We start from the raw sequence: 72089 nt of genomic DNA on the forward strand, positions 1-72089 counted from the left end.
AGTTAGAGAAAAAGTTAAAGACTTCATTTGTTCACCTTTAGGACAACTGCCGTGGGAATAAGATATTCAAAAAATCGTTGAATGCAAATCCGTTTAGTAAGGAATTAAAATAAATATTATTATTAAGGATTTTTTTTATACTTAAATTTAAATGCATTGTCATAAATATTTATCTATAGGTTCATTGGTTTTAAGTTTTTTCATTATAAAAATACTCAAAATATATAATAATAGAACTTTTAATAATGACGTGTTATTATTATTACGTGTTGTTATAAATATTAATATTAAATGTTAGTCAACTTTAGTAATATTCCGTAGTAATATAAGAGTGTTACTTACGTGGTTGATTCATTTCTTGTCCAATTTCCTTCCATAGTGATTCCTTAAACGAATAGTCACTATACTTTTTGTGACTTAAATCATATAAACAATTCCTAGCTCTAAATAGCTCAATTAAAATTTCGTTGTTCATTTTAAGAAAATATCTGTAGACTTGACTAATAAAATACGTACTAGGTTGTTAACAATGTTAACATACTGAATCAATATTGTGATAAATATATTTTTCTATATTCTATTTTAGAATATGAACGTCGTTATCGCGTTCATACCCCAACCCCATTACCCTGACGACAACCGTGTCGACCGACATGCACCGACAAAACATTATTTGATAGAATGTTTGTCGGTACGGCACGGTGCGGTTAGTGTCTGCGCGCTGACGGTCTGTTAGATGTAAATTAGAGCATTATTTTATATTAATTAATAATTTGTCGGTCCGGTGCGCGTCTGTGCGGTCCGGTGCCGGTCTGCGAGTGTCGGTTCAGTGTGAATCATCCTTTATTCGGAAAGCTTATAATTAATTTGTTATGAGATATACGTTACGTTAATAACGACGAGGACAATATTATTTACAATAATTTTATTTTATTATTTTGCTATTTATAAATACTGTTGCATGCGGGATGCCAATTTCCCAGAACGCTGTGGGCCGTGACCGAATCGCGCTCATTAAAATTGATACGACCGTGATCGATAACGAGTGTACCGAATCCTACACCACTATACTCTATTCCACGAGAGAGCAATCACTTTTCGCGCATCACGAATGACGGCTTCAGAGACGGCGGACCCCAATTTCCCCTTCCATACATCCACGGCGACAGCCGAGGACGGTCACGTGACAAACCGATACTCCTTCTTTTAAAGTTTACGCGCGCAGCGCGCATACGCCACTACGGCAGTACGGCGCTACGCTGTTGGCAGTCGCCAGACGGCGCAATTACTGTACGTCTGTTATGTACAACATAATTTTATATAAATTCTTTCGTAATGCTAATCAAACTACTCAATTGTCACTAGTAAAAACTCAAATATATTTTTAAAAATATTACCTAGGATAAAACTTTTGTTAGACATAATTAGAAATAATATATTGATCATCACTATGTTTAAAATAGAAGTCAAAGTAATTATAGACAATTATACAACAGTCAACAACATAATGTAATAATGTATAGGACATTACAGACATTCATATTATTATATACACACATTTACAAACATTAGAACAACAAAATATATACACAATTACACACTGTACAACAACATAACATAATATATTATATTATACAACATTTAATCAGTATCTGACAAGTATCTGAAGTCACCGTCCGAGTCGTCCGAGTCGTTGCCTATGGTCATAACGCACGGTTGGTTTTCTGCAGTCATGGAATCATCGACCATGGCATCCAACCTCCAGGCTTTTTCTTCTTCTTTGACGACATGGCTGATAAAATTTTTCCACATTTCAGGACCAACTCTGTCCACTGCTTCCACCATTAAATTTTTGACGTCCTGTAGTTTAAATGTTTTATTGTTGGATCTGACATATTTTTTTACTGCAGCCCATGCAAGTTCAATGGGGTTAAGCTCGCAATGGTAAGGAGGTAATCTAAGCACAGTTTTGTTGTTAGCCTTGACCATTTCATCAATCTCATACTTGTTGTACATTGGTTTAATTTTTTGTACTTGCTCTAACAACTCTGCGATAACCATTGTGCTATCGATTACCTCCCCTTTACTTCGAAGCCACTCGATAATATCAGATTTTTTCCAATTTGTAGTTGGGCATTTCTCCAATTTTACCGAGTGGTAAGGAGCGTTGTCCATGACGATGACTGCGTTCTCTTTGAGTCTGGGCAAAACACCTTCCAACCAATCACGAAAAGATTTCCCGTTCATCTCATCGTGATAGTCTTGGGTATTTTTTTTTGACTCAAAGCATAGAAGACCTCCGGGAACAAATCCATCTTCTGAACCAATATGGCTGACAATCAATCGTTTACCCTTGCCAGTAGGATTTACTGCTCCGGTTGATAGTCCCTCTGAAGATGCCATTCGAGCTGATACCACAGTCTTGTCGGACCACACTTTACTATTTACATCTCCGGCGTTCACCCAAGTCTCATCTAAATAGTAAATGGGCCGACCTTCTCCCCGATATTGTTTAATCTGTCTCAGGTAGTTTCTCCTCCAAACAATAATCTCCATTTTTTCAATTAGCGCACTTTGACGTCCTCGCTGGACGTAAACGAAATCCATAGATTTCATCAACCTAAAGAGCGATGTACGAGAAAAATTTGGTAGACCCTCTTCTTCGTTTATGGCAACTAAAACCTTGTCCAGTGTAGGAAGATCACGGTTGTGCCAAAATTGATGAACCTTCCTTCTAATGCCATATTTGTCAAACTCGTCAATTTTTTCTGCAATTTTTCGCCTATTTTTTCTTTTGTTCGGTGAAGAAACGGTTTTATCGCGTTGATACTCCAAAACAGTATTATAGATTGTTGATTGGCCGATTCCAAGCTCCAGTGAAAGTAATTTTTTCATATGAACCATTTTTAAATCTGGATTTTGGATCTTTTTTGCTTTATAAGCATTAATAATCATCAGCTTTTGACTTGAAGAAACAAACTGAAAAAAATTGTAATAATTAATTAAAAAAATTGGAAACTGAAAATGTCCGTAAACAACTCAAAATAAGTCTGGGGACAAAAAGTCCATGGACAAAAGGCCCGGTAAGAAAAAAGTTGGACAAAGTTCCGATTCATTTTTTAATTGCCGTGGTGGTACAAAAAGTCCGAAAATAAAAAATTGTCTATTAAAATAAATATTTTAATATAGCATACTGACCAATACCCAATAATATCATATTTTAATTGTGTTTATTAATAATTATAAATTTTTTATTATAAATTATAAATTATATAGGGGAAACCTGGGTAAAAAATCAAAAAACGAAAATAAATTATAGTAAGTATTATACATTATTAAATTATTTATACCACAAAAAAAATGCAGAAAAAAATTTCACTTCAGTCTATACTTTTTAATCTTTACCTATGCACTTTTAACATTTAAAAAAATTTTAATTTGAAATTTTTAATTTTCTAATTTTTATATAAATTATAATTTTGATTTAAAATTTAAATATTAAGAATAATTAATTTTAATTAAGTGCAACAGATATTTTTAAACGATAATTAGTATTTATAATTACCATTATTAATATTTAATTACAAATAGGTACGTATATTATTATATTATATTATTAAAAAAATTATACATTATAAATAATATTTTGTTTTAAATTAAGATAATATATTATGTGTAATATGCCTCGTGCAGCCTGCATTCAATAAATTATTATTTGATAAATATTATTATTATTACCTATATTTTGTATAATATGTTTTTAGCTTTATTATTAGACATATTGATCATTCAAAATATTTTTACATGCTATATTAATTGTGAAGTTGTAGTTAATTGAGTTGAATTACACATAATATCATCGTAATTTAAAACAAAATATTTTTTATAATGTATAATTTTTTCAATAATATAATATAATATACGTATTTGTAATTAAATATTAATAATGTGGTAAATGGTGATTATAGATACTAATTATCGTAAGCTATAAAAGTTGAATATTTTATAAAATTTTAACTACAAAATAATAATTCAATTTTAAATTTGATAAATTTTGTCAAAATTCGAACTTTAAATGCTTATAAAAAAAAAAAATTTGTCTATGTATTTTTAATATTTTTCAAATGCTATTGCAACAATATGTCAGAAGCCTTGCATTGAATTTTCACGCTTTTTTACTCAATAAATAAAATTGTATTAATATTTATAGAAAAAAAAACTAAAAAAAATTAAAACTGACAATGTCCGTAAACAGCTAAAAAATAGTCATGTTTTTTATCAACGTTTTATCGTGTATAGAAAATCGAGTGAATATCCAATGTTGTAATAATATGAATTTAAATTGTAACCAAAATTGATTTTCTCAAAAACAGATTTTGCGTAAAAATTCCCGTTTTTCCTTAATTTTTATTTTGTTTTTCATGGCGCTTTTGAAAATTACTGGGAAATTTTTACTTCTGACCCCCCTAAGTACCAACTAGATTCACTTTCCTATCAGAAAAGATACTGTTGAAAAAAATCTAAGAATTTTTACTGTCCTAAAAGGTGATGACAGACACAAAAATGAAAAAAAATTGAAAAATAAATTAAAAATTAAATAAAAAACACACATCATTGTAAAATCAATACATTCATCGCTCCGCTCAGAATCTAAAATATAATATTATCAAATACTAGTTCAATAATTTATAATATATACTTTTTTAGTTTCATGTCATAATAATGTTTTCGCTCAGAATCGTTTTTCTTATACAATAATATTATATCATTGAATTCAAATTTAACACCATCCATTACAGTGACCCACTTGTCACATACTGTACAGCAGAGCAACATCCACTTACCCACCTTTTATAGTTATGAAATGTTACCGAAGTTAAAGATCTATTTTTTTTATTCTAACAATTTTTTACACGGAATTAAGATACATTTGAAAAGTACTCTACAGAAAACTGATTATAATGAGTTCAGAGTTCAAGAATTATTATTTATTATATATTTAAAAAATGACTTACCTTTCCGCATGGGTTGGGCTTTCCTGGAGATATAGTATTATCGGATTCTCGTTCCATAATTTGAAAAATTTTGAAAAAATTACAATTTCAAATAACAAAATATTCAAAAAAACGTGGATAAAAAATAACGTGCAAACAGAGTACTCTCTTAGCGTACGGTTTGATTGTTAGTGACCGTAGATTGAATGTTGGTAGTTTGTATACATTCCATATTATGGAATAACATCTGTCAGGCTCCAGCCAGTCGGTCCCTCGATCACCGGACACTCATTACACAATAGACAACGCTAATGCACAACGCAACATTACACACCGAGGTATTTTTTTTTCCAGTAATTTTGAACCCTCGTACTATAACTAATATATTAGGGCCCCCGAACAAGTGGTTCTCAACCTTTGTATATCTGTGTTCTTTCTACACAATTTGAAAATGTTTACGTACTAATTCACAAAATAATAGGTATTCTATTTTTTGTATATCAAAAATGAAACTACATTATACAATTCATTATTTTTCATGTATGGAATTTTATTTTATTAGAAAACAGTTATAACAATACATATAAACATTTAATATGCACAAAAAGAAAATGAAATATGTAAAATTATTATTTGTATTATCATTAATATCAAAATAAACCAAATAGGTAATATTTTATATGTATAATGATCCATTTAGTTTTATTTTATAAAAATTGTTTTTGGTATTTGATTTGCTCGTTTTGTTGCCTCTCATAATTTCGTAAATTAGTTGTAAGTCAATTAACAGTTATTAGTTACAACAACTGTCAACTAAATTGTTATTTGTTTCATTTTTTTTTACATTTTTTTGGCGCCACCAAAACGATACGCCCGGTCAATATTGCCCAATACGTATTTACACATACTTTTTTATAGCAGTGGCATTCCACAAGTAGTTCACCCCACTCTTGAAACCACGTTCAAGCGCCTGTCGTCGGCGCTCACCGACGACCGGCGCGCACCGACGAAACCGCTCGAACGTGGTCTCAAGAGTGGGGACATGCGCGAACACGGACGAAAATCGGTCGGCGGACTGATTGCTCTCTCGTGGAATAGAGTATACACTATATTATTATACATTGTAATGATTACAACTAAAATAATTTTATATTAAGTAATATAACAATTAATATTTTTTCTTTAAGATTTTTATGAATTATGATAAGAATTAAACAAAGTGGCATGCGAATACACCGGTCACCGACTGTTTCTTTTTATAATAAAGTAATTTATAAATTTTTATATTAATAATATTATGAGTATATTATATTTCAATTTATTTTAATTTCGTCGTCAGGTTATATTACTTGTTTCTTACAATTGACAGTTTTATTTGATTGCCTTACAGCCCAAATAACAGGTTAGGTTACGTTTCTAACTTTTTTTCTGATTTATACAATTACAATAACTAATAAAATAATAGCTAGAACAAATTGAAAATAGTTTATAATGTGAACACTATTATATAGATATGGTTGAACATAATAATTGCTGTTATATTAAACAATAAAATAATAATATTAAGACAGGACTTTGAAAATAGTACACAGAAAAGTCAATGTAAAATGTCCAACTATTGGCACAATGAGGCAGTACAACTACTATTTTAAATTGTTCAATAATTATTAATATTAGTTATTACCTTCGTTATCTTGGTCGTGTTTCGTAGCCTAAACATCATAGGGTAGCCTATTATGAATTTTGTTTTTATGTATAAATGTATAATATATAATAATTTAGTCTGTTATCTATTTATTTAACATTGATCATAAATTCATTAATAATAATATAAGATTCGTCGTCGGCTAAACAATATACCTACATGCACAATATATTTGGCGTTGTGCCGTTGTATTTAATATTTATATTAAATATAAAATTAATATTTTAATAATGATACATTTTCTTTCATTTGAAACATTTCTTTCAATCAGATCGAAACATCATATCTTTAAAAGTAAGCCAAAATGTTGTTTTACAAAATTAATATATTCTATTATATTATATACATAATTTTTTTTTTATCGAACTTAAATTAGAATGTAATCAACACGTTCCCTGCGGATGACGCAAAAAGGCGTCATTATACATAATTCGCATATGCTGAATGACGCCAATTGGCGTCATGTATCTTGTTATTTAATGGATTATAATTTGGTCAGCGTTACGATTAAACATTTGGTTTTTTGTCAGCGTCTTCTATAAGCATTGTATCATGAATAAGTGCAAACCGTACACTGATATTTTAATTTTTCAATTTTTAGGAAATTTTTTTTTAGCGTCACCTCAAGTATACAAAAATATGATTACAGTTTACTGTTTTTACAGATAAATAGTGTTTTTTGAAGAAAAAAAATTTTAAAAAGCAGTTTTATAATTTCGTTTTAGTGTAAGAAATGGATGAATAACTTGGTCGATGTTATAATGTATACATGGGACCCATTTCTATTAGTAAGTAAGTTGTAAGTGGGCTGTGGGCACTAATTATAATATTTAAGTTTCCCGGTAGGGAAATGGACCAAGTTAGCGCCCGGGCAGCGGTGTGACCTCGCATACCATATATCACGATTTACACGAATATTATGAATATCACTTTATTTCTAAATATGTAATCATAATAACAATCATAATGGCGCGTCCGGATGGAGTAGCTTTTTCCGCGCGGCAAATACGCGTCCACACAGTGCGGCATTTATTTCCCGACTGTCTTGCAGTAGACAATAATTTGGACTAAATCAGTTAGTGCCAAAATTTCATCGGAGGAGGATGTAGTTTGTACGCTTGCGTTGTTGTATGCGTACAAAAATCATACAAAAGCGCGGAAAAAAATGGCGGGTTCGCCCAAGTTTGCAGAGCAGAAAAGTTGCAAATGGATCAAGATTATTAAATGAATTAAGAGAAGATGGTTAATTAAATTTTGAATTACGAGGCTCATTTCATACATTTTTAAGAATTTGGCAATTTCAGATTTCGAATACATAGGTACTGTGCAAAATAGAGCCAATCATAAAAAACCTGATACTTTAATAGCTATACCAATGCAAGGAATGCTCGCAGTTACGTTAAGATTTTTAGCTACCGTTGACTCATATAATGAGCTTATCATATTTATTTAAAATGTCAAAACAGTCAATATTATTCGTGGGTATATAAAACCTTTTAAGTATATTATTAAAAAAGGTGGGTAAGTGGATGTCGCTCTGCTGTACAGTAGGTTACAAGTGGGTCACTGTAATGGATGGTGTTAAATTTGAATTCAATGATATAATATCATTGTATCAGAAAAACGATTCTGAGTAAAAACGGTCAGTCAGCCTATGGTATTACTAAATATATTTGATGATATTATTGCGAATAAAGTAATTTATATACAACCTATTTACGTGGAGCCTAAGAGCCTTTTTTAAATTTCCAATCCTTAGCTATAAAAGATGAATATTTTATAATTTTTTAGCTATAAAATAATTATTAAATTTTAAATTTGATAAATGTTGTCAACATTTGAACTTTAAATGCTTATAAAAAAAAATTGTGCCTATGTATTTTTAATATTTTTCAAGTGCTATTAGAATGATATATCAGGAGCCTTAAATTATATTTTCACGCTTTATAACCCAAAAAATAAAATTTTATTGATATTTATAGAAAAAAAAACTAAAAAAATTTAAAACTGACAATGTCCGTAAACCGCTCAAAAATAGTTAAAATATTTTCAAAATTTTATGGTGTATAGAAAATGCTAATACAAACATTCAGTGAAATTTTCAAGTATCTACAGTCATACGTTTTTAATTACAACAAAATAAGAAAATCGTTGAATGAGATATCGAGTGAATATAAAAAAAATATGAATTTCAAACGCTCATAAAAATTTAATTTGACTTATTCTTGTAGAAATTTTTTGATAAAGGTAGACAAACTTATGGATAATCTTGCATTACATTTTCAAATCTTACATTTAAAAAGAAAAATTTTTATGAATTCTCAACTCAAAATAATTTGCTAATTTTCATGATTTTTCAGTATTTTGTCAAAATTTTAACTTTAGATGCTTATAAATAAAAACTGTGACTAAGGATTCTTAATTTTTTTCATCTGCCATTGAAACAATAACCTAGGAGCCTTCTATTAAATTGTCAAGCTTTTTTACTCAACAGATAAAATTTTATTGATATTTATAGAAAAAAAAACAGTGCCGGTGCCAACTTGACGGACATCTATAATGCTATATAATATGATTGACTATTAAATGATACTTTAATTTTACAGTAAAATCTAAACAAATTTGTTACTTATATTGTCGTCGAAATTACCTCCTACTAAATATAAATAATTGCGGTTAGATAATGTTATAAGTTATGACTTATGACTTTTATTTTAAAATTAATAGTTGTAGTATATTACTTTAGTTTAAAAATCTTTTAAGATGTTAAGATTCATAAACAGGAATACGATTAATTTTAAAAATATTAACTCATTTATAATATACTTAATACAATTTAATTTCAGTATAAATTTGTCAAATTGAGATTCAACTTATTGTACTTTTAATTTTTATTACCAAAGGGTATACCTATCCGTTTATAAATAAACAAATAAATAAATATTTATATAGCAGTATCATATAATATAATATGTAGGTACCTATTTATCAATATTATAATAATATAATAATTATCATTCACATTTTATATATTTTTATTATTATTAATTATTATTTTTGACTGCTGTACCCAACAGAACGGTTAGGTATAGCTTTGGGAATTTTCCTATATTCATACTGGCATATTACAGGTGCCGACAACTATATTGATTTTCTAAATGTAGTTTAAAAATAGTAATTAAAACTTAATTATTAATTCCAATAAATGTAATAAGACTATATATTATACTTAAATATTTGATAAGTTAATTGTCATTGGTTATGGTTAAATGCTCGATAAAATCAAGTGTTTGTATAACGTTATATACTTATAAAATAGAAAAAATGTTTAAACTTCAAAACCAATTAACTATGTATTTTAATAACGATATTAAATATGGATTAGATCGTCTCTTGAATCCCATCCCACAATCTTGGCATTAGGAAAAACAATAAATTAAAAAAAAAATTTGCTAGGTTTTGTAAATTTAATTTAAAAGAAAAATAAACTGAATTGTATTTATCTTAAATTCAATAAATTACCATATAGGTAACTTCACAAAAAGAATTCGAACAAAATCGTAAACACATTAATGCAAACTAATATAAATTAATGCAAATAATATTAAATGTTAAAGATTATTATTTATTAGTATATTTTTTTTTAAATAGTTATAGATAGTACAAAAACAAATTAAGATAAATTACTTATGATATGGATACAATTAATATACAACTATACAAGTTGTAGGAGCTAAGTATATTATGGGTTTTTAATTTTTTATTAGTATTATAGAATTGTATAATTGGTTATTCATTATTGTAGTTTTTAGTCAAGTTTTTAACCTGGGTAGGATAATAGTCAAAAAAAATCAAATTTCCACTTACCAACTACAATATAAAACTTTGACAAAAAAACAAAAAATGTCTGTGAATAATAGAGGAATAATAAAGGAAAAAAGTGAGTGAAAATAATTATGAAAAAATAAATAAAATAATTATGAAAAAATTATAAAAAAATAATTATGAAAAACAAAGAAATCGAAAAACTAATATTTCCGATATTCCATTCCTGTTTCTGAATGTGTTACTGATAGGTACGTTATGGACTCTATGTATAACAGGGTCTCACGTCCTTTTATAGTCGCTACTGTTCCTCGATTCCCGCGGCGGCGACGTTGGTGCCAGTCGTGGTTGCGACTTGCGACGGCGGCAGTTGTTATAACTTGTAGCCACTGCCACTCGTTTAGCGGCCGTCACGACCACAGCATGCGCTCCTGGTACATGTGTCTCCGGCATGACTGGATTCTACACTGTTTCTACAACTGCAAACGAACCGACCGAGCAGGGGCGTATACAAGGGGGGGATGTGGGGGTCAGATCCCCCCCCCAATAGGCCTTTTTTTAAATTTTATAAAATAGTGTTCTTAATGACTTAATGTAAGGAAATTACAAGGAAAAAAAATGGCAAGGATTTTTTGTAAATTTTTATTTTAACACATTCAACAATTAATTAAAAATAATTTACTTAATATTAATCAGTAATCATATATTTATTTCATATTCATATAATCGTATTATGTGATATTTGATAATATGTATATTAAATACAAGTATAATAAATTATTATAAGATAATAATATGTGGCAGACCAGCCACGGGCCGTCGCCAGTCGCCACCGTCACCGATATCAACGCGGCGGAGACGACGCCCGCATGTCAGTGCGTATAATAATACATTTTCCTACACATTAGAAAAAGAAATATAAAAATAGCTAAAAATAGCTTAAATAATAAATATTATTATTATCTAAAAACAAATATCAACCACAAATATTATGTTAGTTGTACGAACAAGTCATAACTACATATAACTACTTGTAGAATTTAAAATAAAATGTATTGAATATATATATGTTTTATCATTTATTAGGTATTTAAATGTGCACATACCTAGGTTTAGGTATTTTTGTTCCATAATAATTTGTTTGCAACTGATCCCCCCCCATACAAAAGTTATGTATACGCCACTGCGACCGAGTAAACCCCGATTCACACTGTTACCGCACGGCACGGACCGTCACAGGCCACAGCACGCAACGGCACGACAAATCGTCCAACTATTCACACTATTCAGGTATCACACTATTCATCGTCCGTCATCTACCGTCAAAATATTATGTAGTCACTCATTACAAACCACTAGCGTAGCCGAGTAGGTACTTAAATATTGGTTTACGCAGCTAGGTAGTCGTTCTGTGCAGTTCTGCAGTGTTTAAAAAATTGTAAAATGTTCTGAAATTTTTCAACGCCAGATTTAGCTATTGTAGCAATTTTATTAGACAATTTTATTTATTTTAATTTTATTTTATTAAAAACAAATCGTCGTGCGTCGTTTTAAGCAACTTTTACTATCCAAATATCACGCTCATTGCGATCATTTAATCATTAGGTACAGTCAATAATAAATAATTCTATTTGCATAATTATAGTATCGTGGAAGTCGCCGCCGTGGTCTACTATCTACCACGTGCCTATAAATACAAATAAGACTAATAAATGGGTAAAGCTCTACTGTACAGTTGTAAGTGTCTAGAGGAGTCACTGTTTTATGAATGTGTTATATTATAATGATAATGAGTTATCATATGATATGATTATTCATTTTAATACCTAATAAATCAAATTTAAAAGTACATTAAGTTGTTCTGAAAATTCCCTACATTTTTTTTATTAAGTATTTAAGAAATTAATTATTATAAGTCGTTTAATTTGTAAATTTTAAATAAATGAAAAAAATTCTTGCATATTTTCATGATTTTTACTGCATATCATATGGCATATTTCGATACTTATTATTGCATAAAAATCCGCGCTCTAATTATATAATATGAATTACGATAAATTTTGTAAAAAATTCAACTTTATTAGGATTATATTATATTCTTTATATTTTTAAACTGTTATTTTAACAATGTATAAAGAACTTGTATACAATTTACAAACATTTTGACCAAAAAAAAAAAATGTTGCAAATAGTATCACGCATGGAAAATTATGAAATAAACATTTGGTGAAAATTTCGAGTAACTACGGATCTTTTGTTGTTGAATTACAGCAAAGTGTTGGAACTTCAAATAACACTCATAAAGTGATTTGACTTTTTGGTAAACTTGTTTTTTATTAAAAGTAGAAAAACATAAAGTACCTAATTCTTGTATTAATTTTTCAAATGTTAGATATAAATAGAAATTTTTTTATGTATTTTTAATTTGTATACGTTCGTGATTTATGATTTTGATGAATTTTGTTAAAATTCTAACTTCATACACTCATAAAAAATATCATGGATTTACTTTCAGGTTTTTATTTGTTTTCCATCAACAACTTATGAGGAACCTTGTATTAAATTTGTTGACAAATTTATTAGGAAAAAATTTGGTATCGACAATAATTAAAAACAAATATTAAAAATGAAAATGTCTTTAGTCTATACAATGCTATAGAATGTCTTATGCCTATAGAAAGCTCACAACGAGGCTAATCATGCCCTTATGCATTGTCAATTTATGTGTCACATAAATATACTATGCATAGGTAAGGACATAAATATTATTAAAATTTTATGCCGTACAGAAAATATAGTAATATAAACATTCTGTGACAATTATATGTATGTACGGTTTGGTTATTTTGTTTAGAGTCACACCAAAAACCAAAATCGATTTAGTCAAAAACTGGTTTTGCGTAAAAGTCTTAAATTTTTTTTTTGTTTGTCTAATGAGAATAATCTGTTTTACTTTTTACTAGGGATGGGCCGATACGAGAACCGATACTAGATATCGGCCGATATGAGTGGTATCGGTTTTATCGGTATCGCTTTTTTTTCAAAACCGATACTTCAACCGATACCAAAAAAAAAAAAAACCCTATAGATCAGCATATTAATATTAAAGTATTAAAGACTGAAAAATAAAGAACAAACATGTGATAACTATTAAATAATAATTATGAATTTATTACCATTAATAAGTATTAAATAATAATCAATGTTTTCACCTTTCTAGGTAATATTTGTGTTATTGGGTATTGGTTTTATTATAATATATCGGTTGGTGGTATCGGCTCATGCTTTTTTGTCAAAAATGTTGTTTTTATATTTTCATATATTATCGGGTATCGGTTTTTTATCGGCAGCATATATCGGAGTATCGGATATCGGTAAAAAGTGGTATCGGCCCATCCCTACTTTTTACTTTCATGTGATTACTACAAAGGTGTATTTTGGAAATATCGCAAAGCCAAATGTATTTTAGACGTACCTAGCAATAATAGTGGTACCCATTTATATAACACGACAGTTAGAGTAATGTACTATAACAAATAGTGACTATATTGAATTATTGACTAATAATTCTAACTAAAATAACAATAATATTGACTATATTATAATAACGACAACCTATTTAACGGTATACGAGTATATGGACAACATTTTGTTTAAATACTTGAACTCTAGTACAACATACTTTTATAATATTTCAAAACAAATGTATTAATTTGATTATCCATAATCAGTAAATGTCCAAATATCCAATACAATAATATGAGGTGAAAACTAGTTGTGTATTAAATAAAATAAATATTTAAATAATATAAAAAAATAGTAATATACATATAATATTCTTTGTGTTTCGTTGCATTTTTCAGTGCGTTAACTCATTTACATTATAACAATGTATTTTTATGTATATAGATCACAGGTACAGGACACGGAATAGGGAAATGTTTGGCGATGCAGTTCGCTGACTTGTGCGCCAAAGTGGGGTGCGTCGACATCAACGCGGAGACCACAAAGGAAATCAACTCTAAGTGGAAAGGAAAAGCTATCGCTTACACGTGAGTCAGTAGCGTATCAAGGATTTTTTCAAGGAGGGAAAATATAAAACTTTTAATAGACATTCAGTATTCATAATATATTATATTCATATTATTATATAAATGTGGTATTGTGTACAAAATTTGGTCTCCGGGGGGAATAAGACCCCCATACCCCCCGTATATACGCCACTTACGTGAGTGTGTACAATGTACTATATTCTTATAGTGAATGCAATATTTTATAAACTATATCATGGTCACTGCACGGGCCGGGTGCGAGCAATAATAGGCCGTGATGCCCGGTCACCAAAATACTTCGTGCGTGCCGGCTATTACGACCGCCTAGATAATATGTGTGTTATGTTTGAGTGTGTATTCTTATATAAACAATAAATAAATCAAACACAAGTTGAATTGGTAAGACGATAAAATAAAATAAATAAATTGCCCTATGTTGCTGGTAACAATATACAAAAATAATAATAATAGTATTGTAATTCAAAGCAACACGGAAATATATAACAAGTAATTGACCAACATTTTAAACAAGTACTAGAGTGGAGCGCAGCTGGCCACTCTGATCCCTATCCTATAAAAATAATAATTGCACACACAATACATCGAAATCTTACACAGAAGATAATATTAGAAAAATCACAGCGATATGCGCCTACAAAAATTATATAAAAAAGTGGCGATTCTCGTACACAATAAAAATACGACAAGGGACGATTTGCGCCCACAATACTTCAAAAAATTAACATAATAATAGTGCCGAGAGATGGGTGTTTTAGATTAGATTTTTTTTTTTTGGGGGGGGGGGGGGTATTATAGCTAAATTTAACAATATTTTTATCGTACATAATACCGGTGGACATAATCTCAACTAGTGACGAAATCTCGAGGGTGTTATATAATATAGAGTATAGAGTATTTATATAGTATTTAGTACTTATACTATTTGTCTATGGTATAGACTAGCGGTTCATCACCTGTGATCCGCGGCCACCTGGGGGTCCACCGCAGCCTGAACACATAACATACGTCAATAAGTAACAAGAGTGCATTATTACAATATTTTTGGATTATTATGTTATTTTGTTCATATATAATATATCTTATTATATAAAAGATAGACCTATTTTATCATTATCATACCGATGACGAAATATAATGAAATTCTATATAATTAAGTTTTTACAGTGTTAGATAGTAGGTGAAGATTCTACACCACATAATTTTTTTATTAATATTTATTTATCAGTTTTTCTCGTTTATATGAATTAATGTACATGCGTACAGCACTGTAGTTAGCATTCGTGTATTTCCGGACACTAAGTGTTGTTGAGCGATTATACTCAATTATACTTTTATATTACATTTTATAAAAAATTAAGTGTAATAAAAATAATTTTAAATGTGTATGTTTTGTTATGTCTACTTATGTAATTGTAATATAAAATAATAATTATAATAATTTTGGTTAGGAGTAACATGAGATGTTTTGTGAAAAAAAAAATATTTGAAAAGAAATTGGTAAGGGGGACCGCGATTTCTAAAAAATTTTCATCGAGGGTCCGTGATCTACAAAAGGTTAACAACCGCTGGTATGGACCATCTTAGCCTTATATTGAAGCCACTGCCTTGACGCGTTTACCCTGCAGTGTGCCAGTGTCTGGACCGTAATTTAGACAACTCTTTTGGGGGGCTAAATGTAAAAAATCAATTACAGACCCGCAGGGGCCCTACCCTAGCACCTCCTCTCCACTTGTAATTATTTTTACAGTTGTAATATAATACACAAACATTTAGTTATTGGTACTCAACAGTAAAAACAAAATACTTGATAAATCAAATACAATATACAACTCAACATTTATCAATGCACAGTGGTGCAACCCCCCCCCCCCTGGCTATAATGGGTAGATACTGGGTATACTACCCAAATAGTAAGAAAAACGTTTGAACAACACTTAATTATATATTCTGTAAATTTATATTAATTATTACTTATTACTTAGGTATTAGTTATTAGACAACACTCAGCTTATTCATTGACTATCGAGTTGGCTAAAAAATCCTATTATTAAATAATTTTTTTTTTAAATTGATCATTTTTTTATTAGGTAGGTACCTACTGGTTATGGTTTTAAAAATGAATATAATATTAAAAAAATGATGGAGCTTGAATAAAACTTGCGCCTATATGGTCTGAACGCGTCGATTAGCGTCTACTGGGTACCGAGTACCGATCCGGTTGTCTGGACAATATGATCAGAGTCTTTAGAGTCTAGACGTCATGACGCCATGCTGTCATGCTGTTCTACTGTTTGATGCTGCACCGAAAACGTACCTGGAATTGGTTGAGGTACTGCTTCACAGTGCACACGTCTTAGTGTCTTAAGTGTACTATTTAACATATCAGTTAATTTAATATATTTAAACAAAACGGAACACATATACCTATAGATTCAATAATATAATTATTATGACAACGAGATTCAAAAACCTATGGTTAATATACCTATAGCGTAAAGCCGGGTTCACACTACACCATGTCGTGTATAAAATAATCAAAGTTACAACAGTTACCAAACCGCGATACCACATAGGTAGTTGAATATATTCAACTTTTGACCGAGTTGTTACATTTATGTGCGGAAAATTGATAACTAAAAATAAATTATATTATGTGATCATCAGGTGCAATATTCATAGTATTAGTATTGCATTTTAGTATAAACATAAAAACACTAAACAACACGTCACGGTGTACCTATCGGCTATCACAAAGGAGTTGTAAGTTGATTATAGATAAGTTATAACTTATAACTTATAAGTATAACTAAAAAGGAAAACTGATACTCCCCACCTGATAAAATTAATAGACTTACCTATATCAAAACAATTTGTTTTGTATTATTTGAGAGGGTGCCTTTGTTAATTTGAAAACTGTTTCTGAAGAGACATTTGACGGTTTTTGGTGTCTCTCTAACTTCATTCATGATCCATTCAGTGTTTATTAATGTTTCTTCAAACAAATTATTATTATTTATTAAAAACTTTCTGGTATGAATGTATATGGTAAATGTTATTTTGCAACTGGATTTTCAGATGCGACGTGTCGACGTTGGAAAAAGTCAGAAAGCTAGGCGAGAAGGTCAAGAGCGAAGTTGGCACTGTTACCATTCTGGTTAACAACGCAGGGATAATGCCATGTAAACCTCTCGAGGCTCACGACGAAATCACCATAAAAAAAATATTCGATATCAACGTGTTTGCTCATTTCTGGGTAAGTACGCTCGTCGGATTGTCTAAACATAAAACATGCACAAATCTAAAAGTAAATAATAAAAAATATGGACGTTGTACCTATATTCCTTTACTGGATGGACATTATTATCTCTTCGCCGACTAAAATAATTAATAATGCATCTAAATCACGTTTATTTACATAATGATGTATAATAATTATAATATTATAATACATTATCTAGTACATGAAATTATAACAACCTAACCTAACTTGTATTATTATAATTATAATTATAACCATCAAAATATATTTTTAAATTCAACAAAATTAATATACTATTTCAAAAAATAATTAAAAACAATATCGCAGCACACAATACCGAATACACAAGTATCACAAAAACAAAGCATTTATGTGTATATATTTAAGAAACTTTGTATGTGTATTTATTAAAGCTGTTCAGTTGTTGGAATATATTATATGTAGGTATATAGGTAGTTATAAATATTATTAATGTTATATTAATATTATTATCAAATTATTTATATTTTAACTTACCGGCTTTGCATAATATAATAAATAATTAAATAAACACATAATATTATGATCAATTAGGTCAATAACTAAAAATGTGCTGCTAATTTATATTATAATTTATAAAATATAATAACAGGCAACAGTTACCTATTTAACCACTGTCTTAAGATTTGAGCCAAAGCTCCCTACTCAAATAAAAAACTGTCAAAAATCTGTAATTTTTAGGTACCACGGCCTGTTAAAATAGGTTTGTTGATAACAATTTGTTAGTTGGTGTTCTAAGTTATACCTATATTAGTATAATGGTATAAATATGTTTTCCGTTGTCAATAAATAACTCTAAGGCCCGTTCTTACAATGTCCGGTTAAAGTGTCCGTAAAGTGTTGGTTACCTAACCGTAATGTCGTCGGTTAAATACCGGTTACCGGAGCTTAAAACAATCCGTTCTTACAACCTTCGATTAACGATCGTATAACTAACCGTCAGTTATAATACAAGTGATTCCCAAAACAACCGCGCATGACCAAATTTTAATGTTCTACGCATGCGTCGTTCTCGAGTTATCATTTATTATTGTTGTTATCATTTATCAGTCAGATAATTCGATATAATATTGCATAGTCCTATATTGTTATATGTTCTTCATTTGTGTCTGTTTCGTTTTTTAATTTTGAAAAACATGTCGAAAAATAATATGAAGAGACCTCGTTGCACTAATTTCTCTGCAACAGAAGAGAATACGTTGGTCGAGTTGGCCGCAAAATATTCTAACGTGTTGGAATGCAAAAAATCAGACCACGATGTTTGGCAGGGAAAAATTTAGGGAAATTTAGGGAAAAATACCCCTTTCTATTTCTGTATTTTTCCCCATATTCTCTCGATGGAGATTGTAATTTGATGTGGGTACAATCTATTGCACCTATTACTTTTGGGAAACGGGCTAATCCATAAAACTTCACTTTCAGCTCCATTATCTCTGCTGTTGTTTTAAGCATTTTTATATATCTACAAAAACAAATTATAATTAATATACATATCAAATAATTCTTAAAAATCATCAAAGATCAAGAAAACCCCATTGAATTCTTTTCTCCTCTCCAATTTTCCAAAATACAGGTAGGTTCTATTATCTTATATTGAATGTATTGATATTACAATGTGTGTTTTTTTTTAATTTAAATTTTTTTTTGTTTCATCACCTTTTAGGACAGTAAAAAAAAGTGCTTAAATTTTCTTCAATGATATTTTTGTTAATAGGAAAGTGAATTTAGTTTAGGGGGTCAAAAGCGCCGTGAAAAAACAACAAAAGAAAAGTTAAGGAAAAACGTAAATATTTACTCAAAATAGATTTTCGACTAAATCGATTTTGGTTTTTGGTGTAACTTTACAACAAATTACCGTAGACATATGAAATTTTGACTGAATGTTTAAATTAGCATTTTATATAGGCTGCTGATATATTGTTACAATAGCAGTTGAAAAATATTAAAAACAAATGGTCACAATTTTTTTTTATAAGCATTCAAAGTTCGATTTTTGACAAAATTTAAGATTTAATAATTATTTTGCAGTTGAAACTTTATAAAATGTTTAACTTTTATAGCTAAGGATTAAAAATTTAAAACAAGATTCCACGTAAATAGGTTATATTATATAAATTCCTTTATTCACAATATTATCATCAAATATACTACCCTAGTAGTATCATAGGTTGGCAGACCGTCTTCGTTCAACAATAGTTAAACCTAAAAACTATTTCAAAAACATTGAATTTCGTTTTTTTAAAAAATTCAAAATATACAATGGATGTAACTTATTATGATAAACAATGTAATCTCCGAGGTTTGTAACCCTATACTTCACTGTTTTTGAGTAAAACAACTCGTAAAAGTTTTTCAAAATGTTTTGATTTTAAATTACGTTTTCTCGAGAACCCATTAGTCAAACAAATATTTTTTACTGGTCACTTGATCTCCTCAGTATTTTGTTATAGACACAGTTTTTAATTTTTATAAAATATAAAAATTGAAGATTTTTAGTTTTCAAAAATAGTCAAACCAAAAAATTTGTTTCAAAATAATTGAATTTCGTTTTTTTTCTTAATTCAAAATATACGATGGACGTAACTCATTATGATAATAACGTATAAACATTATGATGTAGCTTAATTTTTATCATAGTAAAAAGTAATCATAATAAGTTACATCCATCGTATAGTTTGAATTTTTTTATCTCCGATGTCTGTAGCCCAGTACCTCAGTATATAATATATACTGAAGTACTGGGCTACCTACTGGATATTATCTCACTGTTTTACATATTGAGTAACGATATTGTACACTCATCGTACACTCATCTTGGTCGATTAAACAGTAGTTATGAAGAACTCTATTCATAATTGTTAATTGTAACAAAAAAAATAACAAAAATGTATACACTATACTACGTGAAAACTCCAACGTCGAATTTAAAACAAAAATCAATAATAAAATGATGATAAAGTGTATTATTGATAACACAAACCGACAGATTTTAGATAACCGGAGGATAACCGGCCGAATTCGGCCGGTTAAAAATCTGACCGTAAAACATCCGGTAACCGGAGACTTTTTGCATAACCGACGTATGTAAGAACCAACTGTCCGTTAAATATCAGTATAACCTCCGGTTAGCGCTAATCGACACTTAACCGGACATTGTAAGAACGGGCCTAAACCACCTAAAATAATTTAATAATTTTATCATGTTTAGAAAATATTAATATAAAATATATTTAGTGAAAATATCAAGGATTTATACGTTATTCGTTTTTTGATTACAAAATACTAATGCATATTATACCTACGTATAAAACTGATTTGTTGATAATGATTTAATTTTTTTTTCTATGGGTCATTTTGATATATATGTATATATATTATATTAATGTTTTTATTTCTGAAATGAGTTATTCAATTTTGTTTTACATGTAGATGCTCGATACATTTTTTCCCGAAATGAAAGCGATGAACAAAGGACATTTAGTCTTCTTATCGTCAATGGCTGGTATAATTGGCTTGAAAAACGTAGTGCCTTACTGTGCGTCCAAATTCGCAGTGAGAGGTTAGTGGTTTTCAGCTTGCAATAAACAGTTAATAATAATATGTGGTTATCAGTGCTCAAATTGAAATTAGAAAGTAAGTCAAAAGTAAAAATATCGCAGTAGTTTTCAAAAGCGACGTGAAAAACAAAAGAAAAATTAAGGAAAAACGGGAATTTTTACGCAAAATCTGTTTTCGAGAAATTCGATTTTGATTTTTGGTGCAACTCTAAAAAAAATGACCGTAAGTACATGAAATGTTGACTGAATGTATATATTAGAATTTTCTATACACTATAGTAATTTCCAAATATTTTGACTTATTTTGAGCTGTTTACGGACATTGTCAGTTTTCAATTTTTTTAGTTTTTTTTTCTATAAAATATATCAATACAATTTTATTTGTTGAGTAAAAAAGCGTGAAAAGGCTCCTAGGTTATTGTTTCAATGGCAGATAAAAAAAATTAAAATCCTTAGTCACAGTTTTTATTTATAAGCATTTAAAGTTCAAAATTTGACAAAATACGGAAATGTCATGAAAATTAGCAAATTATTTTGAGTTGAGAATTCATAAAAATTTTTCTTTTTAAATCTAAGATTTGAAAATGTAATATAAGATTACTCATAAGTTTGCCTACCTTTATCAAAAAAAAAATGTCTACAAGAAACTTAAATTAAATTCTTATGAGCGTCTGAAATTTATATTTTTACAACATTTGATATTCACTTGATTTCTCATGTAACAATTTTCTTATTTTATTGTAATTGAAAAACGAATGACTGTAGATACTTGAAAATTTCACTGAATGTTTATATTAGCATTTTCTATACACCATAACATTTTGAAAATATTTTGACTCTTTTTGAGCGGTTTACGGACCTTGTCAGTTTTTAATTTTTTTAGTTTTTTTTTTTCTATAAATATTTATATAATAAAATTTTATTTGTTGGGTAAAAAAGCATGAAAATTTAATATAAGGCTCCTTATATATCGTTCTAATAGCAGTAGAAAAATATTAAAAATACATAGGCACAATTTTTTTTTATAAGCATTTAAAGTTCAAATTTTGACAGCATTTATCAAATTTATAATTTATTAATTATTTTGTAGTTAAAAATGTATAAAATGTTTAACTTTTATGGCTAAGGATTGAAAATTTAAAACAAGGCTCCACGTAAATAGGTTATATATAAATTACTTTATTCACAATAATATCATCAAATATACTTGGTAATATCATAGGCTGACTGACCGTTTTCGCTCAGAATCGTTTTTCTTATACAATGATATTATATCATTGAATTCAAATTTAACACCATCCATTACAGTGATACACTTGTAACCTACTGTACAGCAGAGCGACATCCACTTATCTACCTTTTTTTTGTTTTAATTGGATGGAAGGTCGTACGAATTTCGTTAGTTGAAAACGAATTGATACGAATTCCATATCAAATTATTAGGAAATAATACCTTCAGATACTCAGATCCATTTGAGGGATGCTGGAGTAAACAACAACCCGGATACTATACGTACCCGGCACGGCACATCGTTCACACTGATCAGGACATGTCCAACCCGGGTCAAACCCGTCCGGGAACCCAGATAGAGAATTGTCGGGAACAATATTTTTTCGGCCAGGAGACGACCCGGACGCCCGTTCAGGGCCCGGCCCGGATAAATGTGAATGATCACATTTAAAATGCATTGGATAGAATTTTTTTCGTACCCGGACGGATTCCGGCCCGGACCCGTCCCGGAGTAGTGGGAATGGACCTTTACTTGTTAGTTTTGATATTAAATCGAATTGACCTATTGGCTATTATTACTTTTAGGTAAGTACATTTGTGTTGTCTCGTTGGTTGTTTACGATAATTTAATTTTTGAGTAAATTATGAGCATTTTTAAATTTTTTTATTTTACGAACTCATAACTCACTTAAAAATTAAAATATTGTAAAAAACCAAAGAGAGAACACTGATAATGTTCTTACCTAATAGTTTGATAATTGATTCACTCTAATATCAAAACCGACAGAACACTATTGAAACTGATTAACTAAAATTTGCCATGTCGTATACGTGTGTGAGACGGAGACAACATTTATTATTATGCGGGTGCGACGACGTCCTCTTAAATAAAAATACTGTGCCGTCGTGGTCGTGCCTCAACATTATAACAATTATTTTATATTATGATATGTTATAATTTATAATTAACAATTAATAATTATCAATTATTTTATACAATTTATTATATTTACCATTTATAAGCTATTCTATGCCACTTATCGTATATCCATTGTTAAATTATATTTTTTTTCCCGCAGGAAATAGTTTATCGTCGTCGACGGTCGAAACGAATCAAACGATACGTCGCCGCCGGTACTAATATTATATCTAACTACTATATACCACTCAATACTAATTATAACCTTTTTTTTATAGTTATTACCTGGGCTCGTAAGTTCATGCACTAAAAAATGCATAAATTAGCATGCATTCATGCACTAAAAATTGGTAAAATATGCATTAAAATATGCACTAAAAAGTTCGAAAATATGCATTTATATGCCCTAACATTTTTAAATTATGCACTCAAAATATGCATTATGTAAAAAAAAAAATCTCATTAGCAAATTTTAAAATAATAAGAATAAACCCATTAATTTTAAAAGTATTTTATTACTTATTACTATAGTCCGCGCAACGAAAACTATCCGGTGACCGGCGCGACTCTAGCGGCCATTTCCTGGCGGGCGGGTCACCGGCCAGTTTTCGTTGCGCGGAGTATTCACGATGTAGAGAAGATATTATGATAGTATTTATAGACAATGCAACTTCCTAATGCAAAAACTATACACATTGTTATTTGTTATTGACCGTAAAATATACTTAATATCTTTAGTATACGAAAATGATTAGTACAGTTAACTAAGAAAATGGTTGTTAATTATTATTAATTCATTATTTCGTTAATCTTCGGTGACGATCGATGACGGTATGAGTGTAGTATAATACCTACCATAATAATTAATAATATGCGGAACATGGTATTTATCTTATTTCGTCATTTAACAATCAAATAATATTATTATTATTATTCTTTTGTGTACGAACTACGAATATTGGTCATATTAAGTACTCATGAGCGCACAACTAAGTTATAGGTACACAATAATATCACCGCATGTGCAGAGTTATAGGTACATAAATATAAAACAGTAATTGCTTTGGAGCCCGACGTCGATGAGATTACGGTCTAATTTACTTTATATAATATCGTCATAATAACAATTATTTATTGTACCTACCTGTGCCCTTTTCTATTTAGTCATTTTGATTATATTTCTATAACTATAGTTCGGAGTTCCTACAGATATACGCTCTCTAATTAGCGAAAAAACGCCGAGCAAAACCACTGTTGCAACACATCAAATATTATCCCTTTTCGACAAAAATCGTCTGAACACTATCCACAACTTCTTCAGCTTTTCCATTATAATTTTTCTCTTAAATATTAGTCTTACATTTTTTATTTCATTATTTATCACATTATTATGGCAATTTATAACACGCCTGCTCTATTCCATTCAATGTATCATTTTTTTTTTCGAGAACGCGTAGTGAAAACGTTGTGACAATATTACTGACAATACAGTTCACTGTAGTTCTACAGTTTCACGTCGCGAAACACCAGGGTCTTTACTCTTTACATAGTGAACTGTATTGTTAAAACGTTTTCACCTATATAAGTAGAACTCCATAGGTCAAATCTTAATTCACAGCTTTATTTTGCTATTGAGACTGCATAGTTATTTTTTTTTTTTTTTTATTGATCTTGAGCCCGGCAGCTGAGGCCATGAGCTATTTTTAGTTTTTACTGTAGGTTATTAAGTCGGTAGGGGGAGGAACACGTATGTGTTTAGTTTGGCAGAATTTTTGATTGGGCACCCGTAGGTATCTGCCATGCCCGGGTGGGGGATGGCGACACTTGTTCTCCGGACACCGTGACTTGTCCGAAGAAAAATGCCGCCCATGGCCTAGGAATCGAACTCGGGTCGACTGCGTCGCAGCCGACGCCTTAGTCCGCTCGGCCACTCCGTCCCCCGCATAGTTATTATAATCAATATTAAAATGCAAAACATGATTACGTGAACAATTGGATTTCGTTAGAAAAATTATAAAAAAATTTAGTTCTAGATTCTGTTATATTATACCTAATGTATTATCATTTATCTAAGTATTTTTATGATCGAATATTTCAATCAAAATTACAAAATTAAGAATTTATCATAAAATATTTCTTCCCCGAAATAATTGTTCTAGTTTTGATCGTTTAGAGATTTATTTTCGATCCTCTTCCGAAACAGTAAACCCAAATGACGAAGTTCCGTTCTGTATTTTAAAACATACCTAGCGTGCAATATTACTACTTATTATATTTTCATAATATTCCGTTGTAAATACTTATAATATTCGTTCGTTTATCGTCCATCGTAAATTCGTATTGTCATTAGTTTTTCCCGCGATTAGTTAAAATTATTTATACGGAACGACCTCTGCGGTTTCTTGACCAGAAATGATACTAATACCTATTAAGTTAAACTAATAACACCATAACGTCATATGGGTTATAAGTTATAACTATAAAGTTTTATCTGTAGTGACTATAATATCGACCATGCAATTAACGTTATCGTTCGCGAAGATATAAAATTAATCGGTCGGACCTTTAACACTATCGGTTCCGTTGGTTTTCCCGGGTTTTAATGTAAAATTGATGTTTGTCTTTATACCACGGTGACTGGTTAGTGACTGGCGGTTCCACGCGAGCAGTGCTCACCGAATTCAGTGGATATTCGCTAGCCGAATCCAAAACGCACAAAATAATAAAGTCCCAGAAAAATATTATAGGTATTACAATATTATTGTATAATATTATAAAATATTATACTATTATGTTTAAATAAAAATAAAAAGGTATTTAAACAATGCGTTTAAACCTGACTATCAATAAGCGGACTTAGAGACATACCTTAGTATAGTTAATTATTTTTTCCGTAAATATAAGTACTACGATACCATTTTCAATAAACTACATACGTGGGTTGATGGTTATCAACCATATAGACCAGGGATCGGCAACCTGCGGCTCGCGGGCCACATGCGGCTCTTTTGATCTAAAGTTGCGGCTCTTCAGTTTCATACTCAAAAATTAACCATTTTATTATATAAAAATATTGAATATGTTTTGTGCGAAAAATATTTTAAATATTTAAAATATTTAAAATATTTTTGTAGGAATAAATATTATTTCTTGTTTAAACTTTAAAGTCCCCTCAAGCCATAAGTACTACTGTTGGGTAGTTCCTTAAAATCATGTTAACTCACGTTAAAATCACATAAACACCGCATATATGCCTATTGTAAAAAACCTTACAAATTGTATATTTTCTAAATAAATGTTAAAAAAAAAAAAAAAACTTTAAAGTCGTTTATTTTAAATCAAAAATCATATATATTATAAACAAAATATAATGTTATGTACTATAATATTGAAACGAACATTTTTAGTGGCTCTTTAAAAACTTGGAAACTTTGTAAATTGTAACTTTTGGCTCTTCCGTCTCAAAAGGTTGCCGACACCTGATATAGACAATAGTAATTGTACATGTATAATTGTTACGTAGGTACACGACTGCTCAATAGAGTACATACCGTCAGGCGTCTATACCGACTGTCTAGTAAATGTGTCATGTGAGTATAATATGACTGAATAATAGTGTGTACGTCATGTAAAATTATGCCACTTTACGGCTATAGTATTGGATAAGTCAGTAAGTTACTTTTAAAAAGTAATTCAAATTTCAATTATTTTACTCGTTATATAGAGATAGAAATATTAAATAATTATATCTATTAACATCCTTCATTTAAATTTTTTTTCAATTTTATTGAATAAATTACCAAATTTAAATTATTTTTACTTGATAGTTAATATAATGTCTACATAAAACATCCATTCAGAAAACATTAAAATGCATTCCAAATACTTTTAAGATTTAAAATAAGTAATAAATAAACAGTGAAACATATACTATAGTACACGGCATATAAATTACACGTTAAATTAAAATTAAGTCATTTCAATTATACTGTTTAAAACATAGTTTTTAACTGTTTAAAATTCAAGCAATTTATTTTGTTTAAACAACAAATTTAAAAATGAAAAATACAGCAACTCTGAATATGATATTAAAAGTAAAGTGAAAAATAATTTTCCAAAAAAAATTTTAAAAACACTGTATACAATATTATAATTAGACATATTTATAAACATACCTTTATAATAATTATTAATATTTAACAATCAAAATATATATATGTCGTAGTGTATATAATATACGTAATAGTACAATTTAATAACACCCGACCTGTATATAGGAAACGTTCTATACATTTCGAGAAAAATGAATTAAAAATATAATTTATTTGATAAACTTTTTATGTAATTTACTCGTGGCTTAAACTTAAAACCACTGAAAACTAGGAGGTCAAAGATAGTTTCAAGATTTAAATTAAATATTATATTATTTGTTTACGTCCAATACCCACATTATAATAGACATAGATAAGTATATAATAATAATAATAATAATAATAATAATAATATTTTTTTTAATTCACAATACTCGAAACAAGTTGAAACACATGCGTTATATACTTATATCACACGAATATAATATCATCAAGAGAAATGTACATTTTCGTTACGCGGAAATAATTCTAACGAAATCATAACTAACCTCGTTACAAATAAAGTAACGGGTTACCCTCGCTACGTTACTACCCAACATTGAACTATAGCGTTATGTTCTGACTACTGAGCAATTTATAGCACTGTGCAAACAACTTTGTGCCAATATGCTCAATCATAAATCATATAATATTACGGCCTATAGGTAGTGATAGTACGGGCCGAGAGCATATAATAATAATACATTTATAATAAGCTATCCCGGTTACCTAATATTAATACACGTCGGACTATGTCGGCCGACCTGATAAGTGCGTGCGTGCATTATGGTGTAGTTGGGGAGTTCATAGCCCGAGTGCGTCCGCAGTGTTATCGACAAATGTATTAATAATAATTATATTGAATTACCCGAATGCCCGTGTTCGGTCCGCAGCCACAATTAATCACAATACTAATAGCTAGGGTATATTAAAGCAATAAAGCTACAATATATTTGAGATAAACTAATCCGCAAAACCATTTAAAATACTGGTCTGACGATCGAATTATATGATGGTTCAAATAATCAAATGTACAAGTGTGCAACTATAATACTTATTACTCTATGCCTACCTACGTAATTTTCAAAACTTCAACTGTCGCAACTCACTCGTTTACGGTTTAACGGTTAATAAGTGCTATATAGTGAACTGTTAACGTCAATATTAAAAATATTATGGCGCTTTTATTATTGCGTCGCATACTTTTGCTTCGATCAATTAATAAAAATGACGCTGCGTCTGCATTAAGGGCGACCATAAAAATATGGGACATTTCAGTTACCCAACTAAGGGCCAGTTGTACCGTAATTAGCTGATAACAGATTTTATAATTCGGTTAACTTAAATCGGAGATGTTACAATGACTGGCCCTAAATATGTTAATATAAAAAAACAAATGAAATACCGATTTTAAATGTTGAGTGAAAACGCACTGTACTTTTTGGCATTTTGAGAACAAATTACTATAGAATTGTACAGTTATAAATTATACTTGTAAGTTACACCTTTACGTCACTATACTACTACAGCCACTACACTGAATGTCTGTCATGTGCTCGACACTCGTGTAAAATTAATTTTAATAACAATTAATAATATTTATAATTTTGCATGGTTATAATTAGGGCCTGGATTTCAATGCAAAGTGCATATTTTTTTTGGTTGATCATACACAATGCTTTCTAAGTACCTACATAATTCGTTTCATGTAACGAGGGTTTGAAAGCTACAAATTTTTTTTGTATTTTTTTGTATTTTTTGACATTATTTCATTTTTAGAGCATTTTAAGCATTATTGGGTCATTTTATTGGTTTTTAATGCATATTTGTTCAATATAGATATGAAATTTAGCCTATTCAAAATATTATCTAAAGATAAATTATTTTCTTGATATTTAAGAAGGTTTATCGGGTTTTTTCCATACATATTGTCAATTTTTTTTTCGATTCAATTTTTATCTTATTCTTAATTTATTATGATTACTGTGGAGCGTCACCCGTATTCGGTCAAATAACAAATAATCAGTCAGTTCGTGTTACATCATAGCAGCATCGTAGCAGTTAATATTTCAAATTTTTGGTTTTTTTTAATAAAATAATAAATTAATAAATAATAATTATATCTCTTTTATAAATTTCAATTTGTATAAAAAAAAATATATGGAATTTTTGGCTATTTTTTAGAGCATATTTTTATGGTTTTAAGCGCGTTTAAATCCTTGCCCTAGTTATAATATTGTTGATATTATAAAATATAAATATATATTATAGTCATCTGCAACATGCACACCTACCTAGTTAACGACCACGCCAAACACCCATATAATAATAATAATATTAATTTGCACCTACTTTAGTGTAATATGTTGGTGACGACGTGACGTCAATGTGACATTATTAGTTAATTATTGTTTTATATTTTCTACCCACAAGCCGCAGCAATTACAGTCAAAACAATTTTGATCTATTTTAGATGTATTATTTGACATACGTTTTTAAAAAATCACGAAGAGGATGCCACACCCGCATTTTTAAGTGAGTAATGACTTATGAGCATTTTTAATTTAAATTTATTATACACGCATAACTCACAAAATTACTGAATTATCGTAAAAAAATTTCCAATCAGATACAGATATTGTTCTTACCATCAAGTTTCATATAATAGGTCGATTCAATCTAATTTTTAAGGTAACGGCATAAAAACGTGAATTTCTGAGCGTAAATTTGGTATGTTACGCGTTTGTAAGACGGAGACAACGCATGCGGGTGTGGCGTCCTCTTCACGACTTTTTAAAAACGTACGTTTTAATATACGTATACCTAATATGTCGAAAATAGATCAAAATTGTGTGTCCAAAGTAAATCCGACGAGTCCAATTGCGTCTGATGCGGCAAAGTACAAGCTATTTTGTTTTTCGACACGCATCGAAAGCATTTACTTTGGACGCATAGGACGCAGGGGCGGACTGAGGCCCTGAAGGCCCAGGTGGGTATAAGTTTCAAATCTACCAAACAAGAGACTCGTGTTACAATTTTTATTTTAAATAAAATAACTTTTTAAGGAACTTATAGCAAAATGAAAAAAATTCTGTAGGTTTATACTCAACTAAATTTAACATAGTTAAATAAAACTTGAATTTAATCTGTAACTATTTTTTTGAAAAACAATAATAAATATTATTATTATTATATTATTACAAAACAAATCATTTCAATTTTACAATTTTTAAACTTTATTATACAAATAAAATAAAAAAAGTGGGCAAGTGGGTGTCGCTCTACTGTACAGTGGGTAACAAGTGGGTCATTGTAATGTATGGTGTTAAATTTGAATTTATTGATGAATTTTGTCAACATTTGAACTTTAAATGCTTATAAAAAAATATTTATTTTTATTAAGTATTTTTAATATTTTTTAACTGCTATAGTAACAAGGTATCAGGATTCTTGCATTAAATGTTCACGCTTATTTACCCAACAAATACAATTTTATTGATACAATAAATATATGAATTTAATAAATTAAAAATATTAAATGTAATTTGTCAACTTTTTTTAATTATTTACTTTTTAATTTATTTATCTAATATTTTTTTTTATAAAGTATTTGTTTTATTTTTTGTTATTTACGTATATTTAACGATATTTTTTTTTATAATAATAAGTATTTAAGTAAAAGTATTTAAAAACTTCCTAAATGGATGAATTTGTATCTGTATTTAAATATAAAAATTAATTACGAAATAACTGAAATTTGTTACAAACAATTTGGCGACGTCGCATCACATTTCACGCGCAATCGTACGCTTTTGAATATTCAAAATCATGTTCTTTTTTATTCCGGCACTGCGCGCAATCGCATGCCCAAAAAGGTAAAACGCGCGCAATCGTACTCCACCGAGTAGCTCCAGGCAAAAAAAGTCGATAATGTCGTTTGTAATATGATAAAAATAAAATATATTAATTATTTTAGTTTACGAATTTACGATGTCAATTGTCAGAATATCTAAAATTGTAATGGAATCTAATATTGGAACTATTAAGTACTTATTGGGAGGGAACGCTGTTCATGGACCTTGTTTTCGTAATACCTAGTACCTACGTACTAATCGTACTATTTTTAATATTATCACTATTCACTACATATTATATTGAGATGTTATAGTCTCCGGGGCACACGGCATACGATATTGCCATGTACCATTGTACATTTGTACCTAGTTGGTACTACTGCTGCAGTGCTGCAGTACTGCTTGTTGTTCGATTATAATATTCAATATTGCTTAAACTTTTATCGTTATGGTTATAATAATATCATAGTCTTGACAGACGAGTAGTCAGTAGTAGTAGACGACCACGACAGTGTAGACGGTGTCTAATATAAACTTAAAACGTAAAACGTTAAGCGGTTGCCAATATATATTGTAAAAGAAAATACCTAAGCGTAACAAGAGTAGACGACTAATGAGTATGTAAGCATATATATATAGCATATATTATAGTTTTTTTGTGAGTATATTGTATAATGTTTGTTCGAGCGTAGCAAAAAAATATATTTTTGGTTATTTACTTGTAAAAAAGGCGTATACTGGATTAGGGGTGTCATATTTTATGTTTGCTCCCTCATACATGATACATTGTCCCTTAATACGGCCCTGCTGATAACAGATATCTAAGTAATTTGTAATAAATAAAAAATTCAATATGCGGAACGGTAGATGCTTCAGCTCCCAAGCACAACCTCCCCCCCACTTACCATAAAACCACCACTAAGTTATGTTGATATGAAAACTTATAAACGTTTAAATTTAAATATTTTATTCGTGGAAATACCTCTTTATACACAACATATATATTTGTAGTAGGCATTGATTTTTTGGGCTGAAATACAAAAAAGTAACGGTTAAGTATTGATACAAAATAAATGTACAGTATACAATAAATATAATACCTATGCATTATAGGTAGGTAGGTAGTATTAAAGAACAAGATAATAACTATTTCATACAGTTTGCTATATTATTTAAAAACCGGCCTATTGTAATTTCTTTGTTTAAGTAGCTCTATCGTTCTTTGTTTAATTTACCATGCACCTAATGTATTTTTTTTAAAACATTTATCGTGTTAGTGTATCCACGATATGATTCAAAACGATTCAATCCCCGTTGTGTCGCTTCATTTTGCAGGACACTGGATAGTGAATACAATTGATATTACCTACTAAAATGATGGATTATATTTTGTTCCTACAAGTTTATAGAAATAACTATTACATAACACAGTACCTACGTCAGTCCCTATCCACAAAAATTGTTCGTTCTATTATTGCGAACATTTAAGTGATCTCGACTCACATGTACATTCCGCACTTTATTGTATAGAAAGTATCGTACTCTATCTCAACCACAGATATATAAAAATACTAGATAGTCGACTGGTATTTATCTTTATCTTTATTTTAGTTGAATTCAATCCTCATTGCGACCGTATACCGTAGACTATAGTCTTTCGAAATTTCGTGATTATTATCGGGCGCTGAGCCCAACATAAAGGTATGTAGGTACCTATTATAATGTCTAATGTACTATATAATATTATATCGAATGAGATATCAGCTATTGGTTTTTCATCAAATTATTTAGCTGTGTAGGGCTCGGTTATTACGTCTTATTATTTATCAATGCACAAATCGTACAATTTCGTGTATGCACGGCGTGCGTTTAATTTTATCACACTATAACACACCATAGTATTATCATCAGTTCTTAAATGCCGTAAGTATTTGATATTTATATCGGTAATCGTAAGTCGATTCGTTATTGTAAATTAACCGGTAACTTGCGTCTCGTTTTGAGGACGCAACTCAATTATGACTATTATAATATTTATAGTAGCAGGTAGGAAAAATATTATGGGTATATTAATTACGCAACATAATATGTATATTATATAAATTAGACGCAAGTTTACAGATTAACGGTTAACAAGTTCTCCACTTTAAAATTAAAATTATGGCTGAATATATGGGTATGTAGACAGTGTAGTGGTGTAATTCGAACAGCAGTGAAATGAAATTTCACCCGCGGAATTGCCGGGTTATTGATATTAATGCGAGTTGACGTGTTGTGCAAAATAATGTCTGCGTGTGCGCATAAACTACGAATATAATGGTAATAAAGTGTTTTGATAATTAAGAGTTGCAGTGTAATAATTTGAATTTTACAACAAAGAGCATAAAAAAAAACAGTAATATAGTAATAATATTAATCTGTGTGCCGGGAACGATTGGTAAAAATATTAATATAAATTTACCCAAATGAATGTATAATAAGCCATAATGGCAATAATCAGATCTAGATATTATATTCGGCGATTAACACAAATAAACAATAATATTATATTATATTATAATAAAATTATTGGCCATTCGCACAAACACAATATTTTTTTTTAGATTCTGAGTGAAGCGTTGAATGTATTGATTTTACAATGATGTGTGTTTTTTTTTGTTTTTTTTTTAATTTTTTTAATTTTTTTAAATTTTTAAATTTTTTTTTTATTTTTGTGTCTGTCATCACCTTTTAGGACAGTAAAAGTGCTTGGATTTTCTTCAACAGTAACTTTTCTGATAGGAAAGTGAAACTAATTGGTACTTTGGGGGGTCAAAAGTAAAAATGTCCGATTAGTTTTCAAAAGCGACGTGAAAAATAAAAGAAAAATTAAGAAAAAACGGGAATTTTTACGCAAAATCTGTTTTCGAGAAAATAGATTTTGGTTTTTGGTGTAACTCTAAAACAAATGACCGTAGGGACATGACATTTTGACTGAATGTTTATATTAGCATTTTCTATACACCATAAAATTTACAAAATATTTTGACTCTTTTTGAGCTGTTTACGGCCATTGTCAGTTTTCAATTTTTTTAGTTTTTTTTCTATAAATATCAATAAAATTTTATCTGTTGATTAAAAAAGCTTGAAAATTTAATAGAAGGCTCCTAGGTTATTGTTTCAAAGGCAGATGAAAAAAATTAAAAATCCTTAGTCACAGTCTTTAATTATAAGCATTTAAAGTTCAAATTTTGACAAAATACGGAAAAATCATGAAAAATAGCAAATTATTTTGATGAGAATTCATAAAAATTTTTCTTTTTAAATCTAAGATTTGAAAATGTAATATAAGATTATTCATAAGTTTGTCTACCTTTATCAAAAAAAAAATGTCTAGAAGAAACTTAAATTAAATTTTTATGAGCGTCTGAAATTTATATTTTTACAACATTTGATATTTACTCGATTTCTCATGTAACAATTTTCTTATTTTATTGTAATTAAAAAACGAACGACTGTAGATACTTGAAAATTTCACTGAATGTTTATATTAGCATTTTCTATACACCATAAAATGTTGAAAATATTTTGACTCTTTTTCAGCTGTTTACGGACATTGTCAGTTTTCAATTTTTTTAGTTTTTTTTCTATAAATATCAATAAATTTTTATTTGTTGGGTAAAAAAGCGTGAAAATTTAATATAAGGCTCCTGATATATCGTTCTAATAGCAGTTGAAAAATATTAAAAATACATAGGCACAATTTTTTTTTATAAGCATTTAAAGTTCAAATTTTGACAACATTTTTCAAATTTATAATTTATTAATTATTTTGACAACATTTATCAAATTTATAATTTATTAATTATGTTGTAGTTAAAAATTTATAAATTTTTAACTTTTATGGCTAAGGATTGAAAATTTAAAACAAGGCTCCACGTAAATAGGTTGTATATAAATTACTTTATTCGCAATAATATCATCAAATATACTTGGTACAATCATAGGCTGACTGACCGTTTTCGCTCAGAATCGTTTTTCTTATACAATGATATTATATCATTGAATTCAAATTTAACACCATCCATTACAGTGACCCACTTGTAACCTACCGTACAGCAGAGCGACATCCACTTATCCACCTTTTTTAATAATATACTTTAAAGGTTTGTATGATTTTTGTAAGCATACAACAACGCAAGCGTACAAACTACATCCTCCTCCGATGACATTTTGGCACTAACTGATTTAGTCCAAATTATTGTCTACTGGAAGACAATCGGGAAATAAATGCCGCACTGTGTGGACGCGTATTTGCCGCGCGGAAAAAGCTACTCCATCCGGACGCGCCTTTATGATTGTTATTATGATTACATATTTAGAAATAAAGTGATATTCATAATATTCGTGTAAATCGTGATATATGGTATGCGAGGTCACACCGCTGCCCGGGCGCTAACTTGGTCCATTTTCCCTACCGGGAAACTTAAATATTATAATTAGTGCCCACAGCCCACTTACAACTTACTTACTAATAGAAATGGGTCCCATGTATACATTATAACATCGACCAAGTTATTCATCCATTTCTTACACTAAAACGAAATTATAAAACTGCTTTTTAAATTTTTTTTTCTTCAAAAAACACTATTTATCTGTAAAAACAGTAAACTGTAATCATATTTTTGTATACTTGAGGTGACGCTAAAAAAAAATTTCCTAAAAATTGAAAAATTAAAATATCAGTGTACGGTTTGCACTTATTCATGATACAATGCTTATAGAAGACGCTGACAAAAAACCAAATGTTTAATCGTAACGCTGACCAAATTATAATCCATTAAATAACAAGATACATGACGCCAATTGGCGTCATTCAGCATATGCGAATTATGTATAATGACGCCTTTTTGCGTCATCCGCAGGGAACGTGTTGATTACATTCTAATTTAAGTTCGATAAAAAAAAAATTATGTATATAATATAATAGAATATATTAATTTTGTAAAACAACATTTTGGCTTACTTTTAAAGATATGATGTTTCGATCTGATTGAAAGAAATGTTTCAAATGAAAGAAAATGTATCATTATTAAAATATTAATTTTATACTTAATATAAATATTAAATACAACGGCACAACGCCAAATATATTGTGCATGTAGGTATATTGTTTAGCCGACGACGAATCTTATATTATTATTAATGAATTTATGATCAATGTTAAATAAATAGATAACAGACTAAATTATTATATATTATACATTTATACATAAAAACAAAATTCATAAGAGGCTACCCTATGATGTTTAGGCTACGAAACACGACCAAGATAACGAAGGTAATAACTAATAAGTAATAACTAATATTAATAATTATTGAACAATTTAAAATAGTAGTTAGTAGTATAAATATGTATGTTCAGCAGCACCTCCCCCTTAAATTTTACATGTAAAAGCATAGGCACCTCTGTATAGGCAATTCGAAGTACACGCACCTCCGAAACTTGTATTAATTACTCGATATAGGCAACCCGCAACACACATACACTCGTCACATACCACCCGATCCGACACGTGACCGACATATATTTTACCCCTTCCCCTTCAAATACATTACCTCCCCTTAAAAAAAATATGTATAATATTCAGATGTACATTTGTATCGACTATATCGAACACGTCTTATCCGACGTATATTTTACCCCTTCCCCTTCAAATACATTACCTCCCCTTAAAAAAAATATGTATAATATTCAGATGTACATTTGTATCGACTATATCGAACACTTTTCTAACATATATTTTACCCCTTCCCCTTCAAATACATTACCTCCCCTTAAAAAAAATATGTATAATATTCAGATGTACCTACATTTGTATCATACATACACATACATACACACAACACACATACATACCTATACATACACACACATACATACATACACACACATACACATATATTCATTTACATACGTACATACATACATATTTAAAAATATTATACAATTTTCAGATTATAATCCCATTCGAATAAACACCCCGCTAAAGCACACGTTATACATCGGAATGTATCACACACACATTCAAATATATTATAATATAGTTTACATATATACATATACTTACATATTATATCCAAACAATTATACACACATCATTATCACAAACCCCTGAACACATTATACAATTTACATAACATAAACTTACATATCAATAAAACACATCATTAGCATACGATACATAGGTATATTAATACATATAAATATGATATAGCCATACACATACAAACTATAATATACTATTAAACACCATACAGTACTCATCAGTTTTCATTCTGAACTTATATAATAATATACACAAACACACATACACATACATACATACATACATACATACATACATACATACATACATACATACGAACATACATTATGCTCATAATATAATATAAGGTACCTACAACATCACACATACCTATATACAAATATTAACCATAATATTATATACATATTACTTATACATATCAATAAAACGCATAGGTATATTTATACATATAAATATGATATAACCATACACATACAGTAATACATAAACATCATACAGTACTTATCAGTTTTCATTCTGAACTTATATAATAATATTTACAACACACACACAAGCTCAACATATATATTATATACCTTATCATACATACACGCATGCATGCATAGATACATACTTTCATATCACATCACACACACACACACACGATCCCAGTATACCATATAGTATACAAACAAGCCGCCCAGTCCTTCGTTATACATGGGAATAAATCTCAAACACACACACACACACACACACACACACAAACACACAGACATAAACTTGTAAAAATATTTATTTTCAAAATATACACGTCGGAATATAGGTACATTCGCTTGCATTCACACATTCCTCTCCCCGACAACATACAGAAATATTAATTATAATATATATATATATGTATATATGGTCAATCGTTTAATCGTTTACAGATTATGATGAGTTTCATTCACACATTTCTCTAGCACAACACACATACACTCATATACCCATAGGATAGTTCATACATATTTAGATACTTACATAGTCACATATTATATACATACATACACACATTCATCAGGTATCACAAACACCCAAACATATTATAAAATTAAAGTATATGCAGTATTCATATATATTTAGTTTATGTACATATAGTGATGGTCATGTATTTAGATACATTTAATAACTAAACTGTATATATGCCTTTGATGGTAATAAATTAGACATGGGTATGATATTTTTTATAATATTACATATTATTTAATGAAATTATGATATTTTTGCCCATTTTTTACTAAAATATTGTGATGTTTCCATAATATGCTTTATTCCAATTTTGATATTTTTACTTATTTTAGCAAGATTTCTGTATTTACACACAGACAGCTATGTTTTTTTTTTTTTTTTTTTTATCAAAATCAGTACATTTTAATGTATATTCACATTGTTGAGTATATTTTTAGGTTCCTGCATAAATTCTACATACGTATTTAACGAAAAAATGAGTAAATTATAATATATGATGAGGTACTATATTGCATTTAATTGTTGTATATTGGATATCGTTGTATCAGTGTGCACGGCGACGTTGTGATATATCTCATGTACTTATCTAATGTAAATATATAATAATTAATATATGTTAAAGAATCCAGGTATTGAATAAATTATATACCGAAAATATTTTATGTGAATAATTATTTGAAATAATCGAGTCTATATGTATGTATATATGTATGCGTGCATGAATACTGTTTAAATATATAAGAATATCAAATATGTAAGGATATAGGTATACAAGTGTGTGCTTACTATGTGAGTAATATATGTGTATGCCTATATGTAGATGACTTATTGATGTGTACCTATATATATATGAATGTTTATATGTATATATAGTTATATTAACTATAAAATATGTTTAGGCGTTTGTAATATCGAATATGTATATATGATTTAATGTGGGTTTTCATAATATCATACTAGGTATCGCGTATTCATGTAGGTAACTATAGAACTAAGTGATGGGTCGATAATAGTTTTTAGTATTATTTTTTTTTTACTTATTAATATATATATATATTATAATTCTCACTACACTTGACGAATAATAATAACAATAATAACATTTAAAGAGATTTATTTTTTCTCGTATATACCTATAATCCATGTATGTATATATAAGCTATGATTTTAGTCTAATGTAATTTCATACAATATTTCAATGTATGTATAATTGATTAAAAATATAAGTATCTGCAATATTATTCAGGATAGGTTAGCCTGATAGTATTGTGTATATAAAGATACAATAACAAGAATGTTCCCACATGTATGCACATTGTAGCATGAGCCTGTATGGAAAATTTTTAATTGTTAAATTGATAAAGATGTTGGTATGATAGGTACTACAGATGTGACGTTAATTATTGTATATTTCTAAATTTAGGTCATAAACCGCATAAAGTATCTGCTGAAATGAGAGATATTGTTAATAGTTCTTAATTTTCCGATATTATAACTTATACAATAATATATGTCGGTGGTGTTATATGCCTGTGTGTATGCACACGGTAAAATAAAAATATTATACAAGTGATATGACTGTTGTACGTATGTGCTGATAAAATATACGCATCGGTCACTTGAGTGATATGTAAGTTGTTGATGTGCAAGCACACATGCGTTTTCTCATATGTAAGCGTGAAAAAATATGTTTTGCTCGAGTCGGGAGGGTTTCGTTGGTGGTAACTGTAACTGGTAATGGTGTGTGTTTTTCCCGTGTACATGCATGAATTAATATATATATATGTCGATCAGGTTATTGATAATATGTAAGTTGTTGTATGCGCGTTCGTGTATGTGTTTTCTCATGCACAGGTATGAAAAATATAGAACACGAGATCAGAGGATCAAGGGATCAAGAATAAGTGATAGGTAATGATTAAGGATTAGTGATCAAGAGGGGTATGTGTAATAATAATATGGTAGGTGTGATACATAATGTAAAAAATAAATATTACACAAGTGATATGGCTTTTACATGTATGTTTTTCTCATTCGTTCTTAAAATATATCAATTGTTGATTAACAATAGTTAAGGTTTTATTAGCATACAAACATGTCAATGCATGACTAGTCTTGATGAATGTGGTTTTTCTCAGATGTATTACATAACAATTGATCAAGACGTTGTTTGATACATAATGTATCCGTTGGTTCGAAAGTATAAAGGAGATATGAAAATGAATATACCGTTGGATATATAATATAGATGAGGCATCATATAAGTTTTTATATATTATTACCTAGAAGATGTTGAAATACCGAGAAATATATGTTACTCAGATAATGATACAATTTTATAATCCATTTAATGGATAAGTAAGAACCTTGTAAATATTTATTGTAAACCTTAATATTATTTTAATAATTGAAAATACTTTTTATATATCGTGTCTTTTTGTTTCATATAAATTATTTAATTTCCTATAAATATTAGAATAATCTACGTCTCACATTGCGTAGGTGCTGGTGCGGGGTGTTTGGCGAATGTTGATTGAGACGGCTGTGGTGTAACCTTATATAGCATTATTACCAATAAATAAAAAAACTTTGTATCATGATCGGGGGACGAGCAGTTAAATATAATATAATATTCAGGGAGAATCGTAGGATCCTATAGATATAAATACCATAGGTTAGGGGCAGATATGTAGATATCAGAATCTTAAATAATATATTTAAATTACTAGGATTCCATTTCAGTTATAATTATGGTTTATTGTCTACTAAGCACTGACAAATAATAATAATACTCGCAAATATAATATACCTAAGCTATGTTCTATTATAATATGTGACTGTATCGTAGTCATACATAGTCGTAGTGTGTATTGAGATATGAGGTGTATAGTGAACTGCTTTACTAATCCATGGTGTGTGTTGGTCATAGCCCTTGCAATTATGTGTGTGTGTTTTAATATTAATGTATCGATCAGCAGTTAATCGTACATAAGGTAGAGTTCGTATTATATACATAAGTGTTATGAAACATATAATTATGTTATATTATTATATTTACAATTGTTACAACTTGTTTTTAAATATCACGGTTGTTTTTATTTTACACAAAAATTAAAATATTAAAATGAAAAGTAAGTATAAGCATATTTGTGTTTAATTCAAATATATTAGATTAAATGTTGTATTATTTCAAACATTAAAATAAATGTAGTAGGTATATAAACGGTGAAGTCGAAATAGGATAGTATAATTTTTGCATTTAGTGACCAAACTATATATAGTCAAAGACGACGTCTAAGACCCTCAGAGTCGATATCCTCTATTCTCCTTAGTCAGTATACCTACTAGTTACACAAATTCATAATATTGTGTGTCATAAATATATAATTTTGTGTATGTTGTCGAGTAATCCTTTGAGCTGTATAAAATAGTTAGATCTATGTATTTTAATAGGAATTACAATTTTGTAGTAGTAATTGACGAGGGATGGCGGGGGTGAAAATACTTTCTAGGGTGGATGGATTGGAATGTTTAAATGCATCTACGTAATTGCGACTATGTTTTTTGTAAGTATGACTTTTGTGTCTTAATATATTGATATGTACCTAAGCTGTATAATATGTTTGGTTGTGTGTGTGTTTGTGATGTTGTATGTGTGAATATATGTACATAAATTAAATATATATGAATACTGCATATACTTTAATTTTATAATATGTTTGGGTGTTTGTGATACCTGATGAATGTGTGTATGTATGTATATAATATGTGACTATGTAAGTATCTAAATATGTATGAACTATCCTATGGGTATATGAGTGTATGTGTGTTGTGCTAGAGAAATGTGTGAATGAAACTCATCATAATCTGTAAACGATTAAACGATTGACCATATATACATATATATATATATTATAATTAATATTTCTGTATGTTGTCGGGGAGAGGAATGTGTGAATGCAAGCGAATGTACCTATATTCCGACGTGTATATTTTGAAAATAAATATTTTTACAAGTTTATGTCTGTGTGTTTGTGTGTGTGTGTGTGTGTGTGTGTGTGTTTGAGATTTATTCCCATGTATAACGAAGGACTGGGCGGCTTGTTTGTATACTATATGGTATACTGGGATCGTGTGTGTGTGTGTGTGATGTGATATGAAAGTATGTATCTATGCATGCATGCGTGTATGTATGATAAGGTATATAATATATATGTTGAGCTTGTGTGTGTGTTGTAAATATTATTATATAAGTTCAGAATGAAAACTGATAAGTACTGTATGATGTTTATGTATTACTGTATGTGTATGGTTATATCATATTTATATGTATAAATATACCTATGCGTTTTATTGATATGTATAAGTAATATGTATATAATATTATGGTTAATATTTGTATATAGGTATGTGTGATGTTGTAGGTACCTTATATTATATTATGAGCATAATGTATGTTCGTATGTATGTATGTATGTATGTATGTATGTATGTATGTATGTATGTATGTGTATGTGTGTTTGTGTATATTATTATATAAGTTCAGAATGAAAACTGATGAGTACTGTATGGTGTTTAATAGTATATTATAGTTTGTATGTGTATGGCTATATCATATTTATATGTATTAATATACCTATGTATCGTATGCTAATGATGTGTTTTATTGATATGTAAGTTTATGTTATGTAAATTGTATAATGTGTTCAGGGGTTTGTGATAATGATGTGTGTATAATTGTTTGGATATAATATGTAAGTATATGTATATATGTAAACTATATTATAATATATTTGAATGTGTGTGTGATACATTCCGATGTATAACGTGTGCTTTAGCGGGGTGTTTATTCGAATGGGATTATAATCTGAAAATTGTATAATATTTTTAAATATGTATGTATGTACGTATGTAAATGAATATATGTGTATGTGTGTGTATGTATGTATGTGTGTGTATGTATAGGTATGTATGTGTGTTGTGTGTATGTATGTGTATGTATGATACAAATGTAGGTACATCAGAATATTTTATACATATTTTTTTTAAGGGGAGGTAATGTATTTGAAGGGGAAGGGGTAAAATATATGTCGGATAAGTGTTCGATATAGTCGATACAAATGTACATCTGAATATTATACATATTTTTTTTAAGGGGAGGTAATGTATTTGAAGGGGAAGGGGTAAAATATACGTCGGATAAGACGTGTTCGATATAGTCGATACAAATGTACATCTGAATATTATACATATTTTTTTTAAGGGGAGGTAATGTATTTGAAGGGGAAGGGGTAAGATATATGTCGGTCACGTGTCGGATCGGGTGGTATGTGACGAGTGTATGTGTGTTGCGGGTTGCCTATATCGAGTAATTAATACAAGTTTCGGAGGTGCGTGTACTTCGAATTGCCTATACAGAGGTGCCTATGCTTTTACATGTAAAATTTAAGGGGGAGGTGCTGCTGAACATACATATTTATACTACTAACTACTATTTTAAATTGTTCAATAATTATTAATATTAGTTATTACTTATTAGTTATTACCTTCGTTATCTTGGTCGTGTTTCGTAGCCTAAACATCATAGGGTAGCCTCTTATGAATTTTGTTTTTATGTATAAATGTAGGTATAATATATAATAATTTAGTCTGTTATCTATTTATTTAACATTGATCATAAATTCATTAATAATAATATAAGATTCGTCGTCGGCTAAACAATATACCTACATGCACAATATATTTGGCGTTGTGCCGTTGTATTTAATATTTATATTAAGTATAAAATTAATATTTTAATAATGATACATTTTCTTTCATTTGAAACATTTCTTTCAATCAGATCGAAACATCATATCTTTAAAAGTAAGCCAAAATGTTGTTTTACAAAATTAATATATTCTATTATATTATATACATAATTTTTTTTTTATCGAACTTAAATTAGAATGTAATCAACACGTTCCCTGCGGATGACGCAAAAAGGCGTCATTATACATAATTCGCATATGCTGAATGACGCCAATTGGCGTCATGTATCTTGTATTCTTGTTATTTAATGGATTATAATTTGGTCAGCGTTACGATTAAACATTTGGTTTTTTGTCAGCGTCTTCTATAAGCATTGTTTCATGATTAAGTGCAAACCGTACACTGATATTTGAATTTTTCAATTTTTAGGAAATTTTTTTATAGCGTCACGACAAGTATACAAAAATATGATTACTGTTTACTGTTTTTACAGATAAATAGTGTTTTTTGAAGAAAAAAAATTTTAAAAAGCAGTTTTATAATTTCGTTTTAGTGTAAGGAATGGATGAATAACTTGGTCGATGTTATAATGTATACATGGGACCCATTTCTATCAGTAAGTAAGTTGTAAGTGGGCTGTGGGCACTAATTATAATATTTAAGTTTCCCGGTAGGGAAATGGACCAAGTTAGCGCCCGGGCAGCGGTGTGACCTCGCATACCATATATCACGATTTACACGAATATTATGAATATCACTTTATTTCTAAATATGTAATCATAATAACAATCATAAAGGCGCGTCCGGATGGAGTAGCTTTTTCCGCGCGGCAAATACGCGTCCACACAGTGCGGCATTTATTTCCCGATTGTCTTCCAGTAGACAATAATTTGGACTAAATCAGTTAGTGCCAAAATTTCATCGGAGGAGGATGTAGTTTGTACGCTTGCGTTGTTGTATGCGTACAAAAATCATACAAAAGCGCGGAATAAAATGGCGGGTTCGCCCAAGTTTGCAGAGCAGAAAAGTTGCAAATGGATCAAGATTATTAAATGAATTAAGAGAAGGTGGTTAATTAAATTTTGAATTACGAGGCTCATTTCATACATTTTTAAGAATTTGGCAATTTCAGATTTCGAATACATAGGTACTGTGCAAAATAGAGCCAATCATAAAAAACCTGATACTTTAATGAGGCAAGCTATACCAATGCAAGGAATGCTCGCAGTTACGTTAAGATTTTTAGCTACCGTTGACTCATATAATGAGCTTATCATATTTATTTAAAATGTCAAAACAGTCAATATTATTCGTGGGTATATAAAACCTTTTAAGTATATTATTAAAAAAGGTGGGTAAGTGGATGTCGCTCTGCTGTACAGTAGGTTACAAGTGGGTCACTGTAATGGATGGTGTTAAATTTGAATTCAATGATATAATATCATTGTATCAGAAAAACGATTCTGAGTAAAAACGGTCAGTCAGCCTATGGTATTACTAAATATATTTGATGATATTATTGCGAATAAAGTAATTTATATACAACCTATTTACGTGGAGCCTAAGAGCCTTTTTTAAATTTCCAATCCTTAGCTATAAAAGATGAATATTTTATAATTTTTTAGCTATAAAATAATTATTAAATTTTAAATTTGATAAATGTTGTCAACATTTGAACTTTAAATGCTTATAAAAAAAAATTGTGCCTATGTATTTTTAATATTTTTCAAGTGCTATTAGAATGATATATCAGGAGCCTTAAATTATATTTTCACGCTTTATAACCCAAAAAATAAAATTTTATTGATATTTATAGAAAAAAAAACTAAAAAAATTTAAAACTGACAATGTCCGTAAACCGCTCAAAAATAGTTAAAATATTTTCAAAATTTTATGGTGTATAGAAAATGCTAATACAAACATTCAGTGAAATTTTCAAGTATCTACAGTCATACGTTTTTAATTACAACAAAATAAGAAAATCGTTGAATGAGATATCGAGTGAATATAAAAAAAATATGAATTTCAAACGCTCATAAAAATTTAATTTGACTTATTCTTGTAGAAATTTTTTGATAAAGGTAGACAAACTTATGGATAATCTTGCATTACATTTTCAAATCTTACATTTAAAAAGAAAAATTTTTATGAATTCTCAACTCAAAATAATTTGCTAATTTTCATGATTTTTCAGTATTTTGTCAAAATTTTAACTTTAGATGCTTATAAATAAAAACTGTGACTAAGGATTCTTAATTTTTTTCATCTGCCATTGAAACAATAACCTAGGAGCCTTCTATTAAATTGTCAAGCTTTTTTACTCAACAGATAAAATTTTATTGATATTTATAGAAAAAAAAACAGTGCCGGTGCCAACTTGACGGACATCTATAATGCTATATAATATGATTGACTATTAAATGATACTTTAATTTTACAGTAAAATCTAAACAAATTTGTTACTTATATTGTCGTCGAAATTACCTCCTACTAAATATAAATAATTGCGGTTAGATAATGTTATAAGTTATGACTTATGACTTTTATTTTAAAATTAATAGTTGTAGTATATTACTTTAGTTTAAAAATCTTTTAAGATGTTAAGATTCATAAACAGGAATACGATTAATTTTAAAAATATTAACTCATTTATAATATACTTAATACAATTTAATTTCAGTATAAATTTGTCAAATTGAGATTCAACTTATTGTACTTTTAATTTTTATTACCAAAGGGTATACCTATCCGTTTATAAATAAACAAATAAATAAATATTTATATAGCAGTATCATATAATATAATATGTAGGTACCTATTTATCAATATTATAATAATATAATAATTATCATTCACATTTTATATATTTTTATTATTATTAATTATTATTTTTGACTGCTGTACCCAACAGAACGGTTAGGTATAGCTTTGGGAATTTTCCTATATTCATACTGGCATATTACAGGTGCCGACAACTATATTGATTTTCTAAATGTAGTTTAAAAATAGTAATTAAAACTTAATTATTAATTCCAATAAATGTAATAAGACTATATATTATACTTAAATATTTGATAAGTTAATTGTCATTGGTTATGGTTAAATGCTCGATAAAATCAAGTGTTTGTATAACGTTATATACTTATAAAATAGAAAAAATGTTTAAACTTCAAAACCAATTAACTATGTATTTTAATAACGATATTAAATATGGATTAGATCGTCTCTTGAATCCCATCCCACAATCTTGGCATTAGGAAAAACAATAAATTAAAAAAAAAATTTGCTAGGTTTTGTAAATTTAATTTAAAAGAAAAATAAACTGAATTGTATTTATCTTAAATTCAATAAATTACCATATAGGTAACTTCACAAAAAGAATTCGAACAAAATCGTAAACACATTAATGCAAACTAATATAAATTAATGCAAATAATATTAAATGTTAAAGATTATTATTTATTAGTATATTTTTTTTTAAATAGTTATAGATAGTACAAAAACAAATTAAGATAAATTACTTATGATATGGATACAATTAATATACAACTATACAAGTTGTAGGAGCTAAGTATATTATGGGTTTTTAATTTTTTATTAGTATTATAGAATTGTATAATTGGTTATTCATTATTGTAGTTTTTAGTCAAGTTTTTAACCTGGGTAGGATAATAGTCAAAAAAAATCAAATTTCCACTTACCAACTACAATATAAAACTTTGACAAAAAAACAAAAAATGTCTGTGAATAATAGAGGAATAATAAAGGAAAAAAGTGAGTGAAAATAATTATGAAAAAATAAATAAAATAATTATGAAAAAATTATAAAAAAATAATTATGAAAAACAAAGAAATCGAAAAACTAATATTTCCGATATTCCATTCCTGTTTCTGAATGTGTTACTGATAGGTACGTTATGGACTCTATGTATAACAGGGTCTCACGTCCTTTTATAGTCGCTACTGTTCCTCGATTCCCGCGGCGGCGACGTTGGTGCCAGTCGTGGTTGCGACTTGCGACGGCGGCAGTTGTTATAACTTGTAGCCACTGCCACTCGTTTAGCGGCCGTCACGACCACAGCATGCGCTCCTGGTACATGTGTCTCCGGCATGACTGGATTCTACACTGTTTCTACAACTGCAAACGAACCGACCGAGCAGGGGCGTATACAAGGGGGGGATGTGGGGGTCAGATCCCCCCCCCAATAGGCCTTTTTTTAAATTTTATAAAATAGTGTTCTTAATGACTTAATGTAAGGAAATTACAAGGAAAAAAAATGGCAAGGATTTTTTGTAAATTTTTATTTTAACACATTCAACAATTAATTAAAAATAATTTACTTAATATTAATCAGTAATCATATATTTATTTCATATTCATATAATCGTATTATGTGATATTTGATAATATGTATATTAAATACAAGTATAATAAATTATTATAAGATAATAATATGTGGCAGACCAGCCACGGGCCGTCGCCAGTCGCCACCGTCACCGATATCAACGCGGCGGAGACGACGCCCGCATGTCAGTGCGTATAATAATACATTTTCCTACACATTAGAAAAAGAAATATAAAAATAGCTAAAAATAGCTTAAATAATAAATATTATTATTATCTAAAAACAAATATCAACCACAAATATTATGTTAGTTGTACGAACAAGTCATAACTACATATAACTACTTGTAGAATTTAAAATAAAATGTATTGAATATATATATGTTTTATCATTTATTAGGTATTTAAATGTGCACATACCTAGGTTTAGGTATTTTTGTTCCATAATAATTTGTTTGCAACTGATCCCCCCCCATACAAAAGTTATGTATACGCCACTGCGACCGAGTAAACCCCGATTCACACTGTTACCGCACGGCACGGACCGTCACAGGCCACAGCACGCAACGGCACGACAAATCGTCCAACTATTCACACTATTCAGGTATCACACTATTCATCGTCCGTCATCTACCGTCAAAATATTATGTAGTCACTCATTACAAACCACTAGCGTAGCCGAGTAGGTACTTAAATATTGGTTTACGCAGCTAGGTAGTCGTTCTGTGCAGTTCTGCAGTGTTTAAAAAATTGTAAAATGTTCTGAAATTTTTCAACGCCAGATTTAGCTATTGTAGCAATTTTATTAGACAATTTTATTTATTTTAATTTTATTTTATTAAAAACAAATCGTCGTGCGTCGTTTTAAGCAACTTTTACTATCCAAATATCACGCTCATTGCGATCATTTAATCATTAGGTACAGTCAATAATAAATAATTCTATTTGCATAATTATAGTATCGTGGAAGTCGCCGCCGTGGTCTACTATCTACCACGTGCCTATAAATACAAATAAGACTAATAAATGGGTAAAGCTCTACTGTACAGTTGTAAGTGTCTAGAGGAGTCACTGTTTTATGAATGTGTTATATTATAATGATAATGAGTTATCATATGATATGATTATTCATTTTAATACCTAATAAATCAAATTTAAAAGTACATTAAGTTGTTCTGAAAATTCCCTACATTTTTTTTATTAAGTATTTAAGAAATTAATTATTATAAGTCGTTTAATTTGTAAATTTTAAATAAATGAAAAAAATTCTTGCATATTTTCATGATTTTTACTGCATATCATATGGCATATTTCGATACTTATTATTGCATAAAAATCCGCGCTCTAATTATATAATATGAATTACGATAAATTTTGTAAAAAATTCAACTTTATTAGGATTATATTATATTCTTTATATTTTTAAACTGTTATTTTAACAATGTATAAAGAACTTGTATACAATTTACAAACATTTTGACCAAAAAAAAAAAAATGTTGCAAATAGTATCACGCATGGAAAATTATGAAATAAACATTTGGTGAAAATTTCGAGTAACTACGGATCTTTTGTTGTTGAATTACAGCAAAGTGTTGGAACTTCAAATAACACTCATAAAGTGATTTGACTTTTTGGTAAACTTGTTTTTTATTAAAAGTAGAAAAACATAAAGTACCTAATTCTTGTATTAATTTTTCAAATGTTAGATATAAATAGAAATTTTTTTATGTATTTTTAATTTGTATACGTTCGTGATTTATGATTTTGATGAATTTTGTTAAAATTCTAACTTCATACACTCATAAAAAATATCATGGATTTACTTTCAGGTTTTTATTTGTTTTCCATCAACAACTTATGAGGAACCTTGTATTAAATTTGTTGACAAATTTATTAGGAAAAAATTTGGTATCGACAATAATTAAAAACAAATATTAAAAATGAAAATGTCTTTAGTCTATACAATGCTATAGAATGTCTTATGCCTATAGAAAGCTCACAACGAGGCTAATCATGCCCTTATGCATTGTCAATTTATGTGTCACATAAATATACTATGCATAGGTAAGGACATAAATATTATTAAAATTTTATGCCGTACAGAAAATATAGTAATATAAACATTCTGTGACAATTATATGTATGTACGGTTTGGTTATTTTGTTTAGAGTCACACCAAAAACCAAAATCGATTTAGTCAAAAACTGGTTTTGCGTAAAAGTCTTAAATTTTTTTTTTTGTTTGTCTAATGAGAATAATCTGTTTTACTTTTTACTAGGGATGGGCCGATACGAGAACCGATACTAGATATCGGCCGATATGAGTGGTATCGGTTTTATCGGTATCGCTTTTTTTTTCAAAACCGATACTTCAACCGATACCAAAAAAAAAAAACCCCTATAGATCAGCATATTAATATTAAAGTATTAAAGACTGAAAAATAAAGAACAAACATGTGATAACTATTAAATAATAATTATGAATTTATTACCATTAATAAGTATTAAATAATAATCAATGTTTTCACCTTTCTAGGTAATATTTGTGTTATTGGGTATTGGTTTTATTATAATATATCGGTTGGTGGTATCGGCTCATGCTTTTTTGTCAAAAATGTTGTTTTTATATTTTCATATATTATCGGGTATCGGTTTTTTATCGGCAGCATATATCGGAGTATCGGATATCGGTAAAAAGTGGTATCGGCCCATCCCTACTTTTTACTTTCATGTGATTACTACAAAGGTGTATTTTGGAAATATCGCAAAGCCAAATGTATTTTAGACGTACCTAGCAATAATAGTGGTACCCATTTATATAACACGACAGTTAGAGTAATGTACTATAACAAATAGTGACTATATTGAATTATTGACTAATAATTCTAACTAAAATAACAATAATATTGACTATATTATAATAACGACAACCTATTTAACGGTATACGAGTATATGGACAACATTTTGTTTAAATACTTGAACTCTAGTACAACATACTTTTATAATATTTCAAAACAAATGTATTAATTTGATTATCCATAATCAGTAAATGTCCAAATATCCAATACAATAATATGAGGTGAAAACTAGTTGTGTATTAAATAAAATAAATATTTAAATAATATAAAAAAATAGTAATATACATATAATATTCTTTGTGTTTCGTTGCATTTTTCAGTGCGTTAACTCATTTACATTATAACAATGTATTTTTATGTATATAGATCACAGGTACAGGACACGGAATAGGGAAATGTTTGGCGATGCAGTTCGCTGACTTGTGCGCCAAAGTGGGGTGCGTCGACATCAACGCGGAGACCACAAAGGAAATCAACTCTAAGTGGAAAGGAAAAGCTATCGCTTACACGTGAGTCAGTAGCGTATCAAGGATTTTTTCAAGGAGGGAAAATATAAAACTTTTAATAGACATTCAGTATTCATAATATATTATATTCATATTATTATATAAATGTGGTATTGTGTACAAAATTTGGTCTCCGGGGGGAATAAGACCCCCATACCCCCCGTATATACGCCACTTACGTGAGTGTGTACAATGTACTATATTCTTATAGTGAATGCAATATTTTATAAACTATATCATGGTCACTGCACGGGCCGGGTGCGAGCAATAATAGGCCGTGATGCCCGGTCACCAAAATACTTCGTGCGTGCCGGCTATTACGACCGCCTAGATAATATGTGTGTTATGTTTGAGTGTGTATTCTTATATAAACAATAAATAAATCAAACACAAGTTGAATTGGTAAGACGATAAAATAAAATAAATAAATTGCCCTATGTTGCTGGTAACAATATACAAAAATAATAATAATAGTATTGTAATTCAAAGCAACACGGAAATATATAACAAGTAATTGACCAACATTTTAAACAAGTACTAGAGTGGAGCGCAGCTGGCCACTCTGATCCCTATCCTATAAAAATAATAATTGCACACACAATACATCGAAATCTTACACAGAAGATAATATTAGAAAAATCACAGCGATATGCGCCTACAAAAATTATATAAAAAAGTGGCGATTCTCGTACACAATAAAAATACGACAAGGGACGATTTGCGCCCACAATACTTCAAAAAATTAACATAATAATAGTGCCGAGAGATGGGTGTTTTAGATTAGATTTTTTTTTTTTGGGGGGGGGGGGGGGGGGTATTATAGCTAAATTTAACAATATTTTTATCGTACATAATACCGGTGGACATAATCTCAACTAGTGACGAAATCTCGAGGGTGTTATATAATATAGAGTATAGAGTATTTATATAGTATTTAGTACTTATACTATTTGTCTATGGTATAGACTAGCGGTTCATCACCTGTGATCCGCGGCCACCTGGGGGTCCACCGCAGCCTGAACACATAACATACGTCAATAAGTAACAAGAGTGCATTATTACAATATTTTTGGATTATTATGTTATTTTGTTCATATATAATATATCTTATTATATAAAAGATAGACCTATTTTATCATTATCATACCGATGACGAAATATAATGAAATTCTATATAATTAAGTTTTTACAGTGTTAGATAGTAGGTGAAGATTCTACACCACATAATTTTTTTATTAATATTTATTTATCAGTTTTTCTCGTTTATATGAATTAATGTACATGCGTACAGCACTGTAGTTAGCATTCGTGTATTTCCGGACACTAAGTGTTGTTGAGCGATTATACTCAATTATACTTTTATATTACATTTTATAAAAAATTAAGTGTAATAAAAATAATTTTAAATGTGTATGTTTTGTTATGTCTACTTATGTAATTGTAATATAAAATAATAATTATAATAATTTTGGTTAGGAGTAACATGAGATGTTTTGTGAAAAAAAAAATATTTGAAAAGAAATTGGTAAGGGGGACCGCGATTTCTAAAAAATTTTCATCGAGGGTCCGTGATCTACAAAAGGTTAACAACCGCTGGTATGGACCATCTTAGCCTTATATTGAAGCCACTGCCTTGACGCGTTTACCCTGCAGTGTGCCAGTGTCTGGACCGTAATTTAGACAACTCTTTTGGGGGGCTAAATGTAAAAAATCAATTACAGACCCGCAGGGGCCCTACCCTAGCACCTCCTCTCCACTTGTAATTATTTTTACAGTTGTAATATAATACACAAACATTTAGTTATTGGTACTCAACAGTAAAAACAAAATACTTGATAAATCAAATACAATATACAACTCAACATTTATCAATGCACAGTGGTGCAACCCCCCCCCCCCCTGGCTATAATGGGTAGATACTGGGTATACTACCCAAATAGTAAGAAAAACGTTTGAACAACACTTAATTATATATTCTGTAAATTTATATTAATTATTACTTATTACTTAGGTATTAGTTATTAGACAACACTCAGCTTATTCATTGACTATCGAGTTGGCTAAAAAATCCTATTATTAAATAATTTTTTTTTTAAATTGATCATTTTTTTATTAGGTAGGTACCTACTGGTTATGGTTTTAAAAATGAATATAATATTAAAAAAATGATGGAGCTTGAATAAAACTTGCGCCTATATGGTCTGAACGCGTCGATTAGCGTCTACTGGGTACCGAGTACCGATCCGGTTGTCTGGACAATATGATCAGAGTCTTTAGAGTCTAGACGTCATGACGCCATGCTGTCATGCTGTTCTACTGTTTGATGCTGCACCGAAAACGTACCTGGAATTGGTTGAGGTACTGCTTCACAGTGCACACGTCTTAGTGTCTTAAGTGTACTATTTAACATATCAGTTAATTTAATATATTTAAACAAAACGGAACACATATACCTATAGATTCAATAATATAATTATTATGACAACGAGATTCAAAAACCTATGGTTAATATACCTATAGCGTAAAGCCGGGTTCACACTACACCATGTCGTGTATAAAATAATCAAAGTTACAACAGTTACCAAACCGCGATACCACATAGGTAGTTGAATATATTCAACTTTTGACCGAGTTGTTACATTTATGTGCGGAAAATTGATAACTAAAAATAAATTATATTATGTGATCATCAGGTGCAATATTCATAGTATTAGTATTGCATTTTAGTATAAACATAAAAACACTAAACAACACGTCACGGTGTACCTATCGGCTATCACAAAGGAGTTGTAAGTTGATTATAGATAAGTTATAACTTATAACTTATAAGTATAACTAAAAAGGAAAACTGATACTCCCCACCTGATAAAATTAATAGACTTACCTATATCAAAACAATTTGTTTTGTATTATTTGAGAGGGTGCCTTTGTTAATTTGAAAACTGTTTCTGAAGAGACATTTGACGGTTTTTGGTGTCTCTCTAACTTCATTCATGATCCATTCAGTGTTTATTAATGTTTCTTCAAACAAATTATTATTATTTATTAAAAACTTTCTGGTATGAATGTATATGGTAAATGTTATTTTGCAACTGGATTTTCAGATGCGACGTGTCGACGTTGGAAAAAGTCAGAAAGCTAGGCGAGAAGGTCAAGAGCGAAGTTGGCACTGTTACCATTCTGGTTAACAACGCAGGGATAATGCCATGTAAACCTCTCGAGGCTCACGACGAAATCACCATAAAAAAAATATTCGATATCAACGTGTTTGCTCATTTCTGGGTAAGTACGCTCGTCGGATTGTCTAAACATAAAACATGCACAAATCTAAAAGTAAATAATAAAAAATATGGACGTTGTACCTATATTCCTTTACTGGATGGACATTATTATCTCTTCGCCGACTAAAATAATTAATAATGCATCTAAATCACGTTTATTTACATAATGATGTATAATAATTATAATATTATAATACATTATCTAGTACATGAAATTATAACAACCTAACCTAACTTGTATTATTATAATTATAATTATAACCATCAAAATATATTTTTAAATTCAACAAAATTAATATACTATTTCAAAAAATAATTAAAAACAATATCGCAGCACACAATACCGAATACACAAGTATCACAAAAACAAAGCATTTATGTGTATATATTTAAGAAACTTTGTATGTGTATTTATTAAAGCTGTTCAGTTGTTGGAATATATTATATGTAGGTATATAGGTAGTTATAAATATTATTAATGTTATATTAATATTATTATCAAATTATTTATATTTTAACTTACCGGCTTTGCATAATATAATAAATAATTAAATAAACACATAATATTATGATCAATTAGGTCAATAACTAAAAATGTGCTGCTAATTTATATTATAATTTATAAAATATAATAACAGGCAACAGTTACCTATTTAACCACTGTCTTAAGATTTGAGCCAAAGCTCCCTACTCAAATAAAAAACTGTCAAAAATCTGTAATTTTTAGGTACCACGGCCTGTTAAAATAGGTTTGTTGATAACAATTTGTTAGTTGGTGTTCTAAGTTATACCTATATTAGTATAATGGTATAAATATGTTTTCCGTTAAATAAGTCGAATCGACATCAATGACACCGGTACATGTAATATATAAGCTTATATCCAGTGCCGCAACTTGGTATATTATATCGATAGGTGTTCAAGCAAATATCATGGGACCCATGTACCAACAAGCCAAAATAACACTGTATAGTATTATTAAAGGTATTATTATTTATTACATAAAATGTGAGCGCCGGGCGGTAAAGTGGGCTGAATCCCCACAACTGTTTATTTTGTTTGTTGGCACTTTTAAAATGCATAAAACATAAGCCATCTCATTAAAACAAAATTAAAAAGGTGGGCAAGTAGATACCGCTCTGCTGTACCTACATTAGGTTGGGTCACTGCAATTGCAATTCAATGATTAAAATCATTGTATATGAAAAATGATTTTCAGCGATGACTCAGGTCTGTAAGCTTACATTACTATGTATATTTTATGATATTATTGCTATTAAAGTACCTATAAAGTAATTATTTTACTATTAATAGGTAATACAGAGTTTGAATTATAAGACTCCTGGCGGGCGGGTCACCGGCCAGTTTTCGTTGCGCGGAGTATTCACGATGTAGAGAAGATATTATGATAGTATTTATAGACAATGCAACTTCCTAATGCAAAAACTATACACATTGTTATTTGTTATTGACCGTAAAATATACTTAATATCTTTAGTATACGAAAATGATTAGTACAGTTAACTAAGAAAATGGTTGTTAATTATTATTAATTCATTATTTCGTTAATCTTCGGTGACGATCGATGACGGTATGAGTGTAGTATAATACCTACCATAATAATTAATAATATGCGGAACATGGTATTTATCTTATTTCGTCATTTAACAATCAAATAATATTATTATTATTATTCTTTTGTGTACGAACTACGAATATTGGTCATATTAAGTACTCATGAGCGCACAACTAAGTTATAGGTACACAATAATATCACCGCATGTGCAGAGTTATAGGTACATAAATATAAAACAGTAATTGCTTTGGAGCCCGACGTCGATGAGATTACGGTCTAATTTACTTTATATAATATCGTCATAATAACAATTATTTATTGTACCTACCTGTGCCCTTTTCCATCTAGTCATTTAGATTATATTTCTATAACTATAGTTCGGAGTTCCTACAGACATACGCTCTCTAATTAGCGAAAAAACGCCGAGCAAAACCACTGTTGCAACACATCAAATATTATCCCTTTTCGACAAAAATCGTCTGAACACTATCCACAACTTCTTCAGCTTTTCCCTTATAATTTTTCTCTTAAATATTAGTCTTACATTTTTTATTTCATTATTTATCACATTATTATGGCAATTTATAACACGCCTGCTCTATTCCATTCAATGTATCATTTTTTTTTTCGAGAACGCGTAGTGAAAACGTTGTGACAATATTACTGACAATACAGTTCACTGTAGTTCTACAGTTTCACGTCGCGAAACACCAGGGTCTTTACTCTTTACATAGTGAACTGTATTGTTAAAACGTTTTCACCTATATAAGTAGAACTCCATAGGTCAAATCTTAATTCACAGCTTTATTTTGCTATTGAGACTGCATAGTTATTTTTTTTTTTTTTTTATTGATCTTGAGCCCGGCAGCTGAGGCCATGAGCTATTTTTAGTTTTTACTGTAGGTTATTAAGTCGGTAGGGGGAGGAACACGTATGTGTTTAGTTTGGCAGAATTTTTGATTGGGCACCCGTAGGTATCTGCCATGCCCGGGTGGGGGATGGCGACACTTGTTCTCCGGACACCGTGACTTGTCCGAAGAAAAATGCCGCCCATGGCCTAGGAATCGAACTCGGGTCGACTGCGTCGCAGCCGACGCCTTAGTCCGCTCGGCCACTCCGTCCCCCGCATAGTTATTATAATCAATATTAAAATGCAAAACATGATTACGTGAACAATTGGATTTCGTTAGAAAAATTATAAAAAAATTTAGTTCTAGATTCTGTTATATTATACCTAATGTATTATCATTTATCTAAGTATTTTTATGATCGAATATTTCAATCAAAATTACAAAATTAAGAATTTATCATAAAATATTTCTTCCCCGAAATAATTGTTCTAGTTTTGATCGTTTAGAGATTTATTTTCGATCCTCTTCCGAAACAGTAAACCCAAATGACGAAGTTCCGTTCTGTATTTTAAAACATACCTAGCGTGCAATATTACTACTTATTATATTTTCATAATATTCCGTTGTAAATACTTATAATATTCGTTCGTTTATCGTCCATCGTAAATTCGTATTGTCATTAGTTTTTCCCGCGATTAGTTAAAATTATTTATACGGAACGACCTCTGCGGTTTCTTGACCAGAAATGATACTAATACCTATTAAGTTAAACTAATAACACCATAACGTCATATGGGTTATAAGTTATAACTATAAAGTTTTATCTGTAGTGACTATAATATCGACCATGCAATTAACGTTATCGTTCGCGAAGATATAAAATTAATCGGTCGGACCTTTAACACTATCGGTTCCGTTGGTTTTCCCGGGTTTTAATGTAAAATTGATGTTTGTCTTTATACCACGGTGACTGGTTAGTGACTGGCGGTTCCACGCGAGCAGTGCTCACCGAATTCAGTGGATATTCGCTAGCCGAATCCAAAACGCACAAAATAATAAAGTCCCAGAAAAATATTATAGGTATTACAATATTATTGTATAATATTATAAAATATTATACTATTATGTTTAAATAAAAATAAAAAGGTATTTAAACAATGCGTTTAAACCTGACTATCAATAAGCGGACTTAGAGACATACCTTAGTATAGTTAATTATTTTTTCCGTAAATATAAGTACTACGATACCATTTTCAATAAACTACATACGTGGGTTGATGGTTATCAACCATATAGACCAGGGATCGGCAACCTGCGGCTCGCGGGCCACATGCGGCTCTTTTGATCTAAAGTTGCGGCTCTTCAGTTTCATACTCAAAAATTAACCATTTTATTATATAAAAATATTGAATATGTTTTGTGCGAAAAATATTTTAAATATTTAAAATATTTAAAATATTTTTGTAGGAATAAATATTATTTCTTGTTTAAACTTTAAAGTCCCCTCAAGCCATAAGTACTACTGTTGGGTAGTTCCTTAAAATCATGTTAACTCACGTTAAAATCACATAAACACCGCATATATGCCTATTGTAAAAAACCTTACAAATTGTATATTTTCTAAATAAATGTTAAAAAAAAAAAAAAAACTTTAAAGTCGTTTATTTTAAATCAAAAATCATATATATTATAAACAAAATATAATGTTATGTACTATAATATTGAAACGAACATTTTTAGTGGCTCTTTAAAAACTTGGAAACTTTGTAAATTGTAACTTTTGGCTCTTCCGTCTCAAAAGGTTGCCGACACCTGATATAGACAATAGTAATTGTACATGTATAATTGTTACGTAGGTACACGACTGCTCAATAGAGTACATACCGTCAGGCGTCTATACCGACTGTCTAGTAAATGTGTCATGTGAGTATAATATGACTGAATAATAGTGTGTACGTCATGTAAAATTATGCCACTTTACGGCTATAGTATTGGATAAGTCAGTAAGTTACTTTTAAAAAGTAATTCAAATTTCAATTATTTTACTCGTTATATAGAGATAGAAATATTAAATAATTATATCTATTAACATCCTTCATTTAAATTTTTTTTCAATTTTATTGAATAAATTACCAAATTTAAATTATTTTTACTTGATAGTTAATATAATGTCTACATAAAACATCCATTCAGAAAACATTAAAATGCATTCCAAATACTTTTAAGATTTAAAATAAGTAATAAATAAACAGTGAAACATATACTATAGTACACGGCATATAAATTACACGTTAAATTAAAATTAAGTCATTTCAATTATACTGTTTAAAACATAGTTTTTAACTGTTTAAAATTCAAGCAATTTATTTTGTTTAAACAACAAATTTAAAAATGAAAAATACAGCAACTCTGAATATGATATTAAAAGTAAAGTGAAAAATAATTTTCCAAAAAAAATTTTAAAAACACTGTATACAATATTATAATTAGACATATTTATAAACATACCTTTATAATAATTATTAATATTTAACAATCAAAATATATATATGTCGTAGTGTATATAATATACGTAATAGTACAATTTAATAACACCCGACCTGTATATAGGAAACGTTCTATACATTTCGAGAAAAATGAATTAAAAATATAATTTATTTGATAAACTTTTTATGTAATTTACTCGTGGCTTAAACTTAAAACCACTGAAAACTAGGAGGTCAAAGATAGTTTCAAGATTTAAATTAAATATTATATTATTTGTTTACGTCCAATACCCACATTATAATAGACATAGATAAGTATATAATAATAATAATAATAATAATAATAATAATATTTTTTTTAATTCACAATACTCGAAACAAGTTGAAACACATGCGTTATATACTTATATCACACGAATATAATATCATCAAGAGAAATGTACATTTTCGTTACGCGGAAATAATTCTAACGAAATCATAACTAACCTCGTTACAAATAAAGTAACGGGTTACCCTCGCTACGTTACTACCCAACATTGAACTATAGCGTTATGTTCTGACTACTGAGCAATTTATAGCACTGTGCAAACAACTTTGTGCCAATATGCTCAATCATAAATCATATAATATTACGGCCTATAGGTAGTGATAGTACGGGCCGAGAGCATATAATAATAATACATTTATAATAAGCTATCCCGGTTACCTAATATTAATACACGTCGGACTATGTCGGCCGACCTGATAAGTGCGTGCGTGCATTATGGTGTAGTTGGGGAGTTCATAGCCCGAGTGCGTCCGCAGTGTTATCGACAAATGTATTAATAATAATTATATTGAATTACCCGAATGCCCGTGTTCGGTCCGCAGCCACAATTAATCACAATACTAATAGCTAGGGTATATTAAAGCAATAAAGCTACAATATATTTGAGATAAACTAATCCGCAAAACCATTTAAAATACTGGTCTGACGATCGAATTATATGATGGTTCAAATAATCAAATGTACAAGTGTGCAACTATAATACTTATTACTCTATGCCTACCTACGTAATTTTCAAAACTTCAACTGTCGCAACTCACTCGTTTACGGTTTAACGGTTAATAAGTGCTATATAGTGAACTGTTAACGTCAATATTAAAAATATTATGGCGCTTTTATTATTGCGTCGCATACTTTTGCTTCGATCAATTAATAAAAATGACGCTGCGTCTGCATTAAGGGCGACCATAAAAATATGGGACATTTCAGTTACCCAACTAAGGGCCAGTTGTACCGTAATTAGCTGATAACAGATTTTATAATTCGGTTAACTTAAATCGGAGATGTTACAATGACTGGCCCTAAATATGTTAATATAAAAAAACAAATGAAATACCGATTTTAAATGTTGAGTGAAAACGCACTGTACTTTTTGGCATTTTGAGAACAAATTACTATAGAATTGTACAGTTATAAATTATACTTGTAAGTTACACCTTTACGTCACTATACTACTACAGCCACTACACTGAATGTCTGTCATGTGCTCGACACTCGTGTAAAATTAATTTTAATAACAATTAATAATATTTATAATTTTGCATGGTTATAATTAGGGCCTGGATTTCAATGCAAAGTGCATATTTTTTTTGGTTGATCATACACAATGCTTTCTAAGTACCTACATAATTCGTTTCATGTAACGAGGGTTTGAAAGCTACAAATTTTTTTTGTATTTTTTTGTATTTTTTGACATTATTTCATTTTTAGAGCATTTTAAGCATTATTGGGTCATTTTATTGGTTTTTAATGCATATTTGTTCAATATAGATATGAAATTTAGCCTATTCAAAATATTATCTAAAGATAAATTATTTTCTTGATATTTAAGAAGGTTTATCGGGTTTTTTCCATACATATTGTCAATTTTTTTTTCGATTCAATTTTTATCTTATTCTTAATTTATTATGATTACTGTGGAGCGTCACCCGTATTCGGTCAAATAACAAATAATCAGTCAGTTCGTGTTACATCATAGCAGCATCGTAGCAGTTAATATTTCAAATTTTTGGTTTTTTTTAATAAAATAATAAATTAATAAATAATAATTATATCTCTTTTATAAATTTCAATTTGTATAAAAAAAAATATATGGAATTTTTGGCTATTTTTTAGAGCATATTTTTATGGTTTTAAGCGCGTTTAAATCCTTGCCCTAGTTATAATATTGTTGATATTATAAAATATAAATATATATTATAGTCATCTGCAACATGCACACCTACCTAGTTAACGACCACGCCAAACACCCATATAATAATAATAATATTAATTTGCACCTACTTTAGTGTAATATGTTGGTGACGACGTGACGTCAATGTGACATTATTAGTTAATTATTGTTTTATATTTTCTACCCACAAGCCGCAGCAATTACAGTCAAAACAATTTTGATCTATTTTAGATGTATTATTTGACATACGTTTTTAAAAAATCACGAAGAGGATGCCACACCCGCATTTTTAAGTGAGTAATGACTTATGAGCATTTTTAATTTAAATTTATTATACACGCATAACTCACAAAATTACTGAATTATCGTAAAAAAATTTCCAATCAGATACAGATATTGTTCTTACCATCAAGTTTCATATAATAGGTCGATTCAATCTAATTTTTAAGGTAACGGCATAAAAACGTGAATTTCTGAGCGTAAATTTGGTATGTTACGCGTTTGTAAGACGGAGACAACGCATGCGGGTGTGGCGTCCTCTTCACGACTTTTTAAAAACGTACGTTTTAATATACGTATACCTAATATGTCGAAAATAGATCAAAATTGTGTGTCCAAAGTAAATCCGACGAGTCCAATTGCGTCTGATGCGGCAAAGTACAAGCTATTTTGTTTTTCGACACGCATCGAAAGCATTTACTTTGGACGCATAGGACGCAGGGGCGGACTGAGGCCCTGAAGGCCCAGGTGGGTATAAGTTTCAAATCTACCAAACAAGAGACTCGTGTTACAATTTTTATTTTAAATAAAATAACTTTTTAAGGAACTTATAGCAAAATGAAAAAAATTCTGTAGGTTTATACTCAACTAAATTTAACATAGTTAAATAAAACTTGAATTTAATCTGTAACTATTTTTTTGAAAAACAATAATAAATATTATTATTATTATATTATTACAAAACAAATCATTTCAATTTTACAATTTTTAAACTTTATTATACAAATAAAATAAAAAAAGTGGGCAAGTGGGTGTCGCTCTACTGTACAGTGGGTAACAAGTGGGTCATTGTAATGTATGGTGTTAAATTTGAATTTATTGATGAATTTTGTCAACATTTGAACTTTAAATGCTTATAAAAAAATATTTATTTTTATTAAGTATTTTTAATATTTTTTAACTGCTATAGTAACAAGGTATCAGGATTCTTGCATTAAATGTTCACGCTTATTTACCCAACAAATACAATTTTATTGATACAATAAATATATGAATTTAATAAATTAAAAATATTAAATGTAATTTGTCAACTTTTTTTAATTATTTACTTTTTAATTTATTTATCTAATATTTTTTTTTATAAAGTATTTGTTTTATTTTTTGTTATTTACGTATATTTAACGATATTTTTTTTTATAATAATAAGTATTTAAGTAAAAGTATTTAAAAACTTCCTAAATGGATGAATTTGTATCTGTATTTAAATATAAAAATTAATTACGAAATAACTGAAATTTGTTACAAACAATTTGGCGACGTCGCATCACATTTCACGCGCAATCGTACGCTTTTGAATATTCAAAATCATGTTCTTTTTTATTCCGGCACTGCGCGCAATCGCATGCCCAAAAAGGTAAAACGCGCGCAATCGTACTCCACCGAGTAGCTCCAGGCAAAAAAAGTCGATAATGTCGTTTGTAATATGATAAAAATAAAATATATTAATTATTTTAGTTTACGAATTTACGATGTCAATTGTCAGAATATCTAAAATTGTAATGGAATCTAATATTGGAACTATTAAGTACTTATTGGGAGGGAACGCTGTTCATGGACCTTGTTTTCGTAATACCTAGTACCTACGTACTAATCGTACTATTTTTAATATTATCACTATTCACTACATATTATATTGAGATGTTATAGTCTCCGGGGCACACGGCATACGATATTGCCATGTACCATTGTACATTTGTACCTAGTTGGTACTACTGCTGCAGTGCTGCAGTACTGCTTGTTGTTCGATTATAATATTCAATATTGCTTAAACTTTTATCGTTATGGTTATAATAATATCATAGTCTTGACAGACGAGTAGTCAGTAGTAGTAGACGACCACGACAGTGTAGACGGTGTCTAATATAAACTTAAAACGTAAAACGTTAAGCGGTTGCCAATATATATTGTAAAAGAAAATACCTAAGCGTAACAAGAGTAGACGACTAATGAGTATGTAAGCATATATATATAGCATATATTATAGTTTTTTTGTGAGTATATTGTATAATGTTTGTTCGAGCGTAGCAAAAAAATATATTTTTGGTTATTTACTTGTAAAAAAGGCGTATACTGGATTAGGGGTGTCATATTTTATGTTTGCTCCCTCATACATGATACATTGTCCCTTAATACGGCCCTGCTGATAACAGATATCTAAGTAATTTGTAATAAATAAAAAATTCAATATGCGGAACGGTAGATGCTTCAGCTCCCAAGCACAACCTCCCCCCCACTTACCATAAAACCACCACTAAGTTATGTTGATATGAAAACTTATAAACGTTTAAATTTAAATATTTTATTCGTGGAAATACCTCTTTATACACAACATATATATTTGTAGTAGGCATTGATTTTTTGGGCTGAAATACAAAAAAGTAACGGTTAAGTATTGATACAAAATAAATGTACAGTATACAATAAATATAATACCTATGCATTATAGGTAGGTAGGTAGTATTAAAGAACAAGATAATAACTATTTCATACAGTTTGCTATATTATTTAAAAACCGGCCTATTGTAATTTCTTTGTTTAAGTAGCTCTATCGTTCTTTGTTTAATTTACCATGCACCTAATGTATTTTTTTTAAAACATTTATCGTGTTAGTGTATCCACGATATGATTCAAAACGATTCAATCCCCGTTGTGTCGCTTCATTTTGCAGGACACTGGATAGTGAATACAATTGATATTACCTACTAAAATGATGGATTATATTTTGTTCCTACAAGTTTATAGAAATAACTATTACATAACACAGTACCTACGTCAGTCCCTATCCACAAAAATTGTTCGTTCTATTATTGCGAACATTTAAGTGATCTCGACTCACATGTACATTCCGCACTTTATTGTATAGAAAGTATCGTACTCTATCTCAACCACAGATATATAAAAATACTAGATAGTCGACTGGTATTTATCTTTATCTTTATTTTAGTTGAATTCAATCCTCATTGCGACCGTATACCGTAGACTATAGTCTTTCGAAATTTCGTGATTATTATCGGGCGCTGAGCCCAACATAAAGGTATGTAGGTACCTATTATAATGTCTAATGTACTATATAATATTATATCGAATGAGATATCAGCTATTGGTTTTTCATCAAATTATTTAGCTGTGTAGGGCTCGGTTATTACGTCTTATTATTTATCAATGCACAAATCGTACAATTTCGTGTATGCACGGCGTGCGTTTAATTTTATCACACTATAACACACCATAGTATTATCATCAGTTCTTAAATGCCGTAAGTATTTGATATTTATATCGGTAATCGTAAGTCGATTCGTTATTGTAAATTAACCGGTAACTTGCGTCTCGTTTTGAGGACGCAACTCAATTATGACTATTATAATATTTATAGTAGCAGGTAGGAAAAATATTATGGGTATATTAATTACGCAACATAATATGTATATTATATAAATTAGACGCAAGTTTACAGATTAACGGTTAACAAGTTCTCCACTTTAAAATTAAAATTATGGCTGAATATATGGGTATGTAGACAGTGTAGTGGTGTAATTCGAACAGCAGTGAAATGAAATTTCACCCGCGGAATTGCCGGGTTATTGATATTAATGCGAGTTGACGTGTTGTGCAAAATAATGTCTGCGTGTGCGCATAAACTACGAATATAATGGTAATAAAGTGTTTTGATAATTAAGAGTTGCAGTGTAATAATTTGAATTTTACAACAAAGAGCATAAAAAAAAACAGTAATATAGTAATAATATTAATCTGTGTGCCGGGAACGATTGGTAAAAATATTAATATAAATTTACCCAAATGAATGTATAATAAGCCATAATGGCAATAATCAGATCTAGATATTATATTCGGCGATTAACACAAATAAACAATAATATTATATTATATTATAATAAAATTATTGGCCATTCGCACAAACACAATATTTTTTTTTAGATTCTGAGTGAAGCGTTGAATGTATTGATTTTACAATGATGTGTGTTTTTTTTTGTTTTTTTTTTAATTTTTTTAATTTTTTTAAATTTTTAAATTTTTTTTTTATTTTTGTGTCTGTCATCACCTTTTAGGACAGTAAAAGTGCTTGGATTTTCTTCAACAGTAACTTTTCTGATAGGAAAGTGAAACTAATTGGTACTTTGGGGGGTCAAAAGTAAAAATGTCCGATTAGTTTTCAAAAGCGACGTGAAAAATAAAAGAAAAATTAAGAAAAAACGGGAATTTTTACGCAAAATCTGTTTTCGAGAAAATAGATTTTGGTTTTTGGTGTAACTCTAAAACAAATGACCGTAGGGACATGACATTTTGACTGAATGTTTATATTAGCATTTTCTATACACCATAAAATTTACAAAATATTTTGACTCTTTTTGAGCTGTTTACGGCCATTGTCAGTTTTCAATTTTTTTAGTTTTTTTTCTATAAATATCAATAAAATTTTATCTGTTGATTAAAAAAGCTTGAAAATTTAATAGAAGGCTCCTAGGTTATTGTTTCAAAGGCAGATGAAAAAAATTAAAAATCCTTAGTCACAGTCTTTAATTATAAGCATTTAAAGTTCAAATTTTGACAAAATACGGAAAAATCATGAAAAATAGCAAATTATTTTGATGAGAATTCATAAAAATTTTTCTTTTTAAATCTAAGATTTGAAAATGTAATATAAGATTATTCATAAGTTTGTCTACCTTTATCAAAAAAAAAATGTCTAGAAGAAACTTAAATTAAATTTTTATGAGCGTCTGAAATTTATATTTTTACAACATTTGATATTTACTCGATTTCTCATGTAACAATTTTCTTATTTTATTGTAATTAAAAAACGAACGACTGTAGATACTTGAAAATTTCACTGAATGTTTATATTAGCATTTTCTATACACCATAAAATGTTGAAAATATTTTGACTCTTTTTCAGCTGTTTACGGACATTGTCAGTTTTCAATTTTTTTAGTTTTTTTTCTATAAATATCAATAAATTTTTATTTGTTGGGTAAAAAAGCGTGAAAATTTAATATAAGGCTCCTGATATATCGTTCTAATAGCAGTTGAAAAATATTAAAAATACATAGGCACAATTTTTTTTTATAAGCATTTAAAGTTCAAATTTTGACAACATTTTTCAAATTTATAATTTATTAATTATTTTGACAACATTTATCAAATTTATAATTTATTAATTATGTTGTAGTTAAAAATTTATAAATTTTTAACTTTTATGGCTAAGGATTGAAAATTTAAAACAAGGCTCCACGTAAATAGGTTGTATATAAATTACTTTATTCGCAATAATATCATCAAATATACTTGGTACAATCATAGGCTGACTGACCGTTTTCGCTCAGAATCGTTTTTCTTATACAATGATATTATATCATTGAATTCAAATTTAACACCATCCATTACAGTGACCCACTTGTAACCTACCGTACAGCAGAGCGACATCCACTTATCCACCTTTTTTAATAATATACTTTAAAGGTTTGTATGATTTTTGTAAGCATACAACAACGCAAGCGTACAAACTACATCCTCCTCCGATGACATTTTGGCACTAACTGATTTAGTCCAAATTATTGTCTACTGGAAGACAATCGGGAAATAAATGCCGCACTGTGTGGACGCGTATTTGCCGCGCGGAAAAAGCTACTCCATCCGGACGCGCCTTTATGATTGTTATTATGATTACATATTTAGAAATAAAGTGATATTCATAATATTCGTGTAAATCGTGATATATGGTATGCGAGGTCACACCGCTGCCCGGGCGCTAACTTGGTCCATTTTCCCTACCGGGAAACTTAAATATTATAATTAGTGCCCACAGCCCACTTACAACTTACTTACTAATAGAAATGGGTCCCATGTATACATTATAACATCGACCAAGTTATTCATCCATTTCTTACACTAAAACGAAATTATAAAACTGCTTTTTAAATTTTTTTTTCTTCAAAAAACACTATTTATCTGTAAAAACAGTAAACTGTAATCATATTTTTGTATACTTGAGGTGACGCTAAAAAAAAATTTCCTAAAAATTGAAAAATTAAAATATCAGTGTACGGTTTGCACTTATTCATGATACAATGCTTATAGAAGACGCTGACAAAAAACCAAATGTTTAATCGTAACGCTGACCAAATTATAATCCATTAAATAACAAGATACATGACGCCAATTGGCGTCATTCAGCATATGCGAATTATGTATAATGACGCCTTTTTGCGTCATCCGCAGGGAACGTGTTGATTACATTCTAATTTAAGTTCGATAAAAAAAAAATTATGTATATAATATAATAGAATATATTAATTTTGTAAAACAACATTTTGGCTTACTTTTAAAGATATGATGTTTCGATCTGATTGAAAGAAATGTTTCAAATGAAAGAAAATGTATCATTATTAAAATATTAATTTTATACTTAATATAAATATTAAATACAACGGCACAACGCCAAATATATTGTGCATGTAGGTATATTGTTTAGCCGACGACGAATCTTATATTATTATTAATGAATTTATGATCAATGTTAAATAAATAGATAACAGACTAAATTATTATATATTATACATTTATACATAAAAACAAAATTCATAAGAGGCTACCCTATGATGTTTAGGCTACGAAACACGACCAAGATAACGAAGGTAATAACTAATAAGTAATAACTAATATTAATAATTATTGAACAATTTAAAATAGTAGTTAGTAGTATAAATATGTATGTTCAGCAGCACCTCCCCCTTAAATTTTACATGTAAAAGCATAGGCACCTCTGTATAGGCAATTCGAAGTACACGCACCTCCGAAACTTGTATTAATTACTCGATATAGGCAACCCGCAACACACATACACTCGTCACATACCACCCGATCCGACACGTGACCGACATATATTTTACCCCTTCCCCTTCAAATACATTACCTCCCCTTAAAAAAAATATGTATAATATTCAGATGTACATTTGTATCGACTATATCGAACACGTCTTATCCGACGTATATTTTACCCCTTCCCCTTCAAATACATTACCTCCCCTTAAAAAAAATATGTATAATATTCAGATGTACATTTGTATCGACTATATCGAACACTTTTCTAACATATATTTTACCCCTTCCCCTTCAAATACATTACCTCCCCTTAAAAAAAATATGTATAATATTCAGATGTACCTACATTTGTATCATACATACACATACATACACACAACACACATACATACCTATACATACACACACATACATACATACACACACATACACATATATTCATTTACATACGTACATACATACATATTTAAAAATATTATACAATTTTCAGATTATAATCCCATTCGAATAAACACCCCGCTAAAGCACACGTTATACATCGGAATGTATCACACACACATTCAAATATATTATAATATAGTTTACATATATACATATACTTACATATTATATCCAAACAATTATACACACATCATTATCACAAACCCCTGAACACATTATACAATTTACATAACATAAACTTACATATCAATAAAACACATCATTAGCATACGATACATAGGTATATTAATACATATAAATATGATATAGCCATACACATACAAACTATAATATACTATTAAACACCATACAGTACTCATCAGTTTTCATTCTGAACTTATATAATAATATACACAAACACACATACACATACATACATACATACATACATACATACATACATACATACATACATACGAACATACATTATGCTCATAATATAATATAAGGTACCTACAACATCACACATACCTATATACAAATATTAACCATAATATTATATACATATTACTTATACATATCAATAAAACGCATAGGTATATTTATACATATAAATATGATATAACCATACACATACAGTAATACATAAACATCATACAGTACTTATCAGTTTTCATTCTGAACTTATATAATAATATTTACAACACACACACAAGCTCAACATATATATTATATACCTTATCATACATACACGCATGCATGCATAGATACATACTTTCATATCACATCACACACACACACACACGATCCCAGTATACCATATAGTATACAAACAAGCCGCCCAGTCCTTCGTTATACATGGGAATAAATCTCAAACACACACACACACACACACACACACACAAACACACAGACATAAACTTGTAAAAATATTTATTTTCAAAATATACACGTCGGAATATAGGTACATTCGCTTGCATTCACACATTCCTCTCCCCGACAACATACAGAAATATTAATTATAATATATATATATATGTATATATGGTCAATCGTTTAATCGTTTACAGATTATGATGAGTTTCATTCACACATTTCTCTAGCACAACACACATACACTCATATACCCATAGGATAGTTCATACATATTTAGATACTTACATAGTCACATATTATATACATACATACACACATTCATCAGGTATCACAAACACCCAAACATATTATAAAATTAAAGTATATGCAGTATTCATATATATTTAGTTTATGTACATATAGTGATGGTCATGTATTTAGATACATTTAATAACTAAACTGTATATATGCCTTTGATGGTAATAAATTAGACATGGGTATGATATTTTTTATAATATTACATATTATTTAATGAAATTATGATATTTTTGCCCATTTTTTACTAAAATATTGTGATGTTTCCATAATATGCTTTATTCCAATTTTGATATTTTTACTTATTTTAGCAAGATTTCTGTATTTACACACAGACAGCTATGTTTTTTTTTTTTTTTTTTTTATCAAAATCAGTACATTTTAATGTATATTCACATTGTTGAGTATATTTTTAGGTTCCTGCATAAATTCTACATACGTATTTAACGAAAAAATGAGTAAATTATAATATATGATGAGGTACTATATTGCATTTAATTGTTGTATATTGGATATCGTTGTATCAGTGTGCACGGCGACGTTGTGATATATCTCATGTACTTATCTAATGTAAATATATAATAATTAATATATGTTAAAGAATCCAGGTATTGAATAAATTATATACCGAAAATATTTTATGTGAATAATTATTTGAAATAATCGAGTCTATATGTATGTATATATGTATGCGTGCATGAATACTGTTTAAATATATAAGAATATCAAATATGTAAGGATATAGGTATACAAGTGTGTGCTTACTATGTGAGTAATATATGTGTATGCCTATATGTAGATGACTTATTGATGTGTACCTATATATATATGAATGTTTATATGT

The 72089-nt window shown here is 29.2% G+C and overlaps 2 protein-coding genes across 2 annotated transcripts; one reads left to right on the forward strand and one right to left on the reverse strand.

The window, feature by feature from the left end:
• Positions 1 to 1363: 1363 nt before the first annotated feature.
• Positions 1364 to 5311, reverse strand: LOC132935699 (uncharacterized). The gene is made up of 2 exons (XM_061002314.1): positions 5016 to 5311; positions 1364 to 2979 (listed from the first exon to the last, which is right to left on the reverse strand). Exons 1-2 carry the CDS (start codon positions 5070 to 5072, stop codon positions 1642 to 1644), a joined length of 1395 nt encoding a protein of 464 aa, XP_060858297.1. The 5' UTR covers positions 5073 to 5311; the 3' UTR covers positions 1364 to 1641.
• A 2238-nt stretch (positions 5312 to 7549) lies between these two features.
• Positions 7550 to 21459, forward strand: LOC132933436 (epidermal retinol dehydrogenase 2-like). Its single transcript, XM_060999724.1, has 4 exons — positions 7550 to 7558; positions 14434 to 14576; positions 17673 to 17850; positions 21325 to 21459. Exons 1-4 carry the CDS (start codon positions 7550 to 7552, stop codon positions 21457 to 21459), a joined length of 465 nt encoding a protein of 154 aa, XP_060855707.1.
• The last annotated feature ends 50630 nt before the right edge of the window (positions 21460 to 72089 follow it).

The sequence above is a fragment of the Metopolophium dirhodum genome, chromosome 1 (assembly GCF_019925205.1).
Source record: "Metopolophium dirhodum isolate CAU chromosome 1, ASM1992520v1, whole genome shotgun sequence".
Lineage (NCBI taxonomy): Eukaryota > Metazoa > Arthropoda > Insecta > Hemiptera > Aphididae > Metopolophium > Metopolophium dirhodum.

Excerpts from the sequence above, each read along its gene's own strand:
- LOC132933436 (XM_060999724.1), top strand. Across the intron at positions 14,577-17,672 it reads GGAAAAGCTATCGCTTACAC|ATGCGACGTGTCGACGTTGG; the intron begins GTGAGTCAGTAG and ends CTGGATTTTCAG. Across the intron at positions 17,851-21,324 it reads ACGTGTTTGCTCATTTCTGG|ATGCTCGATACATTTTTTCC; the intron begins GTAAGTACGCTC and ends TTTTACATGTAG.
- LOC132935699 (XM_061002314.1), bottom strand. The coding sequence starts at position 5,072 with ATGGAACGAGAATCCGATAATACTATATCTCCAGGAAAGCCCAACCCA. Across the intron at positions 2,980-5,015 it reads AGCCCAACCCATGCGGAAAG|TTTGTTTCTTCAAGTCAAAA; the intron begins GTAAGTCATTTT and ends AATTTTTTTCAG.